The sequence below is a fragment of the Solanum lycopersicum genome, chromosome 1, assembly GCF_036512215.1.
Source record: "Solanum lycopersicum chromosome 1, SLM_r2.1".
Taxonomy (NCBI): domain Eukaryota; kingdom Viridiplantae; phylum Streptophyta; class Magnoliopsida; order Solanales; family Solanaceae; genus Solanum; species Solanum lycopersicum.
In genome coordinates this window covers 29,117,896-29,189,984 of record NC_090800.1, presented here as the reverse complement: position 1 = coordinate 29,189,984, position 72,089 = coordinate 29,117,896, and the positions used below count along the sequence as shown (strand labels likewise).

General features: G+C 32.5%; 1 protein-coding gene and 6 long non-coding RNA genes across 22 annotated transcripts in view; 2 read left to right on the top strand and 5 right to left on the bottom strand.

Moving 5' to 3' along the window:
- LOC104645803 (uncharacterized) overlaps positions 1–1,081 on the bottom strand; it is a 4,649-nt gene extending 3,568 nt beyond the window's left edge. Inside the window, exon 1 of the long non-coding RNA XR_740020.4 lies at positions 283–1,081. This is a non-coding gene — a long non-coding RNA (uncharacterized lncRNA). The remainder of the gene's footprint in view (positions 1–282) is intronic.
- A 13,212-nt stretch (positions 1,082–14,293) lies between these two features.
- LOC104645810 (uncharacterized) lies at positions 14,294–15,666 on the bottom strand. The gene is made up of 2 exons (XR_740024.4): positions 15,527–15,666; positions 14,294–14,512 (listed from the first exon to the last, which is right to left on the bottom strand). It is a non-coding gene; the product is annotated as an uncharacterized lncRNA (long non-coding RNA).
- Positions 15,667–23,966: 8,300 nt separating this feature from the next.
- Positions 23,967–25,084, top strand: LOC104645817 (uncharacterized). The gene is made up of 2 exons (XR_740025.4): positions 23,967–24,182; positions 24,844–25,084. It is a non-coding gene; the product is annotated as an uncharacterized lncRNA (long non-coding RNA).
- On the bottom strand, positions 24,861–28,643 carry LOC138340821 (uncharacterized). Its single transcript, XR_011213669.1, has 2 exons — positions 27,650–28,643; positions 24,861–25,800 (listed from the first exon to the last, which is right to left on the bottom strand). It is a non-coding gene; the product is annotated as an uncharacterized lncRNA (long non-coding RNA).
- Positions 28,644–41,263: 12,620 nt separating this feature from the next.
- LOC112940718 (uncharacterized) lies at positions 41,264–42,201 on the bottom strand. Its single transcript, XR_003244996.2, has 2 exons — positions 41,958–42,201; positions 41,264–41,490 (listed from the first exon to the last, which is right to left on the bottom strand). It is a non-coding gene; the product is annotated as an uncharacterized lncRNA (long non-coding RNA).
- Positions 42,202–50,959: 8,758 nt separating this feature from the next.
- Positions 50,960–52,228, top strand: LOC138341807 (uncharacterized). Its single transcript, XM_069293653.1, has 3 exons — positions 50,960–51,330; positions 51,400–51,529; positions 51,659–52,228. The coding sequence occupies exons 1-3, from the start codon at positions 50,960–50,962 to the stop codon at positions 52,226–52,228; spliced, it is 1,071 nt and encodes a 356-aa protein (XP_069149754.1).
- Positions 52,229–62,713: 10,485 nt separating this feature from the next.
- On the bottom strand, positions 62,714–66,135 carry LOC101255323 (uncharacterized). 16 transcript variants are annotated; one of them, XR_011220849.1, is made up of 10 exons: positions 65,750–66,111; positions 65,538–65,598; positions 65,133–65,246; positions 64,900–64,977; positions 64,660–64,804; positions 64,438–64,554; positions 63,816–63,889; positions 63,407–63,732; positions 63,177–63,269; positions 62,714–63,060 (listed from the first exon to the last, which is right to left on the bottom strand). It is a non-coding gene; the product is annotated as an uncharacterized lncRNA (long non-coding RNA). The 16 variants fall into 16 exon arrangements; XR_011220845.1 differs by having other exon boundaries at positions 65,858–66,111; XR_011220860.1 differs by having other exon boundaries at positions 63,383–63,732; positions 65,858–66,104.
- Positions 66,136–72,089: the final 5,954 nt, after the last annotated feature.

The following is a 72,089-nucleotide window of genomic DNA, read 5'->3' as shown; positions in this document are numbered from 1 at the left end:
AAAAGCAGACTCAACAATCGGAAGCAAATGAAGCAGATGACGAAATAGGCTTGAGAAGTGAAATATAGAAATTGTCATGATAAAGCAAAAAGACAAAAACGATAGCCAACAATAAGGCAAAGGGATTACTTAAGCATACAAGTAGTATATACAAGCTATCAACATTCAAAACCGATTAACGACAACCTAACAACGAGGTCGTGAATTCACTACATCGAAACACCATATCAAAGTAGAAAAAAATAAAAAAAAATGAAGAGTGTATAATAGAGGAAACATAACCTCTTGCTGAGCAGCGACTGAGACCAGACGAGCAGGGAAAAAGCTTTCCACGACCACAATGAGAATCCAAGAACTTCAGAGAATAGTGAATAAGCGAGAAACAACATTTTGGAATCAATTTACGATGAAACTACTACAAATTTGAAGCTCCGACGAAAGCTTCCGAAAGAAAGGAAATCTAAAAATGTGGTTTCTAGAGTGCTACTTTCTTCCGGTTTCTTCCTCTTTTATTTTTCATAACCTATTAACTCAGTTTTTCCCCCAACCCCGAAATAAGAAGAAGATGGGAATTTATAGAAAAAAATCTAGGTCAAACTTGGGGGGAATTTGGGAGGGATTTTGAGAGATTTTCCCCATTTGAAATTCAAGTTCATCCTTGAGAAATAAGGTTGCAGCATGAATTGTACCAGTTCCCAATGGATTGATAATAAAGGTCGTCGATTTTGAGAAAAGGACAATCCTGCAAACAGATAGAGCCACATGGACTGAATCTCTTAATTGCTCCATGTACGAGAGAAGAGGACCACGCGCGAGTGTAAGAGAGAACGAGGTCACTATATTTTGGTGTCGTCTGGTTCGTTGCTTTGCTCGAGTTCTGGACTTTTCAGCGCGTGAACTGGGTTCCATTGAACTTTTGGAGAAGAAGAACAAACGGTATAGGGGTGGGGTCACATTTGGTGTGCATATAGTTGTTATCCTGTATTGTATGTTGGGCTAGGAACTAAAAGAGAATCGCTGGAGTTGGAAAAGAGATGGGCTGCTAGAATCGGAAATTGCAAAAGGCCAAAATTCTGGTCCTGAAATGGGTTAAAGGATAAAACTAATAGCTAAATAAAAACGAATTAATATAAATTAATTAATGAGCTTCTGAGTCTTAACAAAATAAAATAATTAACTCAAACATAAGTTAAATAATCTAAAGTATAAATTATCATATAACTAAACTATTTAAATCAAATATTTAATTGAAACCAAAGTCTTTTTGAGATGATTTTTGAATATTTATAAAATAAGCTAATGATATACATAATTATGTAAAACATACATATTACTTATCAATTATAAAAATGGTAAACTTAATTTAAAATAATTTGAAAACTATTTTAAACTTTCTAAAAAAACTAATTATTTTAAATTGTTTTAGTACTAAGAGGCTTGGTAATTAATTATTATCGTTTTACTCTGATTAATGCAAGAAATTCGAGGAAAATGAAATTGACCAAACAAATTTTAACCAACCCCATATTTATCTTTAGGGAAGGGATTTGGTACGGACTTTAGGAACCATGGACGAACCCCGAAAATAGATTTCCTACATATCTTAGCTTATTTGAGAATTCAGGCCACTTGTAGTTTCGTACACTTGATTTGACACACGAATTTGAAGGAATTGAAAAGTCATATCGATACAGTATTATGAAGGGACCAAAATGCTCGAGATAAGATTTATGACAAAATATTGGAGTACAACCGAGTTTTCAATAATGAGCCCGCCTCAAATTAGAGAATGAGGCTGCTTGTAGTTCGGCTCGATCGGTTGAAAAGGAAATCTATTATGTTGGATAACCTTTCGTTCTTGACAAGTGATAAGGAAGTGAGTATGAAAAGGAGGCTTTCAACCTCTTAGCCATGAATGTGGAGATCTTCACATCCATAAGTAAGAACTACACGGACATAATTTTCAAAGTTCTTGGTACATTGTCACACGGATTGGAAGGTGCTTCCGGTTAAAATTAAGAAATCTAAAAAAAACATGTCTTTTGGTAGGGGTGTGGTTTGATTTTGGTGAAAGCCGCTCCTTTGCTCGCGTCCTATGATTTTGACACTCCTCTTTGGACTATGTTCAAGTTTGCTACTAAGAAAAAGTTTCACATTGTGCTGCATCCTTGTTGATGTCGTCCACACCTGTGGTTTGATTTGAGAATTCATCCTCTTGGATGTGCTCGACAAAGACAGAAACAACTTGTTAGTAGAAAAATGTAAGTGGAAAACTGGTAGCATCTCTTACTATAATTTTCAGTTACTCTTGATGTGAAATATGTCACATAAGTATGTTCAATATATGTCGCTTTCGAAAGCAGTATATCCGTTACAACTCAAAATTTGTTGAGGATTTAGAGAAGTCGTTGCTTATTTTTTTGCACGGCAAACTCTGGTGATCTCTGCAATGAGCTAGCTAGCTCAATATTATCCAACTATAACGAGGTGGATGGCTCGATGATTATCCAACTGTAACGAAGTGGATGACTCGATATTTATCCAACTGTAAGAAGGTGGATGGCTCAACAATATTCCGACTGTAACAAGGTGGATGCTTGATAATATTCAAATTGTAACAATGTGGATGCTCAATAATATTCCAACTCTAACGAGGTGGATGACTGATGTACCGTGGTTTAACGGTACTTTCAATGCTTTTTCCTTAAATTTAGTATGTGTCTAAAGCCTTTTTGTATTAGTTTTAATCTATTTTTCTCTTTGTTTGCAAGAAATCTGTCAAGAATGAAAACGCGGAAGAATTGTATTGAAACTGCAGAAGTGACTACCTACGGAGCCATCGACGGTCCGTCGACCCCTCGACGGTCCGTAAGTGGGCACCGTCATATGAAGACAAAAATGTTGAATGTAGATTGAGGAATTCTGAGTAAGTGTGGGGTTATGGAGTCTCTCGATGGACCGTCATCTCCACGACGGACCGTCCTGTACATAGGTCATCGTCAACAGAAAGTAGCCCCAATAACCGTCTTTAAAAGAAGCTAAGTGTGGATAGGACCACGACGGTCTGTCATCCAGGTCACCGACTCAGACGCGGTTTTTGGACAGATTTTCCTTAAATAGATTGCTCTCTTTTGTTAGGACTCTATTATTATAAATACTTGTGAAAACCTCTATTTTGGGGTTAGACTCTTGGGTATTTTTAAGATTCTATTGTTCTAATTTTGAACTTGTGATTTTGAGATTTATTTTTTGGAGATTTTTTATTGCAAGATTATTGATCGATTCAAGTAATTTTTTGAGTTTTCTTTGATCTCATCAAAATAAGTGCATGAATTCTTATCAAACTAATATGAATTGTTTGATTATTAACATGGGTGACTAAATTCATAGTTAGGGTTGTGGGAACCATGAGTAATTAACAAGGTAAAAACTAGCTAAATGGAAAGTGATTGCTAGGGTGAAGTCTGAGTAGCCCAACTCACGATCCTCACTTCGAGTTTTCTTGCCTGTGTTTTTTTTCCGCAAGAGACTGGTTACTTTATTGTTGAACCGGCATGTTGGTATATTTAGTACATAATATACAAATGGACTCTGGAGCATGATGGTTAAACAAAATGATATGCAAATTTAAAGAAAATGTTACATAACTAGGCAAAATAACTGATAAATGTGTAGCTCTGAGGATGACATAGAGTTACACCAATGCATGACCCTAAATGTAAAACTCGAACTAGGTTTCTGATAATTTGGAAGAGTGATGACATGTCAAGTGAGTGTGAGGAAAATATGAATATTCCACCATTGGCACTGACCTAGAACTTGCCTGGTTAGTCCTGCTAAAAGTAAGTCATAATAGACAATTAGGAAAGGATCATAGTCCCTTGTTCAATATAGCCTATATTTAGCCTAAATAACAGAAAACCGAATGTAATAAATCCATTCTTGATCTTAATGATTTGAGCTTAAAATAGACCTTTCTTTTTCACCCCAACTGATCTTTTATGGGAACAATGTGTTTGCCCTGGTCCCTCCTTGGACATGTGCACCTCAGCTTATGCCGAAAGCATATGTTGAGGGTGGCTAATGCAGAAAACAACCTTGCGTGGACCTGAGACAACTTTGGGTATTATGTACCTTGACTCATGTCAAAGCCATGAGTTGAGGGTGGCATTTTTTAGGAATTCTCTGGAAAGTGGGGTTGAAAGAACAAAGAGAGACAAACAACAAAAGAAAAGTTGAAAGAAAAAAAACATTTGAAAATGTGAAAACAGAAGCAATAAAATAAAAGAGTCACTTACACAAAAGAAGAAAGAAGGGAGAATAGCAAGGTGAAAGAATACAAGAAAATTAAAAAATAGGGCGGAATAAAACGATGAAAAGGTATGACGCTTAGACTTTATGTCAAGGAGGGCAATAAGTCACCAAAATACATCCAAATGTACCCTACCTGACCCTGAGCCTAAGTTACAAGCTAAGAAATTCCTATTGTGATCCTAAGATTCTATTATGGTGAACTTAAAGTAGTGAAAATAAGGGAAAGCCTATGGCAATAAGTATAAATGAGGTGTGAAGTTGTTCTGAGTGTGAGTGTTAAAAAATAATCCTTATACTCAAACTGAGATAATTGTGTGAAAAATATGGATCTAGTTTTGAAGTGAGGACACTAGTTGCAATACCGAAAAATTGGTACCTTGGTGAGAGATCAAAGAGGATAGGTGTCGGTGTGTGGTGAGTATGTGTCATGGTCTGATCCTCATGAGCAAATCATATAGTGATAACATGCAATAAACAAAATGAAAATAATCGGGATTGATAGCCAGATGATTGCAAAAGCCAATATAAGGATACTCTTGTACAAAGATTTTGTGGTGAGTCATAGTGCGTCGCTTGAGGACAAACAATGAATCTAAGTTGAGGGTGTTGATGTACCGTGGTTTCACGGTACTTTCAATGCTTTTTCATTAAGTTTAGTGTGTGTCTAAAGCCTTTTTGTATTAGTTTTGATATATTTTTCTTTTTGTTTGCAGGAAATTTGTCCAGAATGAAAAAATGGAAGAATTGTGCTGAAACTGCAGAAGTGACTACCTACGGAGCCATCGACGGTCTGTCGACCCCTCGACAGTCCATAGGTGGCCACTGTCATATGAAGAAAAAAATGTTGAATGAAGATTGGGGAATTTTGACTAAGTGTGGGGCTACGGAGGCTCTCGATGGACCATCATCTCCACGAGGGGTTGTTCTGCACATCCATCATCGTTAAAAGAAAGTAGCCCCAGTACCCATCTTGAAAATAAGCTAAGTGTGGAACAACAGAGGACCATGACGGTCCGTCATCTAAGTCGTCGACTCAGACGCAATTTATGGGCAGATTTTCCTTAAATAGATTTCTCTCTTTTGTTAGGACTCTTTTATTATAAATACTTGCAAAAACCTCATTTTTTGGGGTTAGACTCTTGGGTATTTTTCATATTCTATTGTTCTAATTTTGAACTTGTGATTTTGGAAAATTATTCTATTTTTCGGAGATCGTGTATTGCAAGCTTATTGATCAATTCAAGTAATTTTTTGGCTTTTTTTCAATCTCATCAAAATAAGTGCATGAATTCTTATCAAACTAATATGAATTGTGTGATTATTAACATGGGTAACTAAATCCATAGCTAGGGTTGTGGGAACCATGGGTAATTAACAAGGTAAAAACTAGCTAAAATAACAATTCTAGAATAGTGTCGTGCATGTATTGATAATTCTTTCATTTAGAAGTCTTTTTAACAAGTGCACGCATTGAAACTCGCCTTGTTGCTACTTGCCGAACCAAGGAGGTAGATAATAAGAAAAGAATTATCAACGCAGATTTAGTATACACTATAGAATAGGCTAGTATGGATTGGTGTGAAGTAACAACTAAGACAAACATCGATTATGATGCTTAATATGAGGTAAAGGTAAGGTTTAGTAATGCACACACACGTAGCCGAACCAAGGTGCGGAGTCAAATTCTCTTAGGAAATTGGGATACATAACTTACCACTTTGCATGCAAGATATTAAGAAAGGATTGTTATAGCTAGAATTATCGCGTTATGAACCTGTGGGGAACACTTAAGTCCTAGTTACTCTCATTATTTGATTAAACTCAAATCTTTAAACATGTCACTTGATTATTTAGAAATATCTAAGCACATTTAAGTGCATTCATTGAGTGTATAAATGACTCGATAATAGTCCAACTGTAACGAGGTGGATGGCTCAATAATATTCCAACAATAACGAGATGGATGACTCAATAATATATTATCTGTAATTAGGTGGATGCTCGATAATATTCCAACTGTAACAAGGTGGATGCTCGATAATATTTCATCTGTAACAAGGTGGATGACTCGATAATATTCCAACTTTAACAAGGTGGGTGTCTTGATAATATTCCATCTGTAACAAGGTGGATGCTCGATTATATTCTAACTGTAACGAGGTGGATACTTGATAATATTCCATCTGTAACAAGTTGGATGCTCGATTATATTCTAACTGTAACGAGGTGGATACTTGATAATATTCCATCTGTACTGAGGTAGATGCTCGATAATATTCCAACTATAATGAGGTAGATGCTCGATAATATTTCATTTGTAACGAGGTGGATGCTCAATAACATTCCAACTGTAACGAGGTGGACGACTCGATAATATTCCAACTGTAACGAGGTGGATGCTTGATAATATTCCAACTGTAATGAGATGGATGATCGATAATATTCCATTTGTAACGAGATGGATGCTCGATAATATTCCAACTGTAACGAGGTGGATACTCGATAATATTCCATTTGTAACAAGGTGAATGCTCTATAATATTTCAACTGTAACGAGGTGGACGACTCGATAATATTCCATCTGTAACGAGATGGATGGCTCGATAATATCTCAATATAATTCAAAAATATAAACCTGAAATGGAAGAACAAATATATGAGCCACTTATGGGGTGGAACTCCCAACAAACTACATGCTAAAGTTTATGATTTGACAATCAAAACATATAATCCTCTTATGGGATGGATTCCCAATAAATTGGAATTTAGACTCTTAACATTATCAAGAAACACGCATGCCTAAATTGCCATGCGACAAACATACTAAAAACTAAATTGACATATATGCACATCGTGACTACGGTTTTCTTTGAAAGACAGAATTATCGAGGTGAATGACTTAATTCCTTCACATAAAGATTAAATACACTCTTGTCTTCCTTGCCGAACTCAACAACATTTAAGTCTTTTGCTGACATATTTAATTGTTAACAAAAACTCACAATTATTTGATAACTTCGACTGTCATAGAGATATTGCGGTCACCAACATCTTTCTGACGTGATGGACTCGTTAATTTTCCTTGCAACAATTCTAAGATAGTGTCACTTTTGATCATCTTCAACTTTGATGTCAATTTCACATATAATTTTGTCTTTATCAATTTTAACACCTGCAAAGCTCGACACCAAACATTAGTATCGATGATGAAGTAAAGAGTAAAAGTAAAATTGAAGATCTAGATTTAGTCATTTGTCTTATCGAGATTAGGCTATGATGAGCCTAATTATAACTTCGATTATGACTCGTGACTAGCCATCATCCTACATTTTGTTTCTTACAACTTTGAAAGAATATACAAGTCTTTGGCTTCAATATTCCTGCAACATAAAAAAGAAAATGTTTATAAATCACTTGAGGCAACGTAATGAAATGATGATAAATTGAGATGGAAATTTTTCTAGTTATGTTGAAGAGGCCACGAGAGGCGTAAATGATCTCTTTTTACACGCTTCACAACTTTGACATTGTCATTTTTGTGACTTCGTTGTTCCTGCATTCAAAGAAAAATTCTTAGTTTGAAAGACTGATTTGTGTTGGTCTTGTCTCCACGCTCCTTTATGCGGTTGGCTTACACGCTCGTTCGTCCTTTGTAAGACAGTGTTGATGGAATTTTTGAGGACCCTCCTCAAAAATTATGTCCCAGTTTGAAATATATTTAACTCTCGTAACTTGGTTTGTTAATTCCAAGGTTTCCCATTTAATAATTTTGAGGCCCCTCCTCAAAATTTTGTCCTAGTTTTACTCAATAAGTAACAAATGACATTTGTGGAATTTTTGAGATCATCTCAAAAAATTTGTCGTAGTTGCGTACTTGGTTATTCTAATTTTTTTTAAGATCCAGCCAAAGCTAACTCCGTAGCATTTTGGTCTTCTGTTTTGACTTGTTATATAAGCCTATCTTTGAACAAATTTTTGAGATACTCTCAAAAATTCTGTCTCAGTTTCCATTATAAAGAGAAATGAAAATCTTACGAAAAATATGATCGAACCATTGTGGCGCCTATGTATCCCGTTGAGGTAGGAATCATGTCAAATGTAGTTCCCATCTCAAGGATTAACCAAAATAGGAAATTTTGATAAGGAAATGACCGAGGCCGACATAGGCCGCCTACATATCTCATTCTTAAGAAATCAAGTCCGACGTAGTTCATTACAAAAAATGTGTGATAAAAAAGAAACAAACAGATTAAATATGCTTTTTCAAAGAAAGATAACAATAATTTAATATGCAGAATCTTAACTTATGCTAGACATACTTCTTTTCGACCTTTGATGACGAATATCTTCAAACGACTTAGTTCAAAAATATCTTGTACGCACTCTTAAGAATCCAATATGTTATACCTTGAGGTGGTTTCCTCAATATTGATCAAATTTTTGTTGATCATTTTTTGTATCTTGTGCTTCAGGGTCGAACAATTCCCTGTGTCGTGACCAATGGTTCCTGATTGATAAGCACATATGTGGTCACCCCAATAAAAATTTTCCAAAGTCTTCCTTTTATAGTATGGAGCATTCCATTGCTTTCAACCTTTCATAAAGTTGAGTTTGAGATTCCCTTAATGGTGTAAACACTTTAGGAGCCTTCCTAAAGTTTGGTGGGGGGAAACTTTTTCTGATTGATATTATGATTTTAATATTTACTTTGGGAAGATTATCACATATAGATAGTTGTGACCATACCTACCTCATTTTCTTTTCCTTTCAATGTATCCATATAATCAGTTCTGGTAGCTTTTCTATCAACACGCAATGCGGTAAAGTTTGTGACACTTCCAGTCTTGAAACCATCTTCCAAAAACTTCTCCCACTTTGACGATCTCGACAATTTTTTGTCCCATCATGCAGAACATTCTTTCATAGTACTCAGGCTCTTGAATTCAAATGAACATTTTATTTATCTCACGTTCGGACATGGGAGGTTGAACTCTTGCGGCCTTTTTTCTCCAACAAAGAGCGTATTCTTGATAATTTTCTGTAGACTTCTCATCTGGGGAATTCCAACATGTCCATTTTTTTAGTTCTTGTGATGTAATACACTCCAAAGCTTCTCCACTTAAACTTCAATTGAAGAGACGTGTTAACAATGCTTTATTTTTGCCATCTCCCACGATTGATCACAATAAACTTTCAGATGTGCTAGAGGATTTCCAGTTCCATTAAAAGTGACGAACTTCAGCACTTTAAACCCTTCTGGAATATCCAAATTTGGATGAATGCATAGATTTTCATAATTCAGCCCCACCTCTTTTGAAGCACAATCAAGTTATTTTATCGCTTTTGCAATCTCTTCCTTCATGATCTGCTTAGTCTTTTCCTCATTGGTCTTCCACTCCTTTTCCTTTTCTTCATAATGGTCAATTTTGCAATAAGAAATGTAGTAAAGGTATTGTTCTGCGTGGCCTGATATATCAAAAGTTACTTTTGGAGGTAGGGGTTGAGCATTTGGTTGATTTTGAGTGCTTTTTGCAGGGGTCTGATACATGAAAGGGGGTGTTGATGATTGTTGACATTTAAGCTCTGAAATTGAGGGAGTATTTGAGAGTTATTTGCGTTTGGTTTTGAAAAGGAGGAAAAACTTGAGGGTTGGGATTCAGGCTTTGAAGAGGATGCGGTGCTTGGCATGAAGTGTTGTTCTGATGAAGATTTGGGGTAGTTAAGTAGATTGTTGAGGGATTTTGAGCAGGGTTAGAGGGTGGGTTATTCTGGACATGTTCTAAATATGAATTTAGAGAAGTAAAATGGAGTGGAAGCCTTCTATCGCCTAGAGTGTTGACATTGACAGTCGGAATTAAAAAATCTTGTTTTTTCTGGAGCTCAACCCTCAATTCAACAATCTGTCGCATCAGCTGTGCAATTAACTCATTTTGTTCAATTGCGGGTAGTTGGACTATAGCAACTTCAGTTAGGCTGGTATTCTCATTATTCACTGTCATATTTTTTCTTCTCTCTATCAACAAATTTAGATTGGGAAAGTATTATTTTGAGAACTTTGAATGTTCAACAATTAACCAACACAAATCAGTTTTGAGTACCTGACAAATAAAAATGATTCAAACGACAAATGTGTTATTTTGTGTAGGTAATAGGTAATACAAGATAACACACACAAAATTGTAAGCACACACGAGTCACTTCATTTGAAGATAAACTATCCCACAGATAAATTAAAATTTGTCTATTTGATTCCTATATTAGTGAATTAGAAAAGTTGACATAAATCGAGACAAGGTTGATTTATCGTAATTCGGATTCTTGGTTGAAATGTAACTCTAATTTCTTTGTAAGAGTTTGGAAAATATAGAATTTCTAAAAAATAGGGATCGAACCTTGAAAAGTTGCCTACATATCTTATGGAGGAGAACTCAGGTCCTACGTAGTTCGACCCTTGAATCTCTTTTCTATTTAAGACGGTGAATCTTTTTTCGGATATCAAAAAGTTTGAATTTTTTTGAAAAACTAAAGACTCGAAGAATATTTGGATGCACTTTTGATAATGACGTGATATTTTTGTTTAAAGGGTTCTAGAAAATATTATTATTTTTTCTTTAGAATGATACGGATAGAACATCTTCAAATAAAGCAACATAATCATACAAACAGTTATAACATATAAACAGTTATTGCGATCTATAATATGTGACCCTTTTGAGCCAAGTGTAGGCCTCACGATTCTAGAGATGTATAAGTCATTTGATATATTTTATTGCCCCAATATCCAAATTTATACAAATTTAATGATTAAAACTTAATGGGGATACATAATAAGGAAAATTGGATACAAAATAATCAATCCCAAGCTGGGGTACGACCCTAAATTATGCCTCCACGAAAGATCCTTCTTCTTTCTTGATTTTTTGTCTTCTTCGGGTGCCAACGTCTTTGGATGGACTAGTAGCTTGTGAATCTCTTTCTTCAACCTAAATAAAATATACTATAATCATTACCCTATGAGACAATGATTTTTCAAACAACGTATACATCCTTCAAATTTAATCACATAAGTATGAACATCCATTTAGGCCGTGAGCCGTTTTAGGCTCAAGGTGGCCTTCCTAATGGGACCAACATGCCTTGGGTGTTAGGTTTTCTTAATTCAAAATGCTCTAAATTTGGATGTGGTTTAGCACTACACTAGTTGACTAAGAGTCCCGTTAGAAAGACAGGGAACCCAAGCGGACAACTTACGCTAGAATTCACGACAACCATTGGACGCATGACGAACCAATAAATTCTCGATCATTCCAGGAAATGGTTGAGTATAAAAAGTTCGGTTGCTGTTTCGTAAATCCTCCTTTAATATACTATACATATATATCGGAAGATGCCATGAAATGCAATTACAGTTTATGAAAATTTAAACATATTCAGCACAACAATCATTTTAACAATTAATAACAATTAGTCAAACAGTCAAATCTCATGGTTAGAATTTAATTAATCCCCAGCAGAGTCCCCATTTCTGTTTTTCGAGAAAAATATAATAAAAGAAAAAATGACACAGTTTCAAAAAATCAATTAATCTTATGATTTAAGAGAAACCGATTTTCCAAATTAACAGAGTCGCCACTTAATTTATTTTAGTAAATATCAAGAAAAACTTATAATTATTTTCAAAAGAATTAAATAGATAAAACAATTGAAAAAGGATTCGAAATTCAATTTACACTCCAAGATGGGTTAGGCCCTCGGAATGTCCGCTAACTCGCGGTTGACCGACGATTTGACTAAAAACCTTTCAAATTATTTCCAAGTTTTAAGTAAGTATAGAAATTTCATTTTTTTTATTCATTTACTTATTTTATTATTACTTAATTATTTCAAAATGGAAATAAACTAAAGGGGGATTTTCTAAGGAAAATAATTCGAACTGTCAACAAGACTAATAATGAAAATAGAGTTAAGAATTAAATAATAAATATTTAATTTTAAATTCTAAATGAGAAATGTCTATCTTTGGGAGTTAATTAAGCCAAAATTAAAGATCATGTTAGTTAACACAATAACAAATAAATAAAGAGGAAAAGGGAGGACTATTAAAATTGGGCCTTTGGCCCAAATTCATGTACATATGTCCTACTACTAAAAAATACCCAAATAAGGGTTTGGGTCTATTTGATGAAAAAATGAAAAAATTAGCTATATAGACATAATATAAAACATATTAGTTAAGATAACAACACTTTTAAAATATTTGTTTAAAATATCATAATGACAATATTTTCAAAAATAATTTGTATTCACATTTATATTTTTGGGATTTCCTTTTATTAATTAAAAGAATCCATAATTGGATCAAGCTCTAACCAATAAAAAATTTAAAATAAAAAACAAATGCAATATTCTCACCACATCTTGTTTCTCCCTTTTTCATGTCATTCTCTAAAAATAATTGTCACCTTTCAAGTTCCCAGGTTTTCTTTATTCTTCAAACAAAATTTATTCAAAATTTGATTCTTTAACAAAATCTATGCATTAATTCAAGGATTTTCTTGGTTGATAAAAAATCAGTATACATTATTTCATCAAATTTCGAAAAACATGAAGAACACCAAGGTGAATAAAAAATTCCTAATAATTTGTTTTGTATTTATAATTTCTTTTAAATTTTTGTATTATTTTTTAATTTGTATTCAAACCATTATATGTATTGCTTTCAATATTTGCATTCATTCAAAATCTCATGTTGTATAGTCATGAATTTTGTATTTGTTCTTAATTTGTATTCATCATAAAGGTATGCTATTTAGTTGTATATTTTATTTATAGGAAGAACAACTTTCTATTAGTTTGTTTTGTTTTTATATTTTTTTTCTTTAGAATTTTTTATCATTTCTCAATTCGTATTCAAACCAATACGTATGCTTTTAATATTTGTATTTATTCAAAATCTCAGGTTACATATAGTGTATGAATCTTGTATTTGTTCGTAATTTATATTTGTTCCAAAGATATACTAACTAGTTATGTATTTTAATTAAGAATGATTAGAAGAAATTTTCATTTATTGTTTTTCAGTTTTATTTCACTTTTCCATCACATTATATTTGTATTTTATATATCATTATACAAAATACAATATAAAAGCTAGAATGAATACAAATACACATAATATACCTATTGGAATGTATACGACTTAGGAAAGGATACATAATTTTAAAAAGAAAAATAAATACAAAAAAATTACATGAATACAAATATGTTTATATTAAATAACTATAGATTCATTTGACATACGTACTGGAATTAATACTTACTAATAAATAAATACAAATTTTATTAATAAAACATGAAAACTAGAACGAAAATAAATATAACATACATAATGGAATGAATACGATTTAAGAAAGGATACAAAATTCTGATAAATAAATAAAATAAACATAATGTGAAAAAAGTATGTCAAATAACATAGAGTATCGGATACAATTTAAGAAATGATATAAAGTTCAACAAAAAGTACAACAAAAGTTGATACAAACGAGAAAAAAAACGTTCAACTAAAAAAATGGCAAAAAATCAGCTTTTGAAATGTAACTTAACAATTATGAAAATCTTGTTACTTTTTTGATGCTTCAATTTTCATTTTTTTTCTCCAATTCTTTATATCAAATATACATATTCTCTTAAATAACAATAAAAAAATATATATAACTCCTCATGTTAACAACTAATATATTGCTATTTTTACTAAATAGTTAAAATGTTGTTAAGGAGTCCCCTAAAGACTAAAATGTTGCTGTTTTGCTAAATTTCCAAAAAAAAAAAAAAACTGCTGCGGGGCCATTCTTTTAAATTTTTTTGGGCTTCTTTCAATCTTCAAATGATAAGATATACACCAAGTCTATATATGATATACATCAAGTGTTTGACTCGTTTTGAACTCCTAAATCTATATTTAAGTTTGAACTTCACATTTTCTGTATTTTTCAACCTTCTTCGTCGTTTTTGAACCTGTATACAGTATTTACGACTGTATATTACTGTATAAATCATGTATATCAGTGTATACAACATCTTTTTCTGGCATTTAAGAGCTTGAAAATTCGAATTCCAGCTTTGTTTAACCTCCAGAAACTTGCTTAACGACTTGCTACCAGCTGACTCAAGACATAAATATTTGGGATTTCATGGCCTATTAAGAAATGCAATGAGATAGATCATTGAATCAAGCGAACTCAATCGATAATTTTAAAGGCACAGTGAAAAGAAAAAGAAAAAGAAAAGATAAGGATTAGTGATGGCCTAAATCATATTAAAGTTTGAGAAAATAATGAATTTGAAGTTCATACCGGCACAAATGTCAAGTTCAAATAAACTTAACCATGGAGTACACATTATCCATCAATTTGAACTCAAAAACTTATATAAACATTGTAGTAATCAAAACAAATAAATAAAATGCAAACAAAATTCTGACTACAAACAAGAGAGTACAGAAAATTTAAATGGGATTACACAATAATAGCAACTAACAATAAAGTTACAGAGGAATAATCTTCAAACAATTTCAAGCATACAGAAAACATTTTCAAACTTTGGAGTATGATAACTAGATATAAAAACAACATGCATATCCATATATATTGAAAGAGCCTAAGGAAGAAAGGTTAATCAAATAAAACTATCCTTCTAATCGAAACATAAACTCAAGCATGAGACATAAACTCAAATGGAAAGAGGAGCATGAAATTTACAGTGAAAAGAAAATGAAGAAAGAAACTAAGAGCTCTGCCATATATTTTACTAAGGTAACAAAACAGATCTTCAAGTAGGACAAAGGAAATATTGACTATTAATATAATGTACACCTAACATGACTAAAATAAGAACCAAAATATAAAGAGAAGAAAAACAAATGCTTGGAAGTAGAGCAAATGGATAAAAGCAGACTCAACAATCGAAAGCAAATGAAGTAGATGACGAAATAGGCTTGAGAAGTGAAATATAGAAATTGTCATGATAAAGCTAAAAAGCCAAGACGATAGACAATAGTTAGCCAAAGGGATTACTTAAGCATACATGTTATCAATATTCAAAACTGATTAACGACAATCTAACAACAAAGTCGTGAATTCACTACATCGAAACACCATATCAAATAAGAAAAAAATAAAAAATGAAGAGAGTATTATAGAGGAAACATTACCTCTTCCTTGGCAGCGACTGAGACTAGACGATCAGGGAAAAAGCTTTCCACGATCACAATGAGAATCCAAGAACTTCGGAGAATAGTAAATAAGTGAGAAACCAAGATTAAAAGAAACTCATGATTCTTTTTGGAATCAACATACGATTAAACTACTATAAATTTTATAAGATCCGTCGAAAGCTTTCGTAAGAAAGAAAATCTAAAATGTGGCTATTGGAGTGTTACTTTCTTCCGATTTCTTCCCCTTTTATTCTTCGTAACCCATTAACTCTATTTTTCCCCCACCCCCGAAATAAAGAAGAAGATGGGGAATTTATAGAAGAAAATCTAGGTCAGACTTGGGGGGAATTTTAAAAGATATTTTCCCCATTCGAAATTCAAATCCCTCTTTAAGAGATAAGGTTGTTGCAGGAATTGTACCAGTTCCCAACGGATTGATAATGTAGGCCGTCGATTTTGAGCAAAGGACAATTTGGCAAGGAGATGGAGCCACATGGACTGAATCTCTAAATTGCTCCATGTATGAGAGAAGAGGACGACGCGCGAGAGTAAGAGAGGACTAACGTCACACGACTTTGGTGTTGTCTGATCCGCTGCTTTGCTGGAGTTCTGGGCTTTTTCAGTGCATGAACTGGGTTTCATTGAACTTTTGGAGAGAAGAACGAAGGGTGCGGTGGGGTCACATTTGGTGTGCGTCTAGTTGTTATCATGTGTTGTATGTTTGGCTGGGAACTAAAAGAGAATTGTTGGAGTTGGAAAAGAGATGGGCTGCTGCAATCGAAAATATCAAAAGTCCAAAAACTTGGTCCTGAAATGGGTTAAGGATAAAACTAATAGCTCAATAAATGAATTAATACAAGTTAATTAATGAGCTTCTAAGTCTCAACGAGATAAAATAATTAACTTAAACATACGTTAAATAATCTAAAGTATAAACTATAATATAACTAAACTATTTAAATAACATATTTAATTGAAACCAAAATCTTTTTGAGATGATTTTCGAATATTTATAAAATAAGCTAAATATATACATAATTATATAAAACATACATATTACTTAACAATTATAAAAATGGTAAAAATACTCTAAAATAACTTGCAAAATATTTCAAACTTTGTAAAAAAAAACTAAATATTTCAAATCGTTTTAGAATTAAGAAGCTTGTCAACTAATCATTATTGGCGAGGATCAAAATTGGGCATCAACACATAGTACAAGGTTAGAGAGTCTAAGGCAACACTAGCCTGTCATAGGCTAAGGCCAAACATGCATGAGAAAAAATTTCAGGTAATTTTAAATAGCATGTAGTCACACAACCAACCCTACTAGCCTGGTGCTACCCTCGATACAATAGTAATCAACCCTAAAGCATTATTTCTACGAGGAAAAGCAAAAATAACTAGGCACTTCACCTAGTTTACTTGAACTTTGAATTCTTTGATGGGGTTTTCTGAATTCGCTTGAAACACTATGCATGCATACGAGAGAAAGAACACTACAAAATTTGATATTCTAAACTCAAGGGAGAAGTCCAAATTCCTATGCGAGGTCATTTCAACAAAAAGTGGGTCCAACACCCAAACTCTTTTTTAGTTAAAATCCACAAAGGGGATCCGAACAAACCTGGAAGCCTCGAGATCCCAATGAAGGGTCATTATAGACCAAATTCAACATTCAAAAAATAACGGCGCTGAAGAAGTTCTCATCCAAGCTTGTTTACTCAGGATGTTGACTAAAGTCAAACTTAGGCTATAACTAAAACTTAAATTACCTAATTTCATACACTTGCACTAAACGAATTAGGAGTCATGAAGACCATGCTACTCTCCTAAAATGACCCTTTTAGAGCTGATGAAATCCTCAGAATTGGATTATGAGGTCATCTTCTTATGCTTTTGATCAAGCTGACCATTGAAGGTTCAAAATCTCTAAAACAGTAAAACTCACAAAAAAAATTAAAGGAATGAGTAGGTTACCGAACTATCAATCCTAGCAAGTCATAATTGACTTGGGGTCTCTATAGGAAAGATCTAAATTATGTACATGCGGCATAAACACATGAATGGCCTAGAGGTCATTACACATAATCATATCCAATTGTCATAATGTATCAAATATGACAACCACAAGTTTCAAGTAAATCTATAACAATAAGTGAATCACATAAAAGCACATTAATCAAGTACAAAGGGATATCAAATTTAAAGATTTAACGTGCACAATGTCAATCGAAACTCAAACGAACCGCCTAGAGTTCATGAACCTGCTAGTTATGATCTTGGCATCAAAATCCCTCGGGGGAAATGACCTTGGCATAGAAATACCTCACCAAAAATGACCTTGGCATCAATAAAAATTGTCAGAAATTACCTCGAGTCAACACAAGCTCAAGCTTACTTGTCTTCTTGTCTTAAAAAACAATGTGTTTCAAGAAATGCATTCAAGTGCACTCACATCAATAACAATTTCTTTCTTTCACAATCCAGATCAATCAACATAATAGGAATCAATATAACTCTCACTCTCTCAACAAAGAAACCCAAGCAAGTTTTGTCCCATAGGTTTTCCCATATTTTCCAATCATCATACAACCTAGTTAATGGAAGGTCTCAGGGTTTTTGGGCTTGTAATAGAGTTGAGGTTTAAGATATGGTGAATTTGGATTGGTGACTTATACCCTTTTATAAGTTTTTTTTCAATCATCATCACCTCATCTCATGTTCTATTGCTTTCTTTTCATTTGAGAGCTCAAATCTTGACATTCCACTCAAATTATTTGGACTCCCCCTTTATTATTTCCACTTCTCTTTTACATATTCATTTTTCCAAGCTATCAATATCACATTTTTTTAATAGATGAGTGGTTCCTTCCTTTAGCAAAACTTTTAGATTTGCGTCATATCTCTTCCTCCCTTTTGCCATCAATTGAATTTCATTTATCCTTCCTTTCAACATCACGAACATAGGATTTTGGCAATAGTTGTCTATTCAAACATCACAATACTTCAAAAAGTATTTTTGGTGAGAAGGTATGGCTTCTTTGTCTCAAGAGGATTCATTTGGTTGTCAACAAATAATTTAGGCATTCATTATTAGTGTTAAAATGAATGCACTTCCTCACAAGGTATTCACAACAGTTTATATGAACATTTTGGTTCCCTCATTGAAATTTGCGCAAGATCATGTCTTACATTTACCAAGATTCATACAATTTGACCTACAAGGAAATTCTAGGACTCTACATGCATGCTTTCTAGTAAAACATCACTACACATGGAAATTCAAATACACTCATTTAGCACATCCCAAAAAGATTCTAAAAAGGTGTAACTGTGATGCACATCCGAGGCTTAAATAAAATTGCATCTAGTCAACAAAAGATTAAAAGAGATAGATCAAAGGTGCAACCACATCGATTTAATCCTCGCAACACTAAAAGGATGTATCATGCTCATCATGAGTACTATTAAAGATATTCATATTGAACAAAATCGATCTTCAAATTGTTAACAATAAAAACATCAAGCATTTCACAATTTGAACACATTGAGGATTGAAACATAAAGGGGGAATGAGATACAAATAAAGAGACACATTTACACATTTACTTAAAAGATAACTCTAACTCAAGATAACAAAATAGAAAAAAATAGGAAATATTGGAACGAAAGCCCTCAGCCCCACCAAAAAGAAGAAAGCGGTGTCATCAATACGTGGCAATTGAAATAAAGAGATAGAGGTAGAACAATTTCCTTAGTAAGCACTTGAAATGGTAGCCTACTAGATCGATGATTCACCAAGTAGACCTGGATATCTTAATGAAGTTGAAGTAAGGATATATTTGCTTCACTTCTGTGGGCTAAGAAATGTTTGCCCAAAGTGACTCGGTAAATCATTTTTCTCCATGAGCATCACTGAAATTTTAAGTGTAATGTCTATTTTTCATGCCTGATTTAGGAGACAACAACTAGTTCACAAAATGATATTAGCGCATCACCTAAGAGGTGATGATCATCATAAAAACCAATGGTAATCCCCTAAGGTTGAGCCTCCCAAAGGATGGACTCATTGGAGCTTTACCTACTGTGTTTAGGGAATCATCAAGTTTCTTACATCATCGCCCATTACTCAATACCTCACATGCTAACACCAACATTATTGAAAACAACTAACATATGGGTTGCCTCCTAATAAGTACCTCATTTGACATCACGACATACCACGGATAATTCTTCAACATCCAGATACACCACATAAACATCCCTCACATAATGGCCTTCTGTGACCATTCACTGTGAATCACATCCCTTTTTCATCTTCAATTTCAATCGCTCCATTTCCATACAACTGTGTGACACTGTGCGGACCAATCCAATTGGATATAAGTTTGTCGTGGAAGAGTTTTAACCTTAAATTTAATAATACGGCTATATCCCACGCCTGAAACTCACAAAGTAGTATCTTAGCATCATGACACTATTTCACTTTCTCCCTATTCAATGTTGAGCTTCCATAGTCTTGTAAGCAAAAATCTTTTAGCTACAGAATATGACGCACAGAGTCTTCGAGGCAACATCCCAATTTGTGTTTATCTTCTTTAATCCCTTAAAGCCTTGTGATCGAGTTCTATTGGGAGATGGAAATCTTTCCCAAACACCAACTTGTAAGGAGACATACAAATTAAAGATCTGAATGTCGTAAGGTAGGCCCAAAAGTGAATCATCAAGCTTGCTAGACCAGTCACTACGATGGTCATTCATTGTTTTGGCCAAGATACTCTTCATTTATCTATAAGACGCTTCAACTTGTCCAGTGGATTGTGGATGATATGGTGTAGCCACTTTGTTCTTGACCACATATTTAGAGAGTAAGGCTGCAAATTGATGATTGCAAAAATGTGATCCATCATCACTTATAATTGCCTTTGAAGTACCAAATCTTGTGAAGAGGTTCTTCTTTAAGAACTTTGTAACACTTCATGTTTATTTTTTTGTAAGGCTATAACATCTACCCACTTCGAGACATAATCATATGCTACAAGGATGTACATATTCCCAAAAAAATTAGGAAATGGACCCCTGAAATCAATCCCCTAAACATTGAACAACCATTCAATCTCAAGGATCTGCAAAAGTGTAAATTCATCATATATCGTAGATATACTCGCTTGTAGTTGATATTGGACACAATTTTTGCAAAATGTGTGGGCATCCCTGAACAGAGTAGGCCAATAGTAGCCAGATTGTCAAAGTTACGAGGTAGTATGAATATGCCTATGATGACAACCTATTGGCAAAACCTGGCATGCTTTAAAAATCTCATTTACTTCAACTTCCAGTACACCACCAAATAATATTGTCAGCACACCCTCTAAGAAGGAGAGGTTCATCACATATATAATTCTTCACATCAAATAGGAATATCCTGTTTTGATGGGTACGCGAATCATTAGGTAATAGCCCACATACAATAAAATCTAGGAAAGCATCATCAATGTCTTTTTCGTCAACCACTCAAGTATCTACCTCCAACCTTAAAGTATGGTCCCCTACTTGGTTCTCACACCCGTTTCTATCTTTTACCTCGATGTCAAACTCTAAAAGAAATGACACCAATCGGATCATCCTTGGCTTAGCCTCTTTGTTAGCCATTAGGTACCTTAAGGTTGTGTGGTTTGTGTGAACCAGCAGTTTGGTACCCAATAAATATGCCACCCATAGACCAAAACCAACAATTCTTGTTTCGTCATGGTGTAATTCTTTTGAGCATAATTTAGCATTTTGCTAGCATAATACTTTAGAATGAAAGAACTTGTTTTTGCTCTATCCAAGAATAGCTCCTAAATCCAAACCACTAGCATCGTGCATCATTTTCAAAGGAAGGTCCCAATCGGGGGAATGATTATATGGCCTAAGATAAGTTTCTTTGTGGGTGTTTTGAAAGGCTTCATACAAGAATTATCAAAGACAAATGTGTTTTCTTTCTCAAGGGGTTTACACAATGGAATATCAATCTTGGAAAAATATTTGATAAACCATCTATCTAACTCGACATGCCCAAGAAGATACCTCACACCTTTTCACCAAAATTAGGGTAGGTAACTTTTTGATCTCTTGAATTTTAGCATGGTCGACTTCAATACCCTCCTTAGAAATTTTGTGCCCAATCAGCTTACCCTCTTTGACCATAAAGTGACACTTCTCCCAATTTAGACCCTAATTCGAATCCACAAATGTTTCAACACTCTCTCTCCAGATGCTTCAAACATTCCTTTGAAGAATAAACCGCAACTGAGAAATCCTCAATGAAAACCTCCAAAGAATCTTCTACTATATCTGTAAAAATCAATAGCATACGAAGTTGAAACTAGCAAAAGCATTAGATATCCCAAACGGTATTGTCATGACTGAGAAGGTTCCATAGGGGCATGTAATCGTTGTCTTTTTCTTGATCCTTTGGTGTAATAGACTATTGGTTGTATCCGTAATACCATCATGAAATCAATACCACCTTATTTAGCTAGCCTATCAAAAATATTTTATCAATAAAGGGCATGGGTAAATTATCTTTTTCGGTCCAACAATTTAGCTTCCTATAATATATGCACATTCACCACCCGGTTATGGGTCTAGTGGGAAACTAACTCAGCCTTGTTAGTGGGAACTACCATGATATTACCTTTTTTGACACTCATTGCACCGGACTCATCCATTTCTCTGTCCGTTATTGGGAAAATGACTCCCGCGTTCTTCGATTGAATTTGTAGTCTTTAACGGCAAGAAATGGGCTAATTTAGTCATCCAATCGACAATTACCCAAATCGAATAATCCCGCCAACGGGATCGCGACAAGCTAGTAAAGACCATATTAATAATCTCACACTTCCATTACTAAAGAGCTATGTTCTGAGCCACCCCATTGGACCTTTGGTGTTCTACCTTTGACTTGTTGAAATTTTAGCACTTAGCAATTAAATCGGCAATACACCTCTTCTTACTATTAAACCAATAGACTTCTCTCAAGTCATGATACATTTGTGGGGATGGATTGAGTATCTCGAACTATGAGCTTCCTATATAATTCTCTCTTGGAGCTCATCCACCTTTAGTACACATATACCACCTTGATATCTCAAATAACCATATTCCCCCCGTTCAAAAGTTATTACCTTTTTCTTATGAACATTCACCTTTAGTTCAAGTAAAAGAGGTTTTTTGTCTTTATTTCTCCTTCACTTTAGACAGTAGTGATGATTTAGCCCTATTCATCAACACAACTGCGCGTTCATTAGATCTCACTAACGGACTCCCAAACGGGAAAGTATGTGAATTTCATTAGCTAAATCTTTCTTGCCTTCTACAATATGAGCATTACATCCCATGAAACAACATTAGTCTTACCTAGGTGATAAAGGATACTCTTTTTATAATCTCTTAGCAACTCTAACCACCTTCTTTGTCTTAGATTAAGCTCCTTCTGACTGAAAACATACTGGAGACTCTTGTAGTCAGTTAATACATTCACATGTACACCACAGAAATAGTGACTACTGTTTTGATCTTGAAATAATGAGGTTAATTTTTTTCATGAGTGTTATGTTGTCCGGAGACATAGGCTATAATCTTACTATTCTACATCAGTACACAACCAAGTCCGACTCTAGACGCATTGCTATAAACAACAACACCTAATGTTCCCTCCGATAGGGTCAAAACTGGAGCAATGTCAATTCCTGAAAGATGTTCTCACAATCTTCAGACCATTGAATCTTAGTTGTTCTCTTAAATAACTTGGTCAATGAGGATAAAATAGATGAAAATAACACCCGCTTTTTCGCTAATTTAAAAGGAAAATAATTTAAATGTCCTTTTAAAGTAGGAAAATTGAAGAAAAATATCTTCCATTAACATATTGGTATAAAATGTCCCTATTATTATTAAAATGTTTCTTCTAATAATATTAGTTACCAATTAAATCTTTCTATTTTTTTAGTGAGTATAATCGCGTTAATAAGGTTTACTTATAGAATTATTTGCGTGTCTTAATTTTATTTCCATGTGTGATTTAATGTTATTTAAGTCATTTTTTATTGTGTACTTAATTTTGTATTCTACATTTAGTAAAATACTAATTGTAATATGTATTGTACAAAGCAACACCTGTAATTAAAAAAGGAAAATAGTTAAAATGTCCTTTAAGAATGAAAAATTGATTAAAAAGAAGTATATTTTCGTTAATTATTGGTTCAAAAATTTCCCTATTATTATTTAATTGGGTTAAAATGCTTTATTCCTATTTAAGAAAAAGATCGCTTTAAAACATTTTTCAACCAAATCATTAATAATAAAGATAATTATAGACTAAACAATCAACAAAATATATTTTGTTCAATTTCATTTAATTTAAGAATATTCTTTGATTCTTTATCACACCAAATCAACAACTGTAAACACAAACATGAAAGAATTATTTTCCTTTTTAGGCTCATCTTTTCTATTTTTATGTTTATTTGTTCCTATAAAATCCACAACACCTTAAATCATTTTTTGTGCTTATTTAGAGATAAAGTTCTATTAGTGAACTGATTCAAAATCATGAAGAACTTTTCTACTCTTGCTGTCTTTGTATTTTCCCTCTTCATTATTCTTGGTAAGTTTCATATTCTTCAATTTATAAAATATTCATGAAAAATTATGAATTTGTACTGTCACCAAATTTGAACTTGCTTTGAACTTTTGATTTGAAATAAATATTATCTTTTAGGAATTTTTCTTTAAATAAATTCAACTTCAACTTCAAATTCCAAATTATTCAAAGAATTAATAGGATTTCAAATTCTAAATTGTGGTTTTTATTGTTTTCTTAAATACAAAACCTAACCCATAAAATTTTATTTGTTGAGTAGATCCTTGATTTTACATTTATAAACAAGACTGGTGTTCCATGTGAATAAATTGCCAGTACCATATATAAAAATTCTATATAGAAAGTTATCTAGTTATTTCTATTGTTTAATTTTTGGACCAGTAAATCATTGTTAAAATTACATCTCTGAGAAAAGTTGTAACAGTATTTAGATAGTAAACATTTAATTATAAAATAAACATAGATATATGTAATTTTTAATTTGTACTCACAAATTTTTATTTAATTAATGTTGATAAGAGTTAACACTCTTTATTAATATACATGTTTATTCCTGCTAAAAGTTATTTTTTGTCATAATGCAATCACCAAATAATTATTTATTTTTAATTTGTACTAACAAAGATCTTTTTTTTCCCCCTTTTTCTTGTCAAAATAAATGTAGTTACTACAACAAAAGGGGCAAAAGTGTGTCTATTTTCCTTTGAAGTCCCCCAACCTTGTGATTCAAATAATTGCAATATCCAATGCAAGCAACAGTTTGGAGCAAAGCCACCAGGTGCTGTTAAAGGGCCACTTCTTGGAGGAAATTGCATTGGTGAAAATTGTTTTTGTTCTTTTTGTTGCAAAGAGAAATGTGCTGATCTTCATTCTTAATGGAATATATGAGTACTTTTTTTTTTTAATTGCCTTATTGTTAGGTTTCCTTTTACTTTTCATCAGCAAACTACCTTATAAAATGTTTCTATGTGGGATGTTAAACAAGCTTTTAAAAAGCTCATATAGACTTAAGAAAGAAAGATGATAGAAAGTTTAATCAAAAAGTTAACTCATCCGTTTAAAAAAGAATGACATAATTTAACTTGACATTAAATTTAAAAGGTAAAGGTTTTTCAATTTTTTAGTCCTGAAATAAGTATGTCAAATAATATAGTGACCCGAAAAGCTAAAATTAAAGTGTTAAAAAAATTATTATTTTTTAAACAAATTAAAAAAGATAGTTGTATATTTTTTAAACAAAGAAAGTATTAAATGTCATTGATTGTTGGAGAATATATGCTGGTTTACCAAGTGGATGTAATAGGAAAGAATCGACAGTGTGAGTATAGTTACCTATTGTTTGCATCATATTCAATCTAGAGATTTAAATGTGAATAATGTTTATTTCCAACAGCTAAGACAAGGATCCTGATACTAAGATTGATTTAAAAGTTCATCAAATCTCCTTTATATCTTTTGATTGATTAATAAATATTTTTGAAAACACAGAGAATTAAAACCCATAGTTGTGATTCTTGATTAAGCTACAAGACCGTCATATGAGGTAACAACTCACATTGAGGCCAGCGAAGCAATACATAACATACTAGACGTAGAACACAAGTTGAATCTCTACCTAAACCTGCAACAAAAATGCAGTATCCTTAGAAATAGAAGTGTCAGCACGAAAGAGATGTACTGATATATAAGGCATAAGTAATACATATAATAATGCATCAATAATAAGTACACGAGACAATTTGAAATAAGAATGTCACATAGGGAAAAGTGAAGACGAAACATTATTTATGTTTTAAATTATAATCGAAATATCACTCGATTATCATTATTTTAATTAAAATATATTTGAAACTTCAAATGTATCAACTTTCTCCTCGTTAGCATGACATATCATTAAAGTCTTTTTTTTAGATAATAGACTAATTTAATTTATCAAACCTATTTAATTAAAAGAATGGGCATATTATTTTTTAAAAAAGAAAAGATATATTAGTTTTTAAGAATAAATTTTCATACTTAGCAATCTTTTTATTATAATTTAACTTATTTGATTTTTTGTGTTATGAATAATATTTTTTTAAAACGTAATATATGTGTGTGTGTGTATATATATATATATATTGTCACACCCCTTATTTTTCTCGCAAAATTGAATTGCTTGTTTTGAAAGAAAAGAGTTTTTTCAATTAAAGTGACATTTCAAAAAGAGATTATTGTATTTCAGAGTCGCCACTTGAAATTGAGTTTTGGTGTTACAAGTTACCTTATTTACATCCCTAATCAAAAGGAAGTTGACTCGTTATTTTATGGTCTGCGAAATCAAAAATCGGGTAAGAAATTCTGTTGACCGAAGGGAAGGCATTATAGGCACCCCTCGATCCCGTGGTTCTAGCACGGTCGCTTTATTGACTTTTATATGACTTGATTTAATTTTAAATACATTATGTTTATTACCTAACAATTTACTTATGTACCGCTTTCTTTGATTTATTTTAAATTACTTTGTAAAATTATCATATTTTATTAGTGTGTGGTTTATTGATAGCAGCTCTTTCTAACCTCACCACAAATTGTTTATTTGTTTGTATTTAAAGACTAAAAGTAATTTAATGTTTTTTGGATCTTAATATTTTATTAGTATTATCATTATCATAAGCCTAAATTATACATTATCTTAGTTTTATTTTTCTAAAAAAATGAACAATATATTAATAAGAACATAAGATAAAAATAATTAAAATAATACACCTTTTCAAATAAATTTTTTACTTTTTCTTATTTTAGTCATTAAAATGAAAAGAACCCAATAATTAAAATCAATTTTACTTATTTATTTATTTGACAAGTTTTTGGTCACTTTAATATTGTTTTTCTATTTATTTATTTTTAATTTTGTTTCTCTTTCTTCTTATACTTTTCTTTTAATTCTCCTTTTTATTTTTTTACTTTTATGTTTTATAAATTTGGTTTTACATCTTTTCCTTTTATATAAATTTTTATTTTTTATTCTTTCAACATGAATAAATTAATTAATTTTTTTTTAAAAAAAAGTTTCGCATTAAAAGAAATGTAAAGATAGTGTAGGTTTGATTTATTTTATTTTTATTTTAAAAATAAATAAATACAATTTATTAAATATACAAAGTGAAAAAGTAACTTAACAAATAAGTACCAATTTTTATCTTATTATTACTAACTGCATACTTTAGAATATTAATCTTCGAATTTTAATGAAGAACAAGATAAAATGAAACCTTAAAGCAAGCAAGAATGAATACATGTTATATAAATTTTAATCTAAATTTAATAATATAAAATCTCAATGTATTTCATATCATATAAAAATTAAACATGCATAAATTTAAAACACTTTATATTATTGAACTCCTATTTTGTATGATTCTGAAACCAAATAATATAATAAAGTTCAAGTGTTACCTTTTGTGATAATTAATTCAGAAAGAAAATACCTCGATAAGGACCACGAATTTGACTCGAATTCAACTATTTGAGTTGTTGTTTTTTTGTGCGTGTGCTCCTTAGGAAAAAAAGGTGAAAAGTTTTTTTCTCTCTCTTTTGTTGATTTTTTTTCCTTTTGATGTCTAAAATTTTTCTTCTCTTTTCCTTTGTACCCCTATTTCCTCTTTTTGCTCATTTTTTTCTTTGGTTATTTTTCTTCTCTTTTCCTTTGTACCACTTTTTCTTCTTTTTTTTTCTCCCATTATTAATTTATATATAGTTATGTACATGTGTGATGGAAGAGTTTGATTAGTTGAGTGGGGTGTGGGGTGAGTGGAGAGAAATGGTGAAGTGGGGGTGTGATAATGGGTATGTTAATTTCTTTTAATTATTATTTTTTTGTTATAAAATTATAATAATATTAATTAAGAAAAATTAAATAGCTTGATTTTTAAAAAAATATATAAAAATTAAAATCACTAATTTATTAAAACTTTGAATGAATAAATAAAAATATACCTTAAAGTGTGATTCTATTTTTTTGTGATTTTCATATCTTTTAAAAATAAACTTAATAAAATAAGATAAAAGTGAAAATATTTATAAAAAATATTTAAGATCTAAAAAGGGTATAAAACTTAATTTCGGTCAAAAATTACGTGTCTACAGTTTACCCCTCTTTGACTGGAAACACGAAGAGTTTTCAAACAAAGAAGTAGACAAAGTGACAAGTTTTGACCGAACTATTATTTGAAAGACCAAAATTTATGACCGAGTCTTTGTTTTGGACAACCTACCTATCCCAGGTTATAAGGGAATCGGGTCACATGTAGTTCAAGGAGATGAGGTGTTGAGTTGGAGTTAAGTGAGATTCTATCGTGGCTTTAGATCGCGACTCTTATCCTTACATAAAAATATAAAATTGAAAGCTAATAATGAAAAGAAAAACAAATGTACAAACTTCTATCCACACAACTTTTCTTGAATCTTCACTTGAATTTTAACTTTAAGATATCACCTTTTGGGTGAATATCTTAACCTAGAATTGGAATGGAAGATGAACTTGCCACTGAGACGAAACTTTTGACATTCTTCAAAATGTCAATTTGAAAAATGCTCTTAAATAGCTTCGTGTTTTCTTGATCAAAAGTTGACTAGTAAAAAATGTGAGTAAGTCAGACTGCTACATGCATTGTAGAAATTAATTCTAACCATCATGGAATTGATCATTCTAAAATAAATTGAAACTTTGTTCTTGAGTTTCAAATTCATTTTTCGCTTGAGAAAACCTGAAAACCACCACAAACAAAAAATAAATAAAATTTTTGCCCCAATTTTCATTGGGAGAATTTTGTGAATTAATAGCAAATATAAATATAAAACATAAACTCCGACTAGGAAGTGTTTATTTTAGGAGAAAATAAAATTAAAAATCTAGACTAGGAAGTGTTTATCCTATGAGAAAGTAATCTAATATCATTATCCAGGAGGGTCCTGTTAATCCCATTATCCAGGAGGGTCGTGCTAGTCCTATTATCCAGGAGGGTCGTGCTAGTCCTATTATCCAGGAGGGTCCTGCTAATCCCATTATCCAGGAGGGTCCTGCTAGTCCCATTATCTAGGAGGGTCCTTCTAGTCACATTATTTAGGAGGGTCCTGCTCGTCCCATTATAAGGAGGGTCCTGCTAATTCTAAATCTTATATTAAAGAATATTGTATTAAATAGAATCATCATTTAGAATCACCACAACATTTTTTTATTTTAGTCCAGTTTGCACTAGAAAATTTATTTTTTATATAAATTATTAGTAGCATAAATGAGAAATACACTTTCCAAAAAGAAACGCAAGACAATATGCAATTAGGGAGTTTGTTCCCTACAAATGAATGATGATAGCGTGTTTGTTTTCTAGAAACGGTAGTGTATATTTTTTAACAAATAAAACTATGCTCATTTTTTAAATTGATGAATTTTGAAAGTCTTTTTAATTAATTATTTTTTATTTATTATTTTTTAAAAAAGATGATCCATTTTTTTATCATTGACGGATATAAGATTTTATTTCTCGAGATCGAGTCCATTGCAAGACTGCCTACGTATCTTGTATAGCAAGAATCAGGTCAAACGTAGTTCATAAAAATCTAAAATTATTTTTTATTTTGTCTTGATTTTTTCTACAAATGACATCTTTTGATAAATGAACCAATTCATGGTTGACAATGTTTTGACTTTAGTTGGTACCAACAATTAGCATGATGCATATGAGTCATCTTCAACTATTTTCAGACAAATTTGAGGTCAACTTTGAGTAATCACTAAAATTTCAAATGGTATCTCAAATATACTTAAGTGTTTACCTGAATTGATATTGCCTAAGTTAGGGATTAAGTCATTCATATCTTCATGTTTCAAGTGCCCTCACAATAAATGAAGTCCTACTTCGCACAATAGAAGTATTTGGATCTTAGGGCGTTTTATATCAAAGTCCCTCACACTCGAAAAGATATTCAATGTATAAGATTGAGATACCATATGATTGGCCCTTATGTAAGTATCCATTGATGTGAGAACACACAAAATGGGATCAAATAGGACTTATTATTGGCTTGTAACGTAGGTTTGGAGAAAGGTAGGGCATTCATTTGGGTTAAAATGATTATTTTCTCCTTAAAATTTGCATTACTTTCAATATTTTTTATTTTCTTGAAATCATTTTCCCATTCATTTTTTTTATTTTCTCTCCTTTCATTTTTTTATTATAGCTTTTTTTTTGTCATTTTGCTTGAACTTGCACATACTTGTTCTTTTCACTTTGATATCCAACTTAGGTCTCGGTGTTGTTTATCTAATTGATATTACACACATGGAGGTGAGATCCAGAAAATAGTGCATTTATGCTTTAAAAATTATATATGTGAAGTGGTGATTATTCAAATAAAAATATTTCATGCTCAAAATGGGAGTCTTATGGATAACATGTTATTTGGTAGGCTTGAAAGGCACAATCGAATCAAAGAAAGCCTATAATCATTTTTCAAGTTAAATGTTGCTCACAATTTCATTTTAACCAACATTTAGGCCAAGTTCTAGATCAAAAGTCATTCCATTGAATTTTATATCAAAAGCTCACCGCACAATGCACAGGAAAAATAAGGTCAAATTTGTTTTAACCTTAACTTTAAGCAAAATAGCTTCTTAAGTATAACATAAATATATCAAGAGATACAAAAAGAAGTCTATAGGTCACAACAAAGTTAGTATGTCCTGTCAAATAATTTAATATTTTATTATTTTTCTTATGCACAATTGTAAGAATTTTGATATCAACCAAGTCAAATATTGTTTTTTGCCCCAATTTTTGTGGCGAGGACTTTTTAGATTTTTTTTGATTGGACCGAACCTCAAAATAAGATTGTCTACGTATCTTGTCAAAGCAAGAATCAGGTCGAACGTAGTTCCAAAATATTGTAAACATAACATTATTTTTTTAAAGGAGATACTTCTATTTTCTATTTTTTTTAAAAAAAAAAGAGCACCAAACCGGTGGAGGATTGCCTACATATCTCATCGAGTTGTGAATCATGTGTGCATAATTTGTTAAATTTTATCTTTTTTATTTATTTCTTAAAAAAATATGTATCTACCTTCAAAAATTATTTTTATTTATGTTATGTTGTTGTAAAAATACAAATGTTAAACTTTTTGAGATTTTACAAATAATTGCTATATTTATTACTTTTGAGAAAAATCCTGTTTTTTTAGTTACTAATTTATTCAACGTTGATCAGCATTCAAATAGTATATTTGTAACATATAACACGTAAACTTGAACCCAATGTTGAGCCACATTAAATTAAAAAATGCATATGAAGCAAATAAAGTGAATCCTATTAAGGATAATAAATGTTAAAAACTTGTTTTACAAAGTTTAGCAACCTAATGAAATGGCGTCTAGACTGTCTATAAAATGAGTGAACAACTCAAATTGAGAAGGGACAGTTTACCGGTAGCAGGGCTTTCCGGCCTCACTATTTATCCTCCCCATCCTAAGATCTGTTACTATAAAATCCTTCCCAGGAGCATTGTCGCATCTCTGGTATCTCATGGTTCGCGAGCGTATTCGGATCTCCGATTAAAGTATCTCAGAAAACTCAGATTGGTGTTTATAAAAGACAATTTATATTGAAATTCAAACAATATCATAGCGGTAAACAAGCGAATATATACACATTAATATAACAAACACAATAAAATTAATAACAGTCACATACAAGCCAATATTTCCAAGCTCGAACTCTAGTTAGTCCCCAGCGGAGTCGCCATCTGTCACACCCCTTATTTTTCTCTCAAAATTGAATTGCTTGTTTGAAAGAAAAGAGTTTTTCCAATTAAAGTGACATTTCAAAAAGGGATTATTATATTTCAGAGTCACCACTTGAAATTGAGTTTTGGTGTTCAAAGTCACCTTATTTACATCTCTAATCAAAAGAAAGTTGACTCGTTATTTTATGATCTGCAAAATCAAAAATCGTGTAAGAAATTCTGTTGACCGAAGGGAAGGCATTATAGGCACCCCTCGATCCCGTGGTTCTAGCACGGTCGCTTTATTGACTTTTATATGACTTGATTTAATTTTAAATACATTATGTTTATTACCTAACAATTTACTTATGTACCGCTTTCTTTGATTTATTTTAAATTACTTTGTAAAATTATCATATTTTATTAGTGTGTGGTTTATTGATAGCAGCTCTTTCTAACCTCACCACAAATTGTTTATTTGTTTGTATTTAAAGACTAAAAGTAATTTAATGTTTTTTGGATCTTAATATTTTATTAGTATTATCATTATCATAAGCCTAAATTATACATTATCTTAGTTTTTTTTTTAAATGAACAATATATTAATAAGAACATAAGATAAAAATAATTAAAATAATACACCGTTTCATATAAATTTTTTAATTTTTTTTATTTTAGTCATTAAAATGAAAAGAACTCAGTGATTAAAATCAATTTTATTTATTTATTTATTTTACAAGTTTTGGATCACTTTAATATTATTTTTCATTTTTTTTTAAATTTTTTTTCTCTTTCTTTTTATACTTTTCTTTTAATTCTCCTTCTTTCTTTTTTTATTTTTATGTTTTATAAATTTTTTTACGTCTTTTCCTTTTATATAAATTTTTATTTTTTATTCTTTCAACATGAATAAATTAATTGATTTTAAAAAAAAAGTCTCGCATTAAAAGAAATGTAAAGATAGTGTAGGTTTGATTTATTTTATTTTTATGTTAACAATAAATAAATATAATTTTATTAAATATACAAAGTGAAAAAGTAACTTAACAAATGAGAACTAAATTTCATCTTATTATTACTAATTGCATACTGTAGAATATTAAGCTTCGATTTTTAATGAAGAACAAGATAAACGGAAACTGTAAAGCAAGCAAGAATGAATACATGTTATATAAATTTTACTCTAAATTTAATAATATAAAATCTCAATCTATTTCATATCATAATATAAAAATTAAACATGCATAAATTTAAAACAGGTTATATCATTGAAACCATATCTTGTATGATTCTGAAATATTTTTCTTCTCTTTTCCTTTGTACCACTTTTCCTTCTTTTTTTCCCCTCCCATTATTAATTTATATATAGTTATATATATGTGTGTATGGAAGAGTTGGATTAGTGGAGTGGGGTGTGGGGTGAGTGGAGAGAAATGGTTAAGTGGGGATGGGATAATGGGTAGGTGAATTTCTTTTAATTATTATTTTTTGTTATAAAATAATAATAATATCAATTAAGAAAAATTAAATAGCTTGATTGAAAAAATATATACAAAAATTAAAATCACTAATTTATTAAAAACTTTGAATGAATAAATAAAATATACTTTAAATGTGATTCTATTTTTTTGTGATTTTCATATCTTTTAAAAATAAACTTAATAAAATAAGATAAAAGTCAAAATATTTATAAAAAATATTTAAGCCCTAAAAAGGGTATAAAACTTAAATTCGGTCAAAAATTACGTGTCTACACATATATATATATATATATATATATACACACACACACACACACACACACACACACACGTGTGTGTACACATACACACACGAATCACTCATAAACACTAAATTACATCAATTAATTAGAAATGGTATAATAAATCATAAATATTAAAGGTCAATTAATTATTACAATGATATTAATTGTGCATTTTGAAATTCATGCTTTTGATATTTGTTTTTGAAGAAATAGAATGAAATGAATAATCTTATATTTTTTTATCTAAAAAAAATACTAAATACCTCAAAAGTCTATTTTTATTCTAGTTGTTATGGCATGCCATTAAATCATCATTTTAAAAGATAATAGACATATTTAATCCATCAAACTTATATCTCTACGAAGTAAATATAAAAATTACATGAAAACTTATGAAGATTATAAAAAATAAAATTAAAAATCTAATTCCTTTATATATTTTTACCAAATAAAATTCAATGAAAACACCAATGTGTGCAATTATGACCCGATTTTATAGTTTCTAAGTAAATTATTGGAAAATTTTAAACAGCTTTTTTCATAAAAGTATTCAAATAAATTTGTAAGGTTAACAAAAAAATTGATAAGAAAGAGAAAATTATTATTTAATTATTTTAATTCTTTTATTCTATATTATATTATACTAGGTACATTGCTCGCGCTTCGCGCGATGGTGAACTACGTCAATAATTTGCTTCTAAACATTGAATAATATAATTATTTTGGAGAGGGTACAATCCTACAATAAATTTTCAAGAATATTTTATCTAAAAATGAAATGAATTGTTTTTAATTTAAAATGCAAAAGATTTGATTATATGTCTTTATGAATTTTGTTATTAATTTTTCATTTTATTGTAGTTATTCATCACCAAAGTCTTTAGAAAAAATAAGTAATTGTTTCATTGTCTATATTTGTATTTTACAAAAGCGGTACCATCATTTTACTCATTAATTGCGAGAATTTTTCTCCGATTCAACACCTCTACATACATAATCTAAATATTATACATATTATATAATTAGTTTTTACTTGATAAGTTAATTAAAATAGAAAAACACATCTCTTGAAGTTCAATAAAATAATGTATGTCGCGAAAATAATTTGGATTAAATGATGTCTTGGTATGTCCCTATTCAAAATCATACGCAGTCGATGACATTTCTTTGATAGCCAAAAGACATATTTTATTGCTTATGTTTCGATCAATATAGTTAAAACTTTATTTTTTTTTTGAAACTTTCGATCTAAAATTTATAAGAAGATAATTATTTCTGTAATATTTGATTAATATAGATCAATCCTACTTTGAGGGGTAAATTGACTCAAATCCAACACTTGAACCCCAAACGTTGGATTAAGGTTGAGTATAATACTTACCATCCCATTACATTCCTTGATTTTCTGGATGTCACTAATCGATTGAATAATTCGATGATAGAAAGTTAAATAAATAAAATACCAAGGTAGCGTGGAACCACCATAATTTTTTAACATTCAAAGTCCCTTCTTAGACATCCCATGGATCTTTTACACAGTGAAAACTCTAAAAAATCAAAGTCATTTATTTTACAAGTTTAAGAATTCTAATTTACATGACACCAATAGTCTAATGATTAAATCAAGCTCTTGATCAACATATGTTTACTTCAACATAATGATCAAAAGTATAAACATAAACAACAAAGTTTAAAACATGTACTCAAAAATAAAAATTAATAACATAAGCATAAATTAATGATTGTATCAAATATACAAGGATTTTGAATAATAAAATGAAAAAAAAATCAAGCTCACTGATGCATATTGTCCTCTTAAGGAAATTATTCTATTTTAGTACCCAAGATTTAAAGGAATAAATCCTCTAAGAACAAAAAGATTCTATTCACCATTGTGTTGATACATACACAATGGTGTCAGTGAGCCATTCAACAAGAGAAAAATACACAAAATATTTAATTTTGCAGAATAAGAAGTTCAGAATTTTCATTGTTTTAAAATAAGAGGAAATCCTTATATATATAGACTACAAAGGATGGCGTGAATAAATGTTTGTTGTACTTTATCAGAAAGGTCACAACTCTTTGGACAAGTCACAATCTTTCATAAAAGTCATAATTTTTCATTAAAGTTGCAACTCTTCATAAAATTTGCAACTCTTCATTAAAGTTGCAACTCTTCATAGAAGTGACAACTCTTAATTTAAATTGCAACTCTTCATAAAAGTCCTAACTCTTCATAAAAGTCACAACTTTTCATAAATAGTCACAACTTTTCGTAAATGTCACAAGTTTTTGTAAGAGTCACAAGATTTTATTAAAGTCACAATTTTTCATGAAAGAGAAGTCTAATTTTGAAAATAAACAAGTTAAAAGGGAATCCTGGTTTGTGGTGGCGCCACATAAATGGCTTAAGGTTCTCTTTTATATAAATATATGATAGTGCAATGACTTATAAAATGTTTGTACCCAAGAAAAATAATCAAACTAATTTACTAACTATATCAAGGTAGAGAGCAATCATTTTGGTTCTTTTAACAATCTTCATCATTAGTTCCGTATTAGTTATCAAATATTTGTTGTTGTTAGCTATCAAATATAGCACAATCCACAAGTAATTTTTCAAAAATCTATATGAAGTAAACCTCTAAAAAGGGACAGAAGAAAAGAAAATATTTCAATCATCCTCACTAGAATTTTGAACATAATTCAAAAATTCACCAAAATTGCGAAAAGAAGTTGCGATAGATAAATGAATCACTATGATTTATAGTAAAAATTAATTTTCATGAAATAGGCGGAATAAAATATTAAGAAATTAAACACACTTTATAAGAAGCATAATCAATGTATTTGAATTCAAAAAATAACATACAAATAATAATAGCAGAAATAAAAAATTTGCTTAAATGTAATAAATTCGACCATCAACCATTTTAGTAGGTTATCATATATCAATTGAAATCAATTTTCTTTGATTATATGTAAGAACCTTTAGAAAGGGACAAAAAAGAAGATACATTTTCAATCATCCTTGCAGCAACTTTAACAGAGTTAAAAAAAAAAGGTCACAAAAATAGGAAAAAGAAATTGCCATAGTTACAGAATTCACTTTGACTTATAGTAAAAATTAGGATCCATGAAAACTTTCAAAAATGAAACAAACTTCATAAAAACATAATTAATGCATTTTAATTTGACTATCCTATAGCAGAATTTTTTTTACAAATTATAGATGCACGAAATTTCTCTATTTAAGAGAACATAGGGTAGTCTGAACAAATATTTGTTGTGTCTTATCCGAAAGGTCACAACTCTTTGGAAAAGTGGCAACCCTTCAGAAAGGTCATAACCTTTCAAAAAAGTCAAAACTCTACATAATTTTTGTCATAGAGGTCGCAACTCTTCATAAAAGTCACAAATTTTCAAAAAAGTCACAGCTTTACATGACAAGGTAAGGCTAGTTTTATAAATAAATAAATTTAAAAGGGAATGCAGGTTATGGTGGCGCCACGTAGGTGGGCCTTTGATTTTCTTTTATAAAAATATATGATTTTAACTTCTCATACAAACAGTTAAACACCAATATATATTCTTATCTCATCCCAAATTCATGAAATTACATGTCATAATAATTGAATTGCCTATTTTAATTCAATAATATCCATATTATATAAGATAATATATTGATAAATAAAGAAAAAAATATTTTCTAGTATAAATACCATTAACTTTCCATTTTCTTTTCAAAAAAGGATATTCTAAATATATATGGATTTCGAAGGAGTTTTTGGCTAAAATCATTCCTCAACTATGACCTAAATCAAAAGTACATCCTTGTATTATAAAAAGGGAACAAAAAACATCCTTGCACTATTCAAATAGTTGTAAGATTCATCCTTCTGTCTATTCTTTTTAAGAAACTCAAGTCATTAACAAAAAATGTGTCGAGTCGAATGAATATATGCACACACGATTAAGCTAGTCAAGTTGAGTGTTTTTTGTAAGAAATTGAGGATTAAAATATTCAAACAAAATATATTCAAATTCTAAATATTCTTTGTAAAAAAATTGTCCAAATACAACTCCATTTTTAAAAATATCAAATTAAGTAATTATTATTCAATTATCACAAGAAAACGCCTACATAATTTCACTAAATTAACACTACTTTTTATATATTGTATAAAATATGAATTGCACTGTCTGTATAGTATGTACGTACTATATTATTTTTATTAAAGAGAATCTCTAAATTATTACACATAAATGATTTTTTTTTGCATAATCTTTCAAACCATTGGATCCTACTATATAAATATTTCAAAACTTATGGATTGTTGCAAAACAATTTACTTGATTATGCTAAAAAGAAAAACATATAAACTAACAACACTCAAAATTCAAATTATGAGAATAAAATATTCATTTATCCATACCCTTATTATTATTAGGTAACATTGATCTTCTCGATGTAGCTAAGACATGATCAAATTAAAATATATATATTTTTTATTTGTTCAATTTGTTTCTCAACAAAAGTAGAGTGAAGGATGATTCTTGTTATTTTTTGGATAGTATAAGGAAATTCTTTTTTTTTATCTCACTTAGATAATATAAGGATGTAATTAGATTTGAGTCATAGTTGAGGGATGATTTTAGCCAAAAACTTGATTTCAAAGCACCCAATTGATTATCTTTTAATAATTAATTGACATTTATTATTATTGATTCATTATACAATTTACGATTAATTGATGTAGATTAGTGTTCATGAGTGATTTGTATATCAATATTTTTTTGAATGTATGTGTTTATAAGTATCCAAAAAAATAAAATGTTTAATTAAGATAAAAGACTCTTATATATGAAAATTTATTCTTAATTAACTAGCATATATATATATATATATATATGTATGTATGTATGTATATGTAATTATGTGTGTGTATATATATATATATATATATATGTATGTATATATGTATATGTATGTATGAATGTATATATATGTATATATATATATATATGTATATATGTATATGTATGTATGAATGTATATATATGTATATATATATATATATATGTATATATGTATATGTATGTATGAATGTATATATATGTATATGTATATATATGATTATTATTTTAGTTAAATGAGTTTAATGAATTAAACTAGTCTATATTATTAAAAAAAAAGACTTTAATGACATGTCATGCCAACTAGAAGAGAGTGAGAATAAATTTTAATACACAACAGTTCAATCTTTGTGGCTGTTCGAGTTGAAAGAGATGGTGAAGTGGTCTTCTCAACTCGTCGTTTGGTTTGCTGCCAAGAACCAGGTAATGTTATTGCTTTTTTTCTTTAGTCCTTCTTTCTGTTGCGTTTTATAATTGTTATTATTCTAGTTTTGTTAACTTTTTTAGTATTCAATGTGTTTAGTTAAAATAGGGGTGATGTTTGTATGAATAACAGTAACATTTTTCATTATCATGTTTGCTTAGTTTAGCGAACTCCAAATGAGTTTTTTAAGTGTTTTGCTCTATTGATGGTTATTTTCGATGTAAATGTGATTCTTTTATTTCGTCAAGTTCATAAATCCATACATGTTCTTCTACTTACTGTTATCTTTATTCAGTTTGGAAATTTGTTTTATATAGTTGTTGTTTTCTGCCTCAAGCTGTTTTATTCAATATTCAGATTATCAACTCGCCTTTTGTCAAATCATGATTTCTCATATCTGTTTTATAAATACTTAGTCGTGCAACTGACTGATTTGTTGTATTAAGATGAGAATTAGTTGTTGGTTTGCTTCGTTGTTGTCTTCGAAATGTTTTGATTGCTATTGATATGAAAAATGTCTTTCCTTCCTACCTTAGGTTCTTTGATCCATAGTTTTCATCCCTTTGCAATATTACATAACCATGTTTTTCTTCCCGGACATTAGCATTCAATTGCTCTAAGTTGCTGATTGCTCTCCATTTTGTTAGATTTTGACTTAAATACTTTACGATAGGTATGTCGTTTTAATATTCGATAGTATGATTTCTTTGTTGTTTTGTATGGGTTAATCTCACAAATTTCTATATTTTTGTTAAGTTTCTGGTTCTATACCATCTATATTTGCTTTGTATAGTTTCTGCTCTGCGTTAATTTCTGTTGTAGATGCTTAGTTTTGTTATGTGTTATGGATAACAGTTCACTGATTTGAAAACTTTAATATGCAAACTGGTTAATTAGATTTAAAACTAAGGTTTTAGTGTTTTATTTCTTGTATTAGCAGTTTCTTAGACACCTGCGATTCTCTCTTAGTAGTTTAGTTTTCACAATTGTATCGGAAATGGATAAGAAGCTTCTTGTTTGTCTTGATGTTAGACATCTTTTCTCTTAAGGTTTGGTTGGTTAAGCTTTCTTTTAATTCCTTTGTATAAAGCGATTTATATCAAGGTTTCTTTAATCCTCAAAACATATGTCGGTGTCATTTTGATTTTTAAATATGAGCTCATGTAGAAGTTTCTTTACATTACGTGCCTTACACTTATTATTTGAGATGTGCCATCTGCTATTGAATGTTCTCTGCTCGTCTCTTTGTAAAGCTTCTTGTAGTAGTCTTGTTCTCTATTTATCTTTTATATCCTCCGCTTTTAAGAATAGGTTGAGTTTGGATATTTGTCTAGCCTTCTTAATTTGCTTTGAAAATCTGTCCGAATTACCACATTATTAGATTTGAGAAACTATGAATTACTGATGGTCATATGATCTGTTATTTTGATTGGTACGGTAACAAGTTAACTCACTGTGTTTCCTTTGGAATCCTTTCGAACTCGAGGATTTGTTGTCAATAAATTCGAGCGTCATATTATGCATATATATTGATTTGAAATAGAGGACACATTATTGTTTTTTATATTTGCTATTTGTCTGTAATGCCTAATATGGTTTCTGATGTATTGTTAAATTTTAAGATGAATAGATGCTTTAAATTTGGCACCTTTACAGTCACCGTATACATATTATGTTCTTTGCTTAGCTTAATATTGTTTCGTATTGATTCTAATCCTTTCTTTCCCTTCTTTGAGTTTTGCATGAACTCTCTCGTTTGACAGCTTAGCATTTGACTTATTTCATACTTAGAATAAGATGAGTGTACAAGTGTCAAAAGAATTTAGTTATTTTGAAACAAGATTTTTTACAAGTAACCTTAAGTTTTCTTTAGAAAAATTAGCCAAACTTTTAAATCCGTTGGTAAATCGCATGTTTGCGGATTTTCAGATGCCTAAATCCTTCATTAGAAAATTAATTGAACCCTTACCCGACTCTGATTTATCAAAGATTTTATTTTAAGGTCACATTTTAAAATGGTTTTCTTAATTTTTCCTAAAAATTAAGTGGCAACTCTCTAAATCATAAATTTTTCCAAAAACTTAACAAAAATTGCCAAAGTTGTAAAATTGACTTCGAAACCTTTAGTTTTTGAAATCGGGTCGTAACAGTGACCTATGATGAAAAAGTAAACTACTATGCAAGATAGATCTACTAATGAGAAGCTTCATATACCACACCTGTCGACAAGATGAATTGATGCATGTGAGAAGTGAAAAATGAATACACCTGATAGATTTACAATGCCTACAAAGTATCTACATGAATCCATGACTCCACGACTATGAAAATATATACATAGTAAAGACTCGAAAAATCCCTAAATAAATCTGGAGCTCACCAACAATCACTGAGTATCATGTTCTACTATTGGAGAGATTTACTAGTTGAGTACTTGTACCTACAACATGAAATGCAGTGATTCCAATAAGGGACGTCAGTACTAAAGAATGTACTGAATATGTAAGACATAATACAACCATATGTAAATTGAGAGCTCAAGTGAAACCAAATACAAATAGATAAGGATTTGAGACTATTTTTGCTTATACTTGTGGAATCATGTATATTACATTCTTTTCTTTAATTTTCTCTGTGTTAAAATCTTTATAAGACCTATCATACAAAGGACCAGCTGGTCAGTGGTAGAAGAGGTTACCTATGACATCGCTTTCAGTTATGAGCTCAAACAAGCTCATAATTGAATTTAAAGGGGACTCCCCTCCATGGTTGTCCCAACATTTACTAACCACTAGAACATCCTCCCTAATATTACACCATGTAGGAGGAAAAATAACCAACTTACTAGCACATATTGAATGTCCTAATTAACTCAAGTAGAAGGGGGAGAAAATTATAGTAGCCTACCTTGCTGGAATGAATTACCATTTGCTAAGACTTGTATTTTTCAAGGTAAAGGTTGTCCTCCTCAACTTTTTTTAACTTATACCTTTAAAAATTTTGAAATCCCTAATATTCAAGAACCCTAGTGGTATTTAATGGCTGCTCCATGGAGCTCAGAAAGAAGACAGAAAGCTCTAGAAATCAGATATTTTTTTCAAAGTAAAAATGGTTGGAAAAAGTTGATATCAATCCTTTTAAAAAGGACCTTCTTTGGCCAGATTTCTCACTCACTTTGGGACATAAATTATCAAGTAGGTGATCCACCTACTTGGAATTTTTTACTTGGGACTTTTTGGACTTAAACATATTGGGCTTTGACTGTTCATTTTCCCCTGATTCTTCTATTCAACTTGGGCTAGATTAATGCAAGTAGGTCGTAGTATACTTGGCCCAATAACATGGTCAAAAAAGTCTTAGTAGGCTATGCACCTAATTATTTTCTTGGGCTGGTAATCAAGAAAATCAGATGATGCACCTACTTGTCACCTACTATCTTAAGTATAATCAAGCAAGCACCTCAATATTTTATTCTATTTCTAGACTTTAATACATTTAAATTAACTTAAAACTAATATACACTATGTCACTTCAAACTTTAGACACAAGTACCACCTCATGATCTCAAGTTTAAATACTTCCATCGATGTCAACTTAATCGGGTCACATCAAAATATACGAACAACTAAGTTTAAATCTATTTTATTGTCACTAGTACCATAGGAAATCGAGTCCATAATATAACACAAGATAATTTATAAGCGTCACAAAAATAGAACTAGTAAAAGTAGAATAAGGGGTGCTACAGGTGTGTAGACCTTGATTTAAATGAAAGGATTCACAATGAAAAGGACTATTAAAATCTATAGTTGATATAGAAATAGGAAAAATCTGATGTTATTTAGGATTTTCCCATGTTATAGGGTGTTATAATATTTTAAAAATAATTCCACCTGACTTCAATTTTCTATGAACATAAAAAGAGTTCAACATATATAGAAAGATAGTATAAAATAATATTTGGCTATCATATTGCTTTGTCGCCCCTACAAGGTTAATTATATTTCTTAGATCATTATTCCAAGCTTGTTGTATAAATTTTCCAGCAATTGGGTTTAAATGACTCAACCATATAGGTTTGTGTTTTACTCTGAAGTGCCAATGACTAGGAATTAAAGTACTGGAAAAAATGTAAGTGAATGCTCAGCCATTGCAAAAGAGAAATTCAAATAAAAGCAACAACAAGAAAATTCAATCACTTTTAATACAATTGTTCGATACTTAAGTAGGCGAATATTTCACAATCCAAGTCTGTGCAAATAGTCCTCACTCAGATATTTATTACATATTTGAGCCCTTTTCCTTGTTTTTTTTTTTTTAAAAAAAAAACACATTTAATATCACCTTTAACAATAGAAAACAATTATTTGATTACTATATCAAAAATGATATTTAGCGGTAATTAATTAATGACAGTAACTTAATTTTCACTAAATATGTAGTTGGAAGGACAATTAGTACTCTTCGTAAATGTCCTAAAGTCTATTGTGACATTGATCCAATGACAATTAACTAATGTTGGTAAGTTTTGATACTCTTTGTTAATGTATACATTTATTGCCACTAAAAGTTTTTTTTTTTAGTGAAACAATGTAAACACTTCTAAGAGTGTGAATAGTCTATTTGACTATTAACTGGTGTATACTCCTATACTAAAACTTTTTACGTCAATAGATCATATAGAGTCGATTAGTTATGACACTAAATATGTTGATTGGTGTATAGATCTCAAAAATAATATATCAAGTCAAAAACCCTTTAATGTTATGATTGGTGAGATAAGAGTGTTGCTTGGTGTATAGGCCTTGACCTAAAGGTAAAGGTTCACAAAACATTTGGTTAGTTAGGATAAGACTATTGCTTAGTGTATAGATCTTGACAAAAACATTTCAAAGTCAAAAAGTCATTTTTTATAAGTTATGAAAAAATTGTTATTTCGTTTATGCATCTGATTGTATATCAACTTAATGATGATCAAACGTAGACTCTAATAGCTCTAATAAATTTACATATTCTCATGTCAATACAAGAGAAAAATTATGGCGCAAAAGGCTTACATATATCATTATTACAAAAGTAACTCATATTTTCTAACGTTATAAAAGTGGCTCACATATACCTTTTTATTAAATGGAAGTGAAAAGAATAAATTTAATTTTTTTAATTTTTAATTTTATGTCAACGGGGCAAATATACAGCTCAACTTTTCAATTTAAAGCAGATATACACCTCGTAGAAAAGTGGCAAATATACCTCCATCGACTAACAAATGGTGCAGATACACCCGCGCTGTCTAATATATGGGTATACATTTACCATTTTCATTAGCAGATTGGATTTATTTTTATAAAAAAAATCTTAAATTGGTTTTTGAGTCAATTTATTGTTGTAGAGCATAAATGCATATTCAAAGGTCTGATATTTCATCAACATATACCTGATTAATTAAAAAATCATTTAGATAAGTTGGGTGACTTCTAATAGTTGAATGACTTTTGAGTTATAAAACTAAGTTCAATGACATTCTAAGTGTAATATTTAACTTCTTAAGTCAAAAGCTCTAAGCCCATCAACATAGACTCTAACTCTCTTCTGTTAGAAAATAATAGAAATTACCGGACACTTTAACTTTTGAGCGATTCAAATAATACAAGTTTGGTTAGTTCTTAAATACAACAATAATACAAGTTTATTAGCTCTTGAGCACAATAATAATACAAGTTGAAATTTCTGAGCTATTTGGACACAGAGATAGGGAGTTGACTGCTATAAATTAAGATTTGATAATTGAAAAGATCTCATATTCGTGGTCTTGTTTGTTTGTATCATGGTCAATATTTGGTAGGTATTTGTAATAAATTTTCGTTGGTCAATGGTGATGGTATTAGTCATAGTGGTTCTAAGTTCTAACTATGTTTATTTAATGTATATATATTTGATGTAGTTTTAGAGGGTCTTGTTACATACATGTCACGATCCAGATCATAATGATTGACACAACACTAATCTTTCGATGGGAAAATCATTTATACTAAGTAGCTGACCAACTCAATCAAAATAGTAAGACATTTAAGGTTACAAAAGCAAGTTTAAATGCTAAAAGAAAGACAGGGAGTTCCCATAAACTCCAATAGAAGTATAACAACCAAAACTAATATTGCGGAAATAATGCCCAGACCCTGAAAGTCAATGTACCAAAACATCTATAGTTTAAAAAGTCTAAACAAGAAGGGATACAACCCCAAACTAACATTCAAATAACTAGCTAGAAAGTCTAAGTACGGAAAGATGGACATAAACGAAAAGAGAAATCATGGAAGCCTAGAAGAACTGGCTCACCCTTGAATTTGAACGATCACTGATCTTCTAAGAGATGTCTGTCATAGCCACCTGAAAATGCCTCGTACTCCACAAAAAAAGAGCAAGTGTAGTATCAATACACAATCACAGTATGCTGGTAGGATCACACGACTATCCCACTAAGTGCAACATACATAAGCCATTACTACATAATAATAACATGCATATCGTATATATACAATATCAACAATATTCAAGAACAACGGAAAACTTCACAATTCTCAATTATATACTTATGTCAAGTCAATAGTCCTCTCATGTAACCTAAACCCAAACTGTTAGCATAACGGAACGTGGTAGCCGATCCAACTTTTATGCCGAAACACGCCAACTGATCCTATATTTATGCTGAAATGTAGAAATTGATCAAAGTTACTGTGTCAGAACGCAACACTCTATCCATTAAACAAGCCACAATCACGTAGAATCACAAAGTAGATTCTCATAATCGTACAATCAAGTCATGATTTCATGGCAACAATTAGTCAATCATCCTCATTTACGATTAATATTATCAATAATGCAACATTTGCATCCATACATGTTTCATAATGAAGCAAGAACAAACATACATCACATAATCATGCAATCACTACCATCACCTATCTTGAAAAAAACTTGAATCTCCTAAGAAACTTGATTCTTCCCATTCTTGATCCGTTCTGCTTTTTCTTGGTCTACAAACCATTAATTTAATGTTAGCATCAATAAAGAAGACTTAATTACCCGAAAAAAGTCAACACTATATACCCTAGATCAAACCCTTTACTACATACCCAGATTAGGGCTTTTTTCACCATAAATTTCTCATCAAAGTCCACCCCCGCATTGATAATTACCCATTAGATTATAATTTACTGATCGAAAATAGACTCGGGGAGTTAAAACCTTACCTTTCACCTTAGAAAAGGGAGAAAACTGGCAAGAACCAACTGGATTCATTCCTTAGCTCTCAAGTTTGAAAATAGCAGAATAAAACGTTCTTAGGGTTTATTTCCGACTTAAGTCGCATTTGTCCCTCTATGAAAGCACTCACCATGCTACAACCGCCCCGTACTCATTAACGCTAAGATCAGTTTGGGGAGTTCTACTCACCCGAATTAAATTCTGTAAAGTTGTAGAGGTTCCTTAAAATCTTAGCTATCCATTTATGTAATCAAATTCATTAATAGATCTATAGTTTGTTACCATATTTCCCTAGACCTCACTAACTTTAATTTCGTCAAAATTTGGACTAGGCTAGAAAATCTCAAGTTACCACGAAAAAGTTTTCTGGTCCTAGTTCTTTGTCCATTGGCTTTTCCCTAGTGACAAAAATCAGGTAGTTAAAATACAACTGTAACGATTCAAAAAAAAACCCGAATATATATGTACTTAAGGTGATTTAATTATTAATTAAAAATCTGAAATTTTAAAGTCATAATGGTCCTTTCACGTATTAATTTAAAATAAATCAGATTTTTATGAAGTTAGTTAAATCCTATTTTGACTAAATCTTGAATTTAGTCTCCTAATCCTAGTAGATCTCTCTCTCTCACGCTTCTTAACTCTCTCTCTCCCTCACGTTCTCTATCTCTCACACGTTATTCTGCCAAATACAACAAAAAACCCAGAGAATACATCAATAATTCTTCACACTAGAAGAACTCACATGATTTTTTTTAAAAAGCAACTTAAAAACGTTAAGGCGAAGAGAATTTGTTCGTTGAGTGGTGTGGACGTTGAGGTAACTTGGGCTGATTTTTGGAGAGAGTTTTGGGCAACAAATTCTTTGTTTGAACATCAATAAAGGTATGATTTCCTTTCCTCTTGGTCCCTTTCCCAAGAGATCCCTTAGGTTCGAGTATGTGTTTCATGATTATGTGTTTATATTTCGTGTCTTTTGGAAATATGAATGTAGCTACGTATGTATTTGTGCAAGATTTTGACCATGATTTTGGGTCTTTCTTAAGCATGTTAATAGATTAGAAAGTACTCGTGATTTTATCTACAATTAGAGGCTCTTAAAATCGTGATGTTCACATGGTTGAAATGCTAGAAATTCCAGTTAAACAAATGACCAAATCATACCTTTAACTTGTCTAATGAATCCTAACGAACGACTAAGAAAGAGGTGCTCAAATATCTCGTAAAATGCTACATAAAAATGTGTAACAAAGTTCCATAATTTGAAAATTTGCTACAGGTGAATTCTGGAAATTTTGGGTGTCTAAAAATTAAAAATAAATAAATAGGTGAGGTCTGTAGGGATCGAACCCAGGACATCACCAACACATGCTTTAAAAAAAAGGAACGCGTTAAGGGGGATTCGAACTAGGGTTGGGGGCCAGCGAAATTCAAAAATAAAAAAGAATGCGTTAGGCGGGACTCGAACTGGGGCACTGACAAGCGAGTTTCGCCTCAGCGAAAAAGAAAAAAAGGGCTGGGGGCGGGGATTGAACCCACGACCCCCCAGTTCGCGAAAAAGAAAAAAAAGAAAAGATGCGAGGCGTAGGGATAGAACCCACGACCTCAGCGCTGAAGGGGAGGGGGGCGGTCAAAATATTAAGGAAATAAAAGTGAGGTTGTGGGGGTTCAAACCCACCACCTCACCACCTCCTCCTCTTCAGCAAAAATTAAAAGAAAATAAGTGGGGCTGCGGGGGTCCGAATCCACTACCTCCCTATTGTAGCAAATTTAATTCTAAAACATAAACGGGTTGTTGGGGCTCGAACCCCCAACCTTTTGGTTAATTAGTAGTAAAATTAAAATAGAATATTTATCCCTTCATGTAAATATTGAGAATAGTTTAGAATTCTAATTAAAAATAAAAAATTAATTTTTTCATGTAAACATTGAAATTTAATTTAGAATTCTAATTAAAAATAGAAAATTAATCCTTTCATGTAAATGTTGAGATTTACTTTAGAATTCTAATTAAAATAGAAAATAATTACTTTATGTAAATGTTGAGATATTAGAATTCTAATTAAAATAAAAAAATAATTATTTCATGTAAATGTTGAGATTTAAGTTAGAATTCTAATTAAAATAGAAAATTATTTATTTCATGAAAATGTTGAGATTTAATTTAGAGTTCTAATGTTATGAATATTAGATATAAAATCAATGAAAAATATAAATGATATCCAAGTGATTCAAGATTTGGGTTCCCGTGCCCAAACCTCCGTATTGATACATAAGTCATACGTGAGTAAAATATTCACGAATAATACCATCTACTTAGATAAAAAATTAAGATCGTGGCATATATACAAGATACATAAGTTTTGTAATGCATAATCTTAGAAAGAAGAATCACTTAACGAACTATAAATGAAGCTCCATGGATTGTATGTATAGACACATAAGTCTAAAATACGTTCAAAAATAAGTGAACCTAAGATATACGTAATGAAATGAAGAAATGAACATTCACGTAATAAGGGGTGAGTAACTATGAAAAATAAAGGTTCTAATAATGAAGAATATGGTGACAATCATGACATGAGTCTAATATATATGATGACAGAAATCTCAAATGAGCCTAAGTAAATGTTACCAATACATACTCACAAAGGAGAGTGTAAGATAATGAAGAGACCAGTCTCTATGAACACTCTAATGAAAATATTGAGTTTAAAACACTTAATACTAATGATGAGATGAGAAATCATCTATTGATCTATGATGTCCTCATACTAGAAGCCAGCTTCCATGATGTATTAGTTGAATGTAATGGAACTTTATCTTGAGCACCGATAGGCTAGCTATGAGCAGTGATGCCTTCTTTAGGAAATGGAGGAGGTTCACGTAACTATCATGAGATGAGACTGTCCGGCTTGCCGGGTATGGGTCTCCATACATCTCCTAGTCTTTGAACCTATACTGCCACTATAGGGATCTGGCGGGGTTAAATTCCAAAATACGCTAGCATGTTATTGAGTCACTTTGGCCGGTGATTCCACCTCTTTTCGATGTGGGAGAGACACTGGATTTCATGATGCTCACATGATCTATGTCTCTTAAAGTTAAAGTTTCCAATGAATGAATGAGGCCAGCCTCAAATGGATCATATAAAGAGATGAATGATACCGAAGGTGTTAGGATAGGATAATCAAGAGGTGAGCTAGATTCAGCTAATGATATTAGGTTGTTCCTTATCATTGCACAACAAACCCGATGGAAGTCTTAAACTACATTCTAGGTATAGCAAGTGTTACACTGGCCTATGAATGAACTGGAATGAAACACGTATGAATGAATGAATCAGAATCTGTGTTTGCTAAAGAAGGCTCCCAAGTTGAGGTCCCATATGTTGAGCCCTCATTTTGAAAAGTCTTAAGGTCAAGTCCATGATTACAAGGTCTCATGGCATATGAATGAATAATATGAAAGAAGCTATGTGTTATATGTTATTACCTATATGAAGGTATTATGTGTTGTGTAGTACAATAATTATAATGATGCATGTCACTCTCATGGCATAACTTTCCCAATCTCAATTTGGCAAGTCCACTGACTTGACTTCCAAAAATCATGTCGTTAGGAAAGAGCTATTCTTTCTAATGCATGTCCCTGGTGTCTGCTTGCATATACCCATACTTAGTACAAGTGTGTACTTATCCCATACAAATATCTACTTTTAGATGCAGCCAGAGGTGGGCGGTAGAGCTACAGATTCGTTGTTGCAGATATCTGGACGTCAGCATTCATCCGGAGTTTGGTAGGTCCTCACGCTTTCGAGGATGCTACTGTGTTACATTCTAACATAGTTTTAGAGTTGAGCTAGAGGAGCATGTTCTACTAGTGTTTCTTTCTTGTTTTGGTTCAGACTTTGTATTAGTGCTATTTTGACCGATATACAATTAATACTTAATGAATTATTTCTTTTAGTTTCTTATCTCTTAAATGTTAAATGGTTGATCATGAATGATTATGAAATATAAAAATTTTTTAGAAAGTATATTTAAAGAATCAAAATTTTTAAATTTTCTGCTAAAATTAACCTATGTAAAGTAAGAATGACGTAAGTAGGCTTGTTTGCGACCTCTGAGAGGCCAACTACGTCGGTCTCGTCTGGGGTCTAGGTTCCAGTCGTGACAAAGTTGGTATCAGAGAATTAGGTTAAATTTCGAGAATAATGAGTTCACATCAACCACATTTAGTAGTTTCTAAGTTATGGTAGTGAAGTACACCACTATCCTAGATTAGAGACTGCATGATGCGTAGGAAAAATTCCCCTTCTCCTGATCTTATCTTGCTTTTCCTAATGGTTGAATTTTGGTGTTATGAACGTGTCTAACATCAATCCTTGTTGTTTTTAGAGAATGAACACTTGGAGGAGTAAGGGTCTGAGGACAGAAGAAACATCAACTAGGGATAATAAGAATGCACCCTAGGCTCCAGCTGAAGGAGTAGCCATGCTGGTTGACCCAACTGAGTTTACAAATGCGTAGATGAGGGCATATCTAGCCCAGATGGTACATGCCATCACAATGCAGACCCAGGCTATGACTGCCCAAGTCAATCGGTAGGATGTTCAAAGGGAGAACCCATCGGTTCGCAGCATGGCTGACAGACTGCGAGATTTCACGAGGATGAATCCTCCTATATTCACAGGGGCTAAGACTTCAGAAGATCCTCAGGAATTTATAGACGAGGTGCATAAGATCCTGGTGGCCATGGGGGCCACTGATAATGAGAAGCTTGAGCTGGCTTCCTACCAGCTCAAGGATGTTGCACAGACTTGGTGCAAGATGTGGCAAGATAGTCGTGTCCTAGGTGGAGTGCCAGTCACATGGGAGCTGTTCCAGACAATATTTTTGGAAAAATTCTTCCCCAGAGAGATGAGGGAGGCCAAGGTTGAGGAGTTCATCAACCTTAAACAAGGCTCTATGACGGTCAAGGAGTATTCCCTGAAGTTTGTGAAGCTATCAAGGTATGTTACTTCCCTTGACTTTTAATAGCAAGAATGAGGAGAGTACTTAGCTTTGTTTAAATTATCCAGGTATGCTACTTCCCTCGTTTCGAACAGCAGAGATGAGATGAGCAGGTTCCTCACAGGAATCAATGGAGACCTGGAGGAGGAGTGTCGGTCTGCGATGCTCCACGATAATATGGACCTTTCTAGGCTAATGGTGCATGTCCAGTAGGTAGAGGATAGACACAAGAGGAGAGATGTTCGTGATATTAGGAGGCCTAGGCCTCAAGATCAGGAAGGTCCCAGCCATGGAGGACATAGAAATAATTTTTGCGTCTGTGAGCAGCCCAAATTTAAGAAGGGGCAAAAAAGTTCTAGGAATTCTAACCCTCAAAGAAATACAACACCTAGAGGATGTAGTCCCCAACCCAAGAGGGACAATGTATGTGATATGCAACTCCAAAGAAGACCTGTGCTAAGTGTGGCCGATATCACAGTGGAGAATGAAGAAAGGGAACTAATGCCTTCTTCGGTTGTGGTAAAAGTGGACACATGGTCAGAGACTGTCCCCAGAACAGAGGTAAGGCTGGAGGTAATGCTCAACCTAGGCCTACCCCAACAGAGTGCAGCAGCAGCCGAGCCTCCCAAGAAGAAAAGATTCTATGCCCTGAAAGGCAGGGAGGAGCTAGAGAAGTCCGCTGATGTGGTCACCAGTATGCTGCAAGTATTCTCAACTTCTGTTTATGCCTTACTTGATCCAGGGTCTACGCTTTCCTTTGTGACTCCTCTGCTTGTCCCTACTTTTGAAACACTACCTGAAGTTCTGCATGATCCTATAGTGGTAAGTACGCCTTTAGGAGAAAATGTAAGAACTGATAGGGTATACAAGAATTGTCGAATAGTTGTAAGTGGCTAGACTATGTGTGCAAACTTGATTGAGTTACCCATGCATGATTTTGATATTATTCTTAGCATGGACTGGCTTCACAACTATTATGCTTGCTTGGACTGTCATAATAGAGTGGTGAGGTTTTGCTTCCCTAATGAAGAAGAGTTAGTCTTGGAAGGGTACAATTCGAATCATCCTAACCCCTTGATATAAAATCTTAAGTCCAATAAAATGATGGCCAAGGGGTTACTATGTCATCTTGTGAGTGTTAATGATTTAGATCATGACATTCCTTCCATAGACTCGGTGCCTGTAGTAAATGAATTCCTAGATGTGTTTCTATGAACACTCTAATGAAAATATTGAGTTTAAAACACTTAATACTAATGATGAGATGAGAAATCATCTATTGAGATATGATGTCCTCATACTAGAAGTCAGCTTCCATGATGTATGAGTTGAATGTAATGGAACTTTATACTGAGCACCGATAGGCTAGCTATGAGCGGTGATGCCTTCTTTTGGGAAGGGTGGAGGTTCGCATAACTCTGATGAGATGAGACTGTCTGGCTTGCCGGGTATGGATCTCCATACATCTCTTAGTTTTTGAACCTATACTGCCACTATAGGGGTCTGGCGGGGTTAAATTCCCATATACGCTAGCATGTTATTGAGTCACTTGCCGGTGATTCCACCTCTGTTCGGTGTGGGAGAGACACTGGATTTCATGATGCTCACATGATCTTTGTCGGTTAAAGTTAAAGTACGCAATGAATGAATGAGGCCAACCTCAAATGGATCATATAAAGAGATGAATGATACCGAAGGTGTTAGGATATGATAATCAAGAGGTGAGCTAGATTCAGGTAATGACATTAGGTTATTCCTTATCATTGCACAGCAAGCCTGATGGAAGTCTTAAAATACATCCTAGGTATAGCTAGTGTTCACACTGGCCTATGAATGAACTGGAATGAAACACGTATGAATGAATGAAGCAGACTCTGTGTTTGCTAAAGAAGGCTCCCAAGTTGAGGTCCCATATGTTGAGCCCTTATTTTGGAAAGTCTTAAGGTCAAGTCTGTGATAACAAGGTCTCATGCCATATGAATGAATAATATGAAAGAAGCTATGTGTTATATGTTATGTGATATATGAAGGTGTTATGTATTGTGCAGTACGATAATTATAATGATGCATGTCACTCGTATGGCATAACTTTCCCAATCTCAATTTGGCAAGTCCACTGACTTGACTTCCAAAAATCATGTCGTTAGGAAAGAGCTATTCTTTCTAATGCATGTCCCTGGTGTGTTCTTGCATATACCCATACTTAGTACAAGTGTGTACTAATCCCATACAAACATCTACTTTTAGGTGCAACTACTGGTGAGCGGTAGAGCTATAGATTCGTTGTTGCAGATATCCGAACGCCTGCATTCATCCGGAGTTTGGTAGGTCCTCACGCTTTCGAGGATGCTACGGTGTTACATTCTAGCGTAGTTTTAGAGTTGAGCTAGTGGAGCATGTTCTACTAGCATTTCTTTCCTGTTTTTTGTTCAGACTTTGTATTAGTGCTATTCTGGCCGATATACAATTAATACTTAATGAATTATTTCTTTTTGTTGCTTATCGCTTAAACGTTAGATGGTTGATTATGAACGATTACGAAATATAAAAAAAATATTAAGCAAGTATATTTAAAGAATGAAAAATTTTAAATTCTCTGCTAAAATTAACCTATGTAAAGTAAGAATGACGTAAGTAGGCTTGTTTGCGACCTCTGAGAGGTCAACGATGCCGGTCTCATCTTTGGTCTAGATTCCAGTCGTGACAACAACTCACTGATGAATCTTTCACGCTCTTGCAAGTTATTAAGCCATATCACATTAGATCACTAAGGATATGAAGAAAGACACAAAAATATCTATGAAGACCGTTAGGGGTAATTTGATTTGAGTACAAGTTACGCTAGAATTCTTTTTTCATATTCAACCTTATATTCATAGCATAATTTTTAAGAATAAGTTGTTTGTTTACAAAGGGATAAGACAAAATAACCCACCCCCCAAGCTCCGAAACTTCATACACACACCTAAATGTAATAGGGTCCTATAACCCCTAGACACATTTTAAAATATTTTTGTGCACCTTTTGTGCTGATATGATAACGTCAACCCAAGTTGGTTGTGTTTTTACACACTCGTCTGCCACATTTTTGTGTGTTTATATATATATATATATATATATTAGTTGTTTTAAAAAAATTAATTTTTTAAAATAATATTCTTATTTTCTTTATCTTGTAGTAAAATTGAGTGAATACACATTTTCCTTACCTTGTATAAATATGCTAATTAAGAATGAATTGTTTCTCTTTTATTAGAGGAAAAGAGTATATAGCAGTCATTTGTGTAACCATAGAGGTATATATGATCAATTTTTATATTGAGGGATATATAAGATCTTAACATAATAAAGTTGAGAGATATATAAATTATCCTTTTCTCGTCAACCAATTTATGTTTTGAGAGAAAAAAAAGAAGTCTTATAAGAGTGGCTGTTTGATGTTTTGGCCTTGAAAAAACCGATCAAGTTGAAAACTTTTTAAAAAACTTATTTAGTTAGGATACGAGTGTGAATTGGTGTAAAGACCTTTACATAAAGGTAAATAATAAACCTAATAAAAATCCACTTCAAATTTTGGTAGGACTGATTCAACAAGTCCAGATAAACAAATATTGTGAACAACAAATTAAGCAAAGGAAAAATCTACCAAAGCTAATCAATTCCAAGATGCTCCAGTCACGTGCAATCAACTTTTGAGTTTTCAATTACGTATCACATGTTCTGGTGAAATTCCATTGAATAATTTTTTTAAGACTATTGTGAAAACATTGTAGTAATACAATTTTATTTGATACATTATCAGTTATAAAATGTCATAATCCCAACTTTCTACAAGTAATTAAGACTGTTAAGATCATGTATTTAACATTCTGTTACATTCTGTTAATTAGTTAATCCTTTAGTTAGTTAGTTAGTTTGTTATTTTTCAGTTAGTTAGATTTTTATTCTGTTACAACTTAGCTGTATAAATGTACAAAGATCAGCTTAATGAAAGTTAGTTTTTCATTCTGCAAAACACAATTTTCACTTCTGTTCTTCTTCTCCAGAAACTGTTATTCTTCTCCAGAAATTCAGAGCTCCTCCCATGGAGTTCTTATGAACTACTGATCATTTCTACATGGTATCAAAGCCTTGGGTTCTTCTTCTGTATTGATTCTTTTCTTCTTTAAATCTCATATTTGTTGCTTCCTCGATCAGTCATCAATCTGATATTTCCATTTTATTAGATCTCAGTTGTTCTTCTTCTTGCTGGTTATTGATTCATGGCGATTGGTACAGATCATTCACTTTTGACTGCTGAAACTCAACAACCACAGATTCATGATTCCAATAATGCTCTCTATGTGCATCCTTCAGAGAATGCTGGATCATCAATCACTCCAGTTGTGTTTGATGGTGTTGGATATTGTTCATGGCAACGGGGAATTCTCAGAGCACTTTCAGTGAAAAATAAAACAGGATTCATCAATGGCAAGATTATGAAACCAACTCCTACTTCGCCTATGTATGATCAATGGGAGCGCTATGGCAATATGGTAACCTCCTGGATTCTTAATTCTCTGTCAAAGGGTCTAGATGATAGCCTACAATATGTAAATAATGCAAAGGAGTTATGGGATGAATTAGAAGATCGATATGATCAAGCAAATGGTGCGAAATTGTATCAAATTCAACAGGAGCTTAGTAGTCTTACTCAAGGGAACCTTGATGTTACAGGTTATTACACCAACATCAAGAGGTTATGAGAGGAATTAGCTACTTTGGATACCACACAATGCACTTGTTTATGTACTTGTGGGGGTAAGAATAAGCTGCACAAGGCAGAACAAGATAGACAACTTATTCAGTTCTTAATGGGCCTAAATGAAGTCTACACATTTGTGCGAGGAAGCATTTTGATGATGAATCCTCTACCCACCATGGCATAGACTTTCTCCATCTTAGTTCAGGAAGAAAAACAAAGGGAAATCAAGCCACATTCTCGAGTTCATCTGGATTCCACATCACTGAGTGCATCTACAAACAGCAGCTCAGGTTCTAGGCAATCTAATGCAGGCAACAACACTAACACTTCCAGAACAAGTTTTGTTCCAAGTAGAAGAGGGGGTAGAGGTGTGTACAAGCAAAATAATCCTACCAACAATTCATCTTCTAATTACTATACAGGTTCATCTAGTAATTCAGGAAATTCATTTAGAACATATCCATCAAATTACAATAAGTCAAATTTGTTTTGTGACTATTGTAAGAAATCAGGCCACATTGAGGAAAAATGTTATAGGTTACATGGTTTTCCTCCAGATTTCAAGTTTACTAAGGGAAAAAATTCAGGATCTGCAGCAAATGTTCATGGTAATTCAGGAAGTACAACTTCTGAGAAGTATGAAGAACAAGGGAACAATTTGACTCATAGCATTACATATGATCAGTATTTAGTTGCTTAGTTTGTTGGGAAACATTCATGTTCATGGAGAAGCCACAATTGGTGGATACAAGAATTCTGCAGATGGATTTACACATGAACAAGGAGTTGTGAACCTTGCAGGTATCTTAGCTTGTCATTCCTCTATAACTGATTTTGGTAAAATGTCCTATAAATGTGTTGTATCACCTGCTGCCTCATGGATTATAGACTCAGGAGCCACAAACCACATGACATATAATAAAGCCTTACTTACTAAAATCAGACCCTTGGCCTATCCATTCTTAGTTACACTACCAAATGGATATAAAGTGAAAGTGACTGAAATTGGTGATGCCTATCTAAATTCATCATTGACTCTATATCAAGTGCTATTTGTACCTAGTTTTAAATTCAAATTAATTTCTGTTCAGTGTCTAACTTCACAACTCAAAGCTATCATTAGTTTCACCAATTCATCATGTATTATGCAGGGCCCTTCTCTGAAGAGCCCTCTGGAGATTGGTAGTGCAAAGGATGGCCTATACTTCACTTGTTCAAGGTGTCCAAACTGCAGGAATTCATCTGGTTCTTCCTCACTTGCTTCAGTTCCATCTTCTTCTTCTTCATATCCTGTATCACATAAGCCTTTCACTTGTATTTCTTCTGTAAAATCTCTTCATGAAAATAATAAAGACATTTGTTGGACTCCATAACAATCTGTTTATAATCTGTGTCCTTTTAGTTTTCACAAATCATGTATGTCTCATGGAAATGTGGATCATTTGTGGCATGTAAGGCTAGGCCATGTACCTTTTGGAAAAATGAAGGCTATCTCTACTATACCTGTTTCCTTTGCCCCAAAACAACCTTTTACTTGCATTATCTGTCCAATGGAAAGACAAGCAAGAATTCCTTTTCCTACCAAAAAGACAATACAATCCACAAGAGTTTTTAAATTGCTTCACATTGATCTGTGGGGACCATATAATACACCAACACATACAAATCAAAAATACTTCTTAACCATGGTTGATGATTTTAGTAGATCAACATGGACTCAATATCTCAGTTGCAAAAGCAATTCACTAAAAACCATAAAAGCCTTGATTTGCCTAATAGAAAACCAATTCAAAACCACAATAAAATCCATCAGAATTGATAATGGTTTAGAATTCACAAATAAAGAAACCTCTGATTTTCTCCAGAATAAAGGAATCATTCATCAAAGAACCTGTCCTTACACACCACAACAAAATGGTGTTGTAGAAAGAAAACATAAGTATTTTCTTGAAACTGCCAGAGCTTTGTTATACCACTCAAAACTTCCTTTACAATATTGGGGGGAATGTGTCCTTACTGCAACCTACTTGATCGATAGACTTCCTTCCATAATCTTAAACAACAAAACACCTTTTGAAATACAGTATGACAAGCAACCTTCATACTCACACCTCAGGTCATTTGGATGTTTGTGTTTTCCTACCCTCAAAACACATAAAGACAAGTTTGAACCAAGATCAACCCCTCACATCTTCATTGGATATCCTTTCAACACAAAAGGTTACAAGGTTCTGTACTTGGAGTCTAAAAAGATACATATTTCTAGAGATGTCACATTTCATGAGAATATATTTTCTTTTGCTGATGTGTTTCCTGATTCTAAATTCACTTTTGTCTTGAAAAATCTGAGAAATAATTCTACAATGTTGAATATGTTGGATAAGGATATCACCAAGGAATTCACTAACACTGATTATTCTGTTTCTTCACCCTTTGTGCTTGATAATATTGTTGGAGATAACACTCAAACCCTATTGTTTCACCAACAAACATGCACACTGAACCAACCACTACCCAAACTGTTTCTACTCCTACAATACCAACTGAAACACAAAATGAACCAATTCTTAGGAGATCAACTAGGACACACACTGTTCCAAAATATCTAAGTGAATATGCCTACAAATTGCCTTCATCACATTCATGCCTTTCAACCCCTACTCCACACACCAGTCATCATAATTCTAACCATATTTCCCTCACCTCTTTTTGCCTGGATAGTCAGCAACTAATGCAACAAATTTCTCATGACATTGAACCATTTTCTTATGAGGAGGCATCCTTGGATCCTGCATGGCAAGCAGCCATGACATCAGAATTTAAAGCCTTATATGATAATAACACTTGGGATTTAGTATCACTACCTGCAGGAAAGAAACCAATAGGCTGCAGGTGGGTTTACAAGATCAAGCACAGAGCTGATGGTACAGTGGAGAGGTTTATAGCAAGATTAGTTGTCAAAGGTTATACACAACAAACAGGTGTTGATTATAATGAAACTTTCTCACCTGTGGTAAAGATGATCACTGTAAGGACCTTAATTGGTTTGGCTGTCAAGAAGGGTTGGAATTTATTTCAACTAGATGTTAACAATGCCTTTCTTCATGGTGATCTACATGAAGAGGTTTATATGCAACAACCACAAGGCTTTCTAGTTGATGATAGAAGAACGGTATGTAAGTTGAGAAAGTCTCTATATGGATTAAAACAGGACAGCAGACAGTGCTATGAAAAATTAGCCACAACACTTTGCTCAAGAGGATATTCACACTCTGACAGTGACTGTTCTCTCTTCCATAGAAAAGTTGGAATATCTGTAGTTTTTGTAGCTATATATGTTGATGACATTATTTTGACAGGAACAGACTTGGCATAAATTGAGTCTTTAAAGGAACATCTACATGATCAGTTCAAGATAAAAGATTTGGAAAAATTGCATTATTCTCTTGGCCTAGAAATTCTATACAAGGACAATGGTGTTTTAATTTCTCAGAAGAAGTTTGCTACTGATTTAATCAAGGAGTTTGGTTGCTCAAACTATAGCACGACATCATCACCACTTGATCCCTTTGTGAAATTGAGTTCAACTGAAGGAACACTGCTTACTGATCCAACTTATTATAGAAAGTTGGTAGGAAAATTGAATTTTCTTACAAATACAAGAATGGACATCACATATAGTGTTCAACATCACCTAGAGAACCACATCTTAAGGCAACCTTTCATGTATTGAGATACTTGAAGAATGACTTGAGCCAAGGGATTTTCATGACCAAACGTGCAGATTGTACAATTACTGCATATTGTGACTCTGAATGGGCAACATGTTCTGATTCTAGGAAATCTGTAAGTGGATATATAGTGTTTCTAGGGGATAGTCCTATCGGTTGGAAATCAAAGAAACAGACAACAATATCTTTGTCATTAGCGGAAGCAGAATACATAGCAATCACGAAGGTAGTTGGAGAATTGGTTTGGTTTGAAAGATTATTGGGTGAGCTAACTGAATCTTGTAAGTTACCTATCTCAGTTTTCTGTGATACCCAGTATTCCATGAACGCACCAAACACATTGAGGTTGATTGCCATTTCGTGAGAAACAAATTGCAAGAAGGGCTCATTACTCTTCATCATGTCTCCACTTCAAAACAAATGGCTGATATTCTAACCAAAGCTTTGAATGGACCTAGTCATTCTAATATCTTGCGCAAGTTGTCAGTAACTACATCACTGCCAACTTGAGGGGGGGGGGGGGTGTTAAGATCAGATATTTAACATTCTGTTACATTCTATTAAATTAGTTAATCCTTCAGTTAGTTAGTTAGTTTGTTATTTTTCAGTTAGTTAGATTCTTATTCTGTTACAACTTAGCTGTATAAATGTACAAAGATCAACTCAATGAAAGCTAGTTTTTCATTCTGCAAAACACAGTTTTCACTTCTGTTCTTCTTCTCCAGAAACTGTTCTTCTTCTCCAGAAATTCAGAGCTCCTCCCATGGAGTTCTTATGAACTACTGATCATTTCTACAAAGACCCACATTGTTATGCATTATAATCTCATTTATCAAATTAGTACTATCAGACCTAATGGAGAAAAAATCACATTAGGAATATTAATGTCTAATAGTAAGAAATAATTACTTATTAAATCAATCAAAGTCTTAGAGAAAGAAAAGTGAAGGGAGGTTTGGAAAAACACGTAAGTGTCTTTGAGTGACGTCTAGGATCATATGTTGATTTTTAGTGATGGTGTAGAGACTAATTGCATATCAAAATTTGATAATTTATAATTACATAAAAATCGAGAATGAGGCATACATTGAAGCGACACAATCTTAATTTTTTAATCATATAGAATAACTCAATGTTATTACTGTGATAATCTTTTTATAGTTCCAACAAATTATCATGATACACACAACAATAGCCACCCAATCTGATTGAGAATTCACCACAATATTAACTCTTGGAAATATTAATTAGTTATGTCAAGTATTATGTCATCTAGTACTGCAGCAGACTCAACATAGTGATGCAGTTTGAAGAGAGGTCACTTCAAAATTGAAATGAAATGCAAATGTCTAACTCTAGATTTATTTATCACAAAGTTTTATTTCTAAATCATGTTGGTAGTCTCACCTCATGTGGAGACAATAATATAAATATGGAAACAACATCCAGTAACTTCCTCCAACTTTTGCTCTTTTATTTGCACATTCATTTTAGGATGTTTTAACATTGCTCCCATCCCAAAATGAACAGTTTTTTAAGGGGATGCAACCAATATTGTTCACAGAATTTTTTTAAAGTAGTGTTGACAAATGAACAACACATTATAACATCATTATAAGAAAAGAAAATAAAGAAGCAAAATTCAAACTACATGATTGGAACATACTCAAGTACTCCCTCCCTTCCTTTTTACTAGTCCAATGTTCAAAAAAATGTTTTTCCTTTTATTTGTTAACTTTAATAAGTTAACGGATTTTTTTTTTCAATTTTAAACCCTTATTATTCAATTATTTCCAGAAATTTATTGGAATAAGTTATTAGTAATCTATCATATCCAAATTAATAAATACAACTGCGTAAAATAATTACTTCATAAATGGCTTTTCGAGAGGATTACATAATTTATGCTAGACTACTAAAAGGAAAGAGAGAACACATTATCACAACTCGACTATCTTTTATGTATATATATTGCATATTGACACACCTTATCTTTTACGTGATTTCATATCTTAATATTTTGACACCCCTAAGATAAAATTCTAGCTCTACCACTGTATATAGAGTAACTAAAATGTTAGGAAATACTTTTTTCTTTATATACGGCATAGACAACAACTTGAAAACTCAAAATTAATTTTATTGCCTAGAAATAAGATGTAAGAATAAAAAGATCAAAGAACTTAAAACTTAAACAACATATAATATGTCAATATCGAAATAGTGCAAATTGCAGAGAATATAATTTCTTATACCAGACTTTGTACTGTAATCACTGTTTTGTAACTTTTGTACATTATGATTTTCATTTAATTATATTCTCTCTCCAATTGGATCTTGATCAATACGCATTTGTCTTAAGATAAAAGAACATGATATTCATTTCCTGACAAGCGTCGGGTTTCCAACATGCATTTCAAAGAGCATCTTGAATGGCATTATGATGAACTTTTCAAACTTTAAATGTTTCTACTAAGGAATGCAATGATTTGGAGTCGTTTCTAATTATATCAAGCAGAGAAATACTGTCGCAAAAATCGCTTTTAGTGGCATTTAATTTTCGTTTTAGCAGGAATATTTATTGCGCAATAACTTTTAGCGACATTAAATTTTCTATTGCATTCAGTATCGCTAAAACCTTTAGTGACATTTATATAGAGTATCGATAAATATTCATATTATTGCCGCTAAAAGTAATTACTTCTAGCGGCATTTATTTATTGGCAATTATTATTAGCTGGTAAAGCTTCCTTATTGTGGCATTTGTTATTACTAGTAAAAATACAATAATTGCCGCTAAACAAGAAATATTTTAGTGGAAATTATTATGGAAACTAAAGTTGACCATAAATTCACCTCAATCATATATTTAATCAGAAAACCAATTAAAAAATAGTAAGAGAAGAATTACACAACTCAAACAACATCATTCATACAGAACAAGAACAAACAATACAACCAGTTTCTTGTTTTCATAAAGAAAATATGAATTATGAAAACAACAACATGTTCAAGTTATAAAAAAAAACAAAAAACAAAAAAAAAACAGAGTGTTTCAACAATTGAACTATTATTTCTTTTTCCTAGCGAAACTATGGCAACTTGGATAACAATGATATGCTATCAGGAGGATCTTTAATAGAGACAAATTTATTTGATATTTGTAGCTAGGCAAGTTAGGTGGCACGTCGATTCAGAATAAGCATCATTAGGTTGATTGCATTGTTTGCTGATGCAATATCTTAGAGCCTTATCTGCATCAAATTGCTTACTGGATTAGCTTGCAAGGTAATAATGGCCTGAAAAAGAACTGAATGAAGTGATAAAAATACTATCTATGTTCTTCTGAAAGTATAAGGAAAATAAGTACCTGTAGTAGTCTCACAAAGATGCTTGCCAATTGCTAGATAAGGAACTCCTTGTAAATTCTAAAACACATTCAACTTTAGGTACTAAACTGCAACTGGATAAAACAACTAATTCAAAGTGATGAAGTAGAGAAACCATGAAATATTGTGTAGAACTATGAGAAAGCACAAAGCAAAAAGGAAACATTCCCTTTGGGGATTGACTTACGAATGCTGTTTCATCCAAAAGTACCTTTTATAATTTGTGGCATTGGATACTTAAGAAACTCCTGACCAGAACTTTGAATAAATTCCTACAGCATCCCTGTACTACTTCTCTGCAAAACGGCATCAGGAAGATTGATGCCTCCTCCATAAATTTTTAAAATATCTTCAAAGCTGTTGAACTCATTAAGGTTGATGTTTCCTAAAGACTCGAGCTCGGGGATAACGAGCTGAACGATGACCTTAAGTGCATTTCAATAAAGTCGGTCATCTTTAAGGGTGTAAATTTTTCATCCCTTGACACATAAATGCCAAAGCTCATTACCAGTGGGAGCCGACTCTTAGAATTAGGATCTGCTCAAAATTTGATTAAATCAGACATACTGAAAAATGGTATGCCTTATAGTAAAGATCAGTGTGATGCAGAAATGAGTTACCTGTTTCTGTTGATGTTCTACTGGTTCTTCCTCAACGCGGATAACGATACTTTGTAGATCCTTCTAGGATTGTCCTGACATAAGTAGAACCCTTTTTTTCAGTCACCAATAAGTTTAAACCCCCCAAAAAAAGAGCAACATTCAGATAAGAAGGTAAAAATATAGAAGGTGGTCCAAGGGGGATAATTATCAGAACTGAACAAAATATTCAAACACAAACAATTAACACACAAAGGTATGGCTTGATGAGACTCAAATTTTATAATCAGAGTGCAAGTGAACGGATAAGTCAAGATTGAAGATTTGATACCTTCATATGGTATCCATTATCAAGGACACTTCAACTGATCAAGATATTTTTCGAGTTGCTGGGTTGTTGGTTCTAATTCTACTAATAAGACTGGACAGATCTTAACAGAAAGCGGAAACTTATATATGTGGGCTAGTGACTATTTTATTGAACTTGTCAAAACAAAGAACACATTACACATGGTTGTAATGTGTATGCTTCAAGTTTTCCCAACTATGAACAGAGTAGCATTACTTATTTAAAAAGTTATTCCCAAATCTAATGCAAACTTTTGGAGTTTGATTAGTAGCAAGATGATCTTAAAAGACATACTTTGATCATCTCTCTCAGATTCGCCTTAACTTTGTAGAAATCAGAGTTACGGCACCGGAGGAAATGACCTGATGGATTTCTGAAAGGAGGACAAGGAAATCCTGCTTCTGCGAAGAGCTGCAAACCAAAAACTAGATTTTAATTCTAACTTGCACATGATGAAAAGTTATAAAACCCGGAGACAAATGATGGAGAATCTCGAGTAAGGGAGGTATATCTTGCCTGGTTTGCTTTAGAAACTTTACCAAAGTAAACTGTCCGGAAAGCAAGTATAATCTGTCAAACAGCTCAAATACTTCACAGCTTGGCTGCTGAATTTGAGGCTGTGATAACAATGCTGTGTCTGTGTTACGAAGAACGTTGGGCACTGTAACAAATTCCAAAAATTTAAGGTGTTGTTCATCAATTACTGTGCAATTAACAATGTTAAATAAGTTATCTATTCTTAAGAACATTATGTACCTATCTAGTCCACCTGTTGATTCATCGAGGAAGAGCAATCTAGGCCTCATTAGAATCGCAAGGGCAATACTTAACCTCCTAATACATAGTTGGTTCATAGATATAAGAATCACTAATACATAGTTGGGTCTAATTATAAAGGATTTTACAATGTATAAGTTAAGTTGTGTTTTCCCTAACAACTTAAGTTTTAACATGAGATTATTGCTTGCTAAAAGAAAAGAGAAATGTACCCTTTAAAATTTATCAATTCCACAAAATAATGCTGAATGATTTACAAGAATCAAGCTTCATGTTCTTCTAAAGCAGTTCACCACCTATTTTTCTTTCCACACTTCGATATGCCCCTATCCACCAAGATATGGTTCGTAGTCAAACAAACTTTGATGAAGAAACCAAAATCATGGACGAAGAATATCAATGTTACAATCAGTCTTTTGCAATAAGTATGAATATCAGATTTTGCATAAGTGCACAAAGTCTCAAGTTCAAGGCATAAAACTGTAGAAGTATACTCCATTAATTCACTACCCTGATTTTAGATGCAGAGATCTCGAAAATATTTAGCCTAGTAACTAAAATTTGAATTTTATATGAATGAATAAGGTTTCAGTTAACTACTAAGTTTAGTTGTTTACCTTCAAATAGGAGAACAAAAATCGAACACCGCAATAGCTAGTTTAATTGCTATCTGCAATTCTGCACCAATTTTATTGGACACAAGATCAGGCTGTGTCATATAGAAACACATGCATCAATTCAAATAAAACTCTAGAACATACAAATAAATATATAACCCAACAACTGAATAAAATTCGATATTAGTAGTCACCGAATGCCATTGTCGTACAGTTCAAATTCGATCTGATCGAATATGAGGCAACGGCGATGATAAATTTGCCTATACAATACGAATTGCTGAGGGTAGCTAGTGAAGAGACGTTGGTAACTTTGATACCTCTTTCTTCTCATCAATAACGCACCGATGTGCTGAATTTCACTTCCGTTGTGCTGTACTCCACCACCGTCGATATGTCGAATTTCACCATCGTTGTGCCGGATTACACTGTCAGTGTGACTAACTCCACTGTAGTTGTGCGAATTTCCATCGCCATCGTATTGATTTGCATGTCGTTGTGCTGATTTCGTTTAAGGGTGGAGATGGAGGAAAATTTGAAGTAAAAAGGAATTGGGGGAAGTAAAAAAAATTACAATTGATATTCATTCCATTATTTTATTTTTAATTGCAATAAAGAGTACTCCTTTTACTGGCAAAAATTCAAATGCCGGGAATTGTATAGATTAAATAATGTATTAGTGGCAATTTATTTATTGCCACTAAAGGCATATTTTGTTGTAGTGAAATGTGCAAGGGTTGTTCAATGAACTGTGTTGCTTAATATCTTATTCGATTGTTTCATAGTAGGTTGCCCAAAATCCTCAACCAGTTGTGCGATCACTTTAAAAGATAAAGTTTTCCGTAACAAAATTGCAGGTATTTTGTTTTTGTCTACCTGAAATGTTATCTTTGCCCTTATGACATTCCATAATTTATGGTTGCTTGGATTTTGATGAAACATTTCTATATGTTGTACTTGTTTTTCTGAATTTGTAGCTAGGCTTGTTTCCCTAGATCAACAAGACACACTTTTCATTTCATTATTAGGCTCAATAAATTCTGTGTTATCTAAACCTTGTCGTTAACAACGAGGTATTATTACTGGGAGGTGGTATCTTATAGACATATTCAAGGAAGAGAAAGGTTTTTACTGTTTATTTATCTCAAGTAGGTGGTATCCACTACCTGCATTAAAACCTGACTATTATTAATTCGTGCCAGGTTGGGCCCATTCGAGCGTAGCGCTACGGCGTATCAAGAGTTTCGAGCTGATGGGTGCACGTTTACAAAAAATGTGGATCTAAGATATATATATAATCGGTTCGACATATAGGTTTTTATTACAAAAATCGATTGGCTGAACCCATTGATCATATGTTATATCATCCGGTACTACTACTTTTAATATACACATTTGGTTTAATTATGTAAAAAATTCAATACTAAGAAAATTTAAGAATTTCTAATGCGACAATCTTGAAACTTTTTGAAATATTAAAGCTATATAAGATGCTACCAATAAGCAATTACAGAGGTGTTATCTAATTTTAGAAAGAAAAATAAACAAGATAGATATAAGATTCAAAATTTCAATCATTATTGCATTATATGATACTTCGAGTGTGGAATCTTACATCTATATTTAAATATTTGAAATACATATAACACGAATATATATAATTTTGAGAGGGAAGCATGCGTTTCACGGGAACCTGGTGACTTCATGCGTACGCCCCTGACGCTACTTACTGTAACACTCCGTATCCAAAAAAGACCAAAAATTAGTTTTTCAGAAAAATTTACAAGTATAACCAATGGGGCCATCGACGGACCGCAGACTGATCCACGGTCCGTCCTGCACATCCGTCAATGGGGTCAGAAACCCCCAAAATCTCAGCCCAGGAAAATTTGGGTTAGTCATTGTCGTCAGACTACAGTTCGTAGTCCGTGACCATTGATCGACACCCCATTCACCCACTCTCTGACAAGAGCCACTGATGACCAACACAGTATATAGACGGACCTACAGTCCGTAGGTGAGAAATAGCAGACAGTTAGGGGGAAAATGCAGTTGGGTCAACTTCAAATGATCATAACTCTCAGAACAAAATAAATTAGGTGTCCTATGACCTACCAAAAGGCATATAATTGAATTAACTTTCCATAGCCACCTACCTTGCTGAAATCCAACCCCTGAGTAAAGATTTACGCCCGTTTTAGTAAAGGCCTGTCGAACAGGCCCAACCTACGGACCAAACGATGCACCGTCGATGGAATGACGGACCGTTTGTTCAGGTCGTCGTTTGGTCCGAAACCAACTTATCCAGGAGTCTTTTGGTCTTTTTCCACTTTGTTTAAACCCTATGATACGTCGTTTTAACCCGAAATCACCAGATTGTCAATTAAGCCTAAAAACATAACTAAAACTTATCTAAGTCAAATCATTAATAAAAAAACTTAGAAAATTAGAAGCAAGAAAGGAGAAAAAGGTCAAGAACCCTAGTTCAAGAACGGAGCAAGGTTCCAGCAGTTCCAGCCCTGAATCTGAATATTTCTCCGTGAATTTCATCTTCAAAGTATTTGGGATTTCAGTAGTGGGTTCCTTTCACCCATTGGGTCCCTAGTTTTCAATTAGATTCTTGATTCCCAAATCATGATTATACCTAAGGTTTCTAGAACTTCAACAGAACTTTATGAATTAATTAGTTATATGTTCTAAATCAGATTTCCATGTTATTATTCAGTTTATCGCATGAATTTCAAAACCCTACCTTCGTATTTCTTTAGTTCTTGAATTAAACATGCTAGGTCAGATATTTCAGTTATTCAATTATACATGCCTCAGTTTTTAATCCATCATTATGAGATTAATTTTTGCATTTTCAGTTTGCATGTTCAGTTTTGAGCTATCCAGTTATTACAGAAATTGAGTCATAATAAGTTAACTACATAATTCACGGGAGTAGCATAATATCGAGTTGGACTAGGGTTCAGCGTATCCAATTAGTTCCAGAGCTACTAGCCAAGTAAGTTGTAAGTCCCCTCTGTGGGCAATCAGTTTAGTAATCACGCCATCATGCCTTTATACCTTTGGCAGGGTATATTGGGTCCTCTAGATGCGTATACATCGGACTCCAAATTTAGCTTATGTGGTTTTATTATCAGTTATTAGTAGCTCCCACAGTTTAGTCAGACTCTCTTGCATTGACCATTTATCAGTATACCCAATATCAAGTTTCAGCATGTTATAAATTGGTCATTGAATTAAGTTAGTTCAGAATTTCTATATCATGTTCAGATTATTATACTTTCTTTTGTTCTTGTTTAGTTATGTTTTATTTCAGCTTTATTCTATCCTACATGCTCAGTACCTTTCAAGTACTGACGCATACGTGCGCTACGTCATCTCGTGATGTAGGTTAAGGTTCTCAGCATCCAGATCACGCATATATTGATTTCCAATCTTCAGTTCAGCAGATCCAATGGTGAGTCCTCATTCTCCGAGGATAATAGTTATGATTTTCTTTTCAGTATTCTTTTAGTTTTAGTTTTTGCTAGATTTAGTTGGGGCTTGTCCCAGTATTTCTAGTCCAGTTTAGAGGCTATTTTCAAACATAATTAGTTTCATCTTAGTATTGAGTTAATATTTCCTTTGTATTAAACTCATTGTTTTCAAATATCTCAGTTATAGAATATGAGTATTCCCCATCTTTTGAGTTTAAATTATGATTTAACTTTCACATTCAGTTTATTATCTTTAGTATGCTCATGATCATGCCAGCAGGGTTAGCTTAGGATCACTTGAGGTTTTGTATCCGTGTCTCGGGGGTAGCTCAGGGCGTGACACTTACCAACGATTTTTCCATACATAGGGCTTAGAATTGAGACTTCTAGTTAAGCTAGGAACAATCTCTTCCACTCCACTATATCTGTTTGTGGTAACTCATCGGCTTTTTGAGCATCAACTGTTCAAGATCATTAAATTACCGCTGAAGTCTTTTATTGTGTGTATGGATAATAAGAACAAAAGGATGAATGAAAAAGCCAAATAACATATTGATCATTCGATTAATAAAATTCCACGTATATGAAAGGAAAGCAAAAGTAAAAAGGAATTTTGATTTTTGATCTGACTCTACTCCAATAATTAAATCACTGAGTGAAGATTTTCTGATACGAATTTTTTTTTGCTTCTTCATCTAATATATGACAAGAGAGAAATGAGGAAATGCTGATAATATTCACACAAAATTTCATTTTTTACTTGAGCTTAGTGATCCGGGAGTTTCGTGTGGAAGGTCTCTCACTCAATAATATAAAAGTAATCCGAAGAGGCGAAAGAGAAATTTTGATCCTGCAAGCAACAATGGCTTTTCTTCCAGTAGCAAGGTGCGAAGAAGACTCCGTGTAGCTTCACTTTAGTTCAGTTTCCCCTAGAAATGATGGAATAATCTTTTCTTCTCTTAGCGACTATAAGCTCATAGGGATTTGGAATGAACTTGGTTAGGTGGGACTAAGAAGGGATAGGATTCAAGGTGACTCTTGATGGGAGAATCCACGCTATTCAGGAAGACTCGAAGCAATTCCCCAATCCTTAATTAATGGGACATGGCTGGAAAGTGTTCTAGCCTCTATGATTAGCTCAGGTAGTCCCCATTTCTGTAGTTTTAGTCCCTTTTCAATGGCTCCCTTAATTATGTAGTAACAGATTACTTCGTTCTGCGCTGCCAACGGCCTTACTTGTCTTGTCATAACAAAATACAAATCGTTGCTTAACGCACGACAAATTGACAAAGTAAATGGAGCCTTATGTATCGGTCGTCAAGAAAAAAAGGTTTTCTGTTAGCTACATTTTATCACGACCCAAACCATTGTGATTGGCACCCACACTAATTCTATGGTGGGAATCATTACTACAACCCAAACAAGCAAATAACTAAAAAACGAAGACATTTAATAATACGGAAGTAGGTTTAAATGACTAAATTATTTATTAACCAGTACTCAAAAACATAGAAAGTTTAATAAAAGAAATGAACTAACACGAATGCGAAAATACAACCTCTAAAACCTGAAAGTTAATGTACCAAAACTCTAACTATGACAAGTCTAAGAACAAGGGGCACAACCCTGAAACTTAACAACAACCTTTAACAAGTAGTATGAGTCCAAAGAGAGTTGACTTAAACAAGAGAGATCCTTAGAAGCCTGAAAGAACTGGATCACCCTTGAATCTGGTAACACTTAATAATCACAAATTGAGGTCAATCAATAGCGGATAAAAGATTTCACGTACTCAACAAAAATGAGAGCCAGTCTCAGTAAACAACCACAGTGTACTTGTAGGATCACACGACTATCCCATTAAGTAAAAAATATATATGTAATTACAACAATATAATATATCGAACATATACAATATACAAGATTGAATATCATATGCTTCAATAATTATGTCAAGCAGTTGGTCTTCTGATGGAACAAAATTCAATGGTCCTCTCATGAAACACAAACTGAAACTGTTAGTGCACCAAAAGGTGGTACCGATCCAACATTTATGCCAGAATGTGGCAGCCGATTCCATATATATGCTAGAACGTGGAAATCCGATGCAAAGTTTTATGTCTAAACTTGGGAATCTGATCCGAATAAGTTATGCCAGGACATGGAAATGCGATCCAAAGTTTATTCAAGCACGTGGCAATCTTATCCACTCAACACACCACAGTCACAATCACAACATATATATCACAATCATACAACAAGAGGTGATTCATTGCAAACAATTATTCGTTCATACTCATTTACAATTAGTGTGATCAGTAATGCAACATTCTCATACATACATGCATCATAATGAATCAAAACAAACATCTATCACACATATGAAATCACACCATAACCTACCTTGGATCCAAGCTTGAATCCCCCTAAGACACTTGAATCTTCCCTTTCCAAATTCTTTCCGCTTGTTCTAGGTCTACAAACAATTAATATACGCAAGAGTCAACAATAAAAGGTTTAATTATCCGAATTATAACAAACCTAATAACCTAGACCAAACCCTTGGTCTCCATACCCAGATTAGAGATTTCTCCACTATAAGTCTTAGATCAAATCCTTTGCCCATCCATAATAACCTAACAAAATAGGTTTTACGGATGTAAAAATGAATTCACGGAGTTAAAATCTTACGTTTAAACTCAAGAATGGATAAAACCGTCTAGAAAACTCCTAGGGTCGTTCCTTAGCTCTCAAAGTCAAAAAGAGCTGAAAAATAACATTTTTGGAGTTTATTTGCGACTTTAAGTCATGTTTGTCACACTATTATGGAACCATCCCATATGGAATCCTTAGCCCACTCTGGCGGCTTGCGCAGAGAAAAAATGTTACCTGTTCACGATAAGATCATTTTGGGAGTTCTACTAGCCCGAATTCAATTATATAAGGTCGTACGGTTTTTTTAATCATATTAGATATCCGTTCATGTATCAAATTCATAATTATATATCTCATTTCTTACTATATTTCCTTAGACCTCACTTACTCAGGCTTCAACTAAATCTGGACT

Coding starts and splice junctions, on each gene's coding strand:
- LOC138341807 (XM_069293653.1), top strand. CDS start 50,960: ATGGCTGACAGACTGCGAGATTTCACGAGGATGAATCCTCCTATATTC. Junction 51,331..51,399: donor AAGTTTGTGAAGCTATCAAG/GTATGTTACTTC, acceptor TAAATTATCCAG/GTATGCTACTTCCCTCGTTT. Junction 51,530..51,658: donor TGGACCTTTCTAGGCTAATG/GTGCATGTCCAG, acceptor GTCTGTGAGCAG/CCCAAATTTAAGAAGGGGCA.